This window comes from Spermophilus citellus, assembly GCF_964194105.1.
Source record: "Spermophilus citellus genome assembly, chromosome: 12".
NCBI lineage: Eukaryota > Metazoa > Chordata > Mammalia > Rodentia > Sciuridae > Spermophilus > Spermophilus citellus.
In genome coordinates, this window is record NC_138198.1 from 52,462,644 (window position 1) to 52,534,732 (window position 72,089).

The window sequence follows — 72,089 nt, forward strand, 5'->3', positions numbered from 1 at the left end:
TTGTGTCTAGTGGTTTTGTAATTTGTTTACAATTATTTTGATTGTTGTTGATATTGTCTGAATGTGATATTTCATCATCAACTTGAAGCTCTGGTATTTTTTTCTTTCACTTGATCTAGTCTATGGGTCTAACTTCAAGTGGATATATTTATTTGAGGTATTGAGCTCTTTATTTTCAAGATTTCTAATTGATTCTTTTTCAGAATCTGTATTGAATTCTTCTTTCATGCCCTGCATTGTTTTCCTTAATCTACTCAGTTTTTCTTTGCTTCATCTTTGAAATAATTCACTATTTTAACTTTTTTTTTTTGAATTTTATTCTGGCATTTTTTATATTGCATTATCTTTGGAAGTAGTTTCTAGGGTAATTAACTATAAAACAGTCATGCTACTTTGCTTTTTATCTTATATTTCTATATTGAAATTTGTACATCTTCAGGGATATATATCTTTTCCACATTCATTTGAGTGTCTGCTTAGGAAACTGTTTTCCCTGGATGATGTGTCTTGTGCTATTGATTAAATGTGTGATGTCGAATTATTTTCCAAATGGTGTCTCTATTGTAGTTTCCTATGTCTTATCTGTGACTCCTGAATGGTGATAGCTTGCACTGTTAAGTAACAACTTTCTTTGTCAGTGTTGTGAGAGTGGAGTCATGTTAGTGAAATAGTGATATAGGCAGTAGAGGATCTGAAATGCATTTTCTGTGGTGGTTCCTCCATACTTGTCAATAATATGGTGTCTGCAAATATATGGGAGATACCTAGGCTTAGAACCTGCATAAATGAAGATCTCAAACTCGCATAATTCTGTAAGAGTTTCTTCATTTATTTCTAGTCTTGCTTTAGTGTGTCCAGACCACTGAATTTTAGTCATCTCTTTCCATTACTAAATGTGTGTGTTAGGTTAAAGCTTTTTATCACTGTTCTTATTTTTAATTTTTTTTCAGCACCAGGTTTTATTTTATTTTATTAGATATGTATGACAGGAGAGTGTATTTTTTACATACATGGGCTACATCTGATTCTATTTAGGATCAGAGAGAACTTTTGGCCTTTGGTTTTTTTGGTATTGGCTTATTTCACTGAGTATAATAGTCTCAAGTTCCATCCATTTACCAGCAAGTGCCATAAATTTCATTCTTCTTTATGGATAAGAAATACTCCATTGTGTATATGTACCCCATTTTCTCTAACCTTTCATCTGTTGAAGCTCACCTAGGTTGTTTCCTTAGCTTAACTATTGTGAATTGGGCTGCTGTAGACATTGATGTGGCTGTGTCACTGTAGTATATTGATTTAAAGTCCCTTGGAGATATATATATATACACACACACACACACGCCCAACTCTCCATCATGTCAACTTAGGAACTGATTTCCTCAACAAGACTTCTAAATTGCAACAAATAAAATCAAGATTCAACTGGGGTGATAACTGGTTGAATGGTGTTTCCATTCCACATTCTCAGAGGAATCTCCATACTGTTTTCCAGAGTACTTGCACCAATTTGCAGTCTCACTAGCAAAGTATGAGTGTAACTATTTTCTCACATTCTCTCCAGCATTTATTGTTACTTGTATTCTTGATAATTCCTATTTTGACTGGACCAAGAATGGAATATCAATGTAGTGTTAATTTGCATTTTCTAACTTCTAGAGAAATTTAGCATTTGTGTTTTTTTTTCTACTTTTTATTGATTTTATATTTTTTTAAGTGCACAATAACAGTGGAATGCACTACAATCCTTATTACACATATAAAGCACAATTTTAACTCTGAATATAAAGTATGTTTATGTCAATTTATGCCATTTTACATGTACTTTTTTGCACTACAATTCGTTTTTTATTTTTATTTGTTTCAGTTAGTTATACATGACAGTACAATGACCTTGACATATCATACATTTGAACCACATGAGATACAATATTTCATTTTTCTGAGTATACAGGTTGTAGATTCACATTGATCATGCATTCACATATATACACCAATAATAATAATGTCTATTCCATTCTACTATCCTTCCAGTCTTTCCAACCTCTCCTCTCCCCTCCCATCACTTCTCTCTTCTTAATCTAAGGTAGCACTATTCCTTTTTTTTTTCACTTCTTCATACATGTGGTTTGTATAACAACGAGGCTCTCCTTCCACCATCCGTGCAATTCCCTTTCTTTCTCCCTTTCCCTCCTACCCCTCTTCCCTGTGTATAGGTAATCTTCTTCCCATGCTTTTTCTCTCTCCCTCATTTTGAGTCACCCCCCCTTATATCAGAGAAGACATTTGGCATTTGTTTTTTGGGGACTGGCTAAATTCACTTAGCATAATCTGCTCTAATGCCATCCTTTTCCCTGCAAATGCCATGATCTTATTATTTTTTAGTGCTGAGTAATATTCCATTGTGTATATATGCCACACATTTTTATCCATTCATCCATTGAAGGGCATCTAGGTTGGCTCTACAGTCTAGTTATTATGAATTGTGCTACTATAATCATTGATGTGGCTGAGTCCATGTAGTATGCTGTTTTTAGGTCTTTTGGGTATAGTCCTAGAAGAGGAATAGCTGGGTCAAATGGTGGTTACATTCCCAGTTTTCCAAGGAATCTCCATACTGCTTTCCAAATTGGCTGCACCAATTTATAATCTTACCAGCAGTTCAATTCTGATCAAAATCCCAATGACATTCCTCACAGAAATAGAAAAAGCAATTATGAAGTTCATCTGAAAATATAAGAGACCCAGAATAGCAAAAGAAATTCTAAGCAGGAAGAGTGAAACAGATGGTATCACTATACCAGATCTTAAACTATACTACAGAGCAATAGTAACAAAAACAGCATGGTACTGGCACCAAAGCAGGCTGGTGGACCAATGGTACAGGATAGAGGACACAGAGACTAACCCACAAAAGTACAACTACCTTATATTAGACAAAGGTACTAAAAGCATGCAATGGAGGAAGGATAGCATCCTCAACAAATGGTGTTGGGAAAACTGGAAATCCATATGCAACAAAATGAAATTGAATCCCTATCTCTCACCATGCACAAAAGTTAACTCAAAATGGATCAAGGGTCTAGGAATTAAACAAGAGACTCTGCATCTAATGGAAGAAAAAGTAGGCCCTAATCTTCCTCATGTGGAGCTAGGCCCCAACTTCCTTAATAAGATGCCTATAGCACAAGAGTTAAACCCAAGAATTAACAAATGGGATGAATTCAAACTAAAACCTTTTTTCTCAGCAAGAGAAATAATATGTGAGGTGAATAGGGAGCCTACATCCTGGGAACAAATTTTTACCCCTCACACATCAGATAGAGCTCTAATCTCTAGGGTATACAAAGAACTCAAAAGCTAAACACACACACACACACACACACACAAATAATCCAGTCAACAAATGGGCCAAGGACCTGAACAGACACTTCTCAGAAGTGGATATACAATCAATCAACAAATATATGAAAAAATGCTCACCATCTCTAGCAATCATAGAAAGGCAAATTAAAACTACCCTAAGATACTATCTCACTTCAGTAAGAATGGCAGCCATGATGAAGACAAACAACAACAAATGCTGTTGAGGATGCGGGAAAAGTGTACCCTCATGCACTGCTGGTTGGATATTGAGCATTTAAAAAATATATTTGCTCACCAATTGTATTTCTTGTTCTGTGAACAATCAGTTTCAGATTTTTGCACATTAATTGACATCCTATGACCACTAGAAGAGAATATTAACTATATTGGGTTGTGTGTGTGTGTGTGAGTTAAGTTTTTTGATTTTTTTTTTCATGGGGGCCAGTAGTGGGGATTCAACTCAGGGGCATTCAACCACTGAGCCACATCCCCAGCCCTATGTTTTATTTTATTTTATTTTTATTATTTTTGTTGTAGATGGACACAATTTACTTATTTACTTGTTTATTTTTTATTTATTTATTTTTATGTAATGCTGAAGATCAAACACAGGGTCTTACACCTGCAAGGCTAGTTCTCTAACACTGAGCCCCATACCCAGCTCTGTTTTGCATTTTATTTAGACATAGAGTTGCTCAATGCCTCACCATTGCTGAAGCTGGATTTGAACTCTTGATCCTCCTCTTTCAGCCTCCTGTGCTGGTTTGTTTTGAATTCTTTATATATCCAGAAGATTAATGTTCTGAGGTACAGGTGGTAAAGATTTTCTCCCATTTTGTAGGTTCTCTGTTCATGTTCTTGATAATTTTCTTTCCTGTGAGAAAGCTTTTTACTTTGTTTCCTTCCCATTTATTGATTCTTGATTTTATTTGTTGCAATTTAGAAGTCTTGTTGAGGAAGTCAGTTCCTAAGCCAAGATGATGGAAAGTTGGGCCTATATTTTCTTCTAGTGGGTACAGGATGTCCGGTTTAATGCCTAGTTCCTTGATGTACTTTGAGTTGAGTTTTGTGCAGGGATAGGGGTAGGGGTTCAATTTGATTCTGCCACATGCATATTTCCAGTTTTCTCAGTACCATTTGTTTAAGAGGCTGTCTTTTCTTTTAATGTATGTTGTTGGTGCCTTTGTCTAGATTCACAAGACAGTATGTATGTGATTTTTGTCTTTGTGATGTCTTTTCTGTTCCATTGGACATTTTGCCTGTTTTGGTGCCAATCCCATGCCATTTTTGTAGCACTATAGTATAATTTGAGATTAGATCTTGTGATGTCTGCTGTCTCCTTCACTTTTTTTTCACTAAGGATTGTTTTGAATATTCTGGGCTTTTTGTTTTTCCAAGTGAATTTTATGATTGCTTTTTCTATTTCTTTGTGAAATATCATTGACATTTTAATAGGAGTTGCATTAAAACTATAGCATTTTGGTAGTATGTCAATTTTGGTAACATTAATTCTGCCAATCCATGAACATTTGAAATATTCCATCTTCTACGGTCTTCTTCAATTTCTTTCTTTAGTGTTTGGTAATTTTCAAAATAGAGGTCTTTCACTTCTTAGATTGTTTCCTGATTATTTTATTTTTAAAATTGTTTTGAATCCATTGTGATTCATCAGCTGATGCATAATTTGTGTACAGGATCATAATTGATTTATGATTGTTAATTCTAAATCCTGCTACTATGCTGAGTGTGGTTATGAGTTTTAAAAATTTTGTGGTGTAGTTTTGTGTCTTCTACATATAAAATATTGTTGTCAGCAAATAGGGATATTCTGAGCTCTTCTTTTCATATTCATATCCCTTTAATCTCTTTTTCCAAACTGCTCTGGTTAGAATTTCAATATTCATATGTTGAATAGAAGTGGTGAAAGAGGGTACCCTTGTCTTTTTCTAGTTCTTAGAAAGAATGTTTCATTTTTTTCCATTTGGAATCATGTTAGTCTTGGTTTTTTTGGTATAGAGCTTCTAAAATGTTCAGTTACATTCGTATTATCCCTATTTTTTTTTTTTACCATTTTGAACATGAATGGATGCTGTATTCTGTCAAATGCTTTCTTCCACTATTGAGATAATTATGTTATGTTTTTTAAGTCTATTAATGAATCCTGTGTTGATTTACATAGGTTGAACCATCCACATTTTTACATAATGCCATATTAGTAACTGTTGTATTCTGCTACCTTTCCTATCCTCTACTATCCCTCCTCCCCTCCCCTCCCATCTTCTCTCTCTACCCCATCTACTGTAATTCATTTCTCTCCTTGTTTTTTTCCCATTCCCCTCACAACGTCTTATATGTAATTTTGTGTAACAATGAGGGTCTCCTTCCATTTCCATGCAATTTCCCTTTTCTCTCCCTTTCCCTCCCACCTTATGTCTCTGTTTAATGTTAATCATTTCCTCCTGCTCTTCCTCCCTGCTCTGTTCTTAGTTGCTCTCATTATATCAAAGAAGACATTTGGCATTTTTTTTAGGGATTGGCTAGCTTCACTTAGCATAATCTGCTCTAGTGCCATCCATTTCCCTGCAAATTCCATGATTTTGTCATTTTTTAGTGCTGCATAATACTCCATGTGTATAAATGCCACATTTTTTTTTCCCATTCATCTATTGAAGGGCATCTGGGTTGGTTCCACAGTCTAGCTATTGTGAATTGTGCTGCTATGAACATCGATGTGGCAGTATCCCTGTAGTACGCTCTTTTAAGGTCTTCAGGGAATAGTCCGAGAAGGGCAATAGCTGGGTCAAATGGTGGTTCCATTCCCAGCTTTCCCAGGAATCTCCATACTGCTTTCCAAATTGGCCGCACCAATTTGCAGTCCCACCAGCAATGTAGAAGAGTAGCCTTTTCCCCACATCCTCGCCAGCACTTGTTGGTGTTTGACTTCATCATGGCTGCCAATCTTACTGGAGTGAGATGGTATCTTAGGGTGGTTTTGATTTGCATTTCTCTGACTGCTAGAGATGGTGAGCATTTTTTCATGTACTTGTTGATTGATTGTATATCCTCCTCTGAGAAGTGTCTGTTCAGGTCCTTGGCCCATTTGTTGATTGGGTTATTTGTTATCTTATTGTTTAATTTTTTGAGTTCTTTGTATACTCTGGATATTAGGGCCCTATCTGAAGTGTGAGGAGTAAAAATTTGTTCCCAGGATGTAGGCTCCCTATTTACCTCTCTTATTGTTTCTCTTGCTGAGAAAAAACTTTTTAGTTTAAGTAAGTCCCATTTGTTGATTCTTGTTATTAACTCTTGTGCTATGGGTATCCTATTAAGGAATTTGGAGTCCGAGCCCAGAATATGTAGATCGGAGCCAACTTTTTCTTCTATCAGACACAGAGTCTCTGATTTCATATCAAGCTTCTTGATCCATTTTGAGTTAACTTTTGTGCATGGCGAGAGGAGGGGATTCAGTTTCATTTTGTTGCATATGGATTTCCAGTTTTCCCAGCACCATTTGTTGAAGATGCTATCCTTCCTGTGTTGCATGCTTTTAGCCCCTTTATCAAATATAAGATAGTTGTAACTTTGTGGATTAGTCTCTGTGTCCTCTATTCTGTACCATTGGTCCACCCGCCTGTTTTGGTACCAGTACCATGCTGTTTTGTCACTATTGCTCTGTAATATAGTTTGAAATCTGGTATCACTATACCGCCTGATTCACACTTCCTGCTTAGAGTTGCTTTTGCTATTCTGGGTCTTTTATTTTTCCATATGAATTTCATGATTGCTTTATCTATTTCTACAAGAAATGCCATTGGGATTTTGATTGGGATTGCATTAAACCTATAGAGAACTTTGGATATTATCGCCATTTTGATGATGTTAGTTCTGCCTATCCATGAACAGGGTATATTTTTCCATCTTCTAAGATCTTCTTTTATTTCTCTCTTTAGGGTTCTGTAGTTTTCATTGTATAAGTCTTTCACCTCTTTTGTTAGGTTGATTCCCAAGTATTTTATTTTTTTGGAGGATATTGTGAATGGAGTGTTTTTCCTCATTTCTGTTTCAGAAGTTTTGTCTCTGATATACAGAAATGCCTTTGATTTATGCGTGTTGATTTTATATCCTGCCACTTTGATGAATTCAGTGATTAGTTCTAGTAGTTTCTTTGTAGACCCTTTTGGGTCTTCTAGGTATAGAATCATGTCGTCTGCAAATAGTGATATTTTAAGTTCTTCTTTTCCTATTTTTATGCCTTTAATTTCTTTCATCTGTCTAATTGCTCTGGCCAGTGTTTTGAGAACTATATTGAATAGAAGTGGTGATAGAGGGCATCCCTGTCTTGTTCCAGATTTTAGAGGGAATGCCTTCAACTTTTCTCCATTCAGAATGATGCTAGCCTGAGGCTTAGCATAGATAGCTTTTACAATGTCGAGGTAAGTTCCTGTTATCTCTAGTTTTTCTGATGTTTTGAACATAAAGGGATGCTGTACTTTGTCGAATGTTTTTTCTGCATCTATTGAGATGATCATATGGTTCTTATCTTTAAGTGTATTGATGTGGTGAATAACATTTATTGATTTCCTGGGGAGTAATTTCTTGTCAAAGGAGCAGGTAAATGGTGCTTGCCAGTGTTCTGACAACACTCTGTTCCAAAATATAGTGTTGTATGTTAGGACATCCCTGCTGCACAATGAGAAAGATGAGCATTCCTCCATGTAGATCCAAGGTCAGGCCCACCAACAACTTCTTTTGCTTTAGAGATTTTATTAATAAGTCAGTTCCTGAGCTGATATTTTGAAGTTTTGGGCTTACGTATTCTTCTATCAGGTGCAGGGATTCTGGTCTAATACCTAAGTAATTGATCCATTTTGAGTTGAGTTTTTGTGCATGGTGGGCGGATTAGGGTTCAATTTAATTCTACTACATATGGATTTCAAATTTTCTCAGCACCATTTGTAAAGAGGCTATCTTTGCACCAGTATATGATATTTGTGCCTTTGTCTAGTATGAGGTAATTGTATTTATGTGAGTTTGTCTCTGTCTTCTGTTTCATTGGTGGTCTTACCTGTTTTGTTGCCAATACCATACTGGTTTTGTCTTTATAGCTCTGTAGTGTAATTTGAAGTCTGATATTGTGATACCTCCTGCTTCATTTTTCTTGCTAGGTATTGTTTTGGGTATTCTGGGTCTCTTGTTTAAGTAAATTTCATTATTGCTTTTTCTCTTTCTGTGGGCTCTGGAAGGGAGAGCATTTCTTTGGGCTCTGGAAGGGAGTTGCATTGAAATTTTATAGCACTTTTGGTAGTATGGTAATTTTGACAATATCAATTCTGCCTATCCAAGAACATGGGAAGTCTTTCCATTCCTAGGACCTTCCTCAATTTATTTCTTGAGTGTTCTGTAATTTTCATTGTGGAGGTCTTTTACCTTTTTTGTTAGATTGTTTCCCAAGTGTTTTTTTATGCTATTTTGAATAGGATAATTTTCCTAATTTCTCGTTTAGCTCATCTTTTATTGGAGTATAGAAACAAAGCTGATTTATGAATGTTACTTTTGTATCCTGAAATTTGATGAATTCATTTGTGTTCTAGAAGCTTTCTAGTGAGTATTTTTTTTGAGGGGATCTTCTTAATATAGAATCACGTTTTCTTCAAACAGTGCTCGTTTTAGCCCTTCCTTTCCTATTCATATCCCTTTAATTACATTCCTTTGCCAACTTGCTCTGGCAAGAGATTAAAGGACGGGATTTGTTCAGCTCTCTATTTATCATTCAGTCGTGAATTTGGTCTTCTGGTGTTTTATTCACTTATGATCTGATAGATTGCAGAGTATTATCTCTACATTTTGTATTTGCTAAGAGTTGCATTGTGTACTAATAGAAGTAGTGAAAGTGGGCATCCCTGTCTCATTGGAGTTTTTAGAAGAAATTCTGTAGTTGTTCTCCCTTCATAATTATGTTGTCCTTGGGTGTGTCATGTATAGCTTTTACAATGTTGAGGTATGATTCCTTCATTTTTTCTAGTGTTTAAAGCATGAATAGATGGGGTTTTATGTAAAAAATAGATGCTGCATCTATTTTGATAATCAAGTGTTCTCATCTCTGTATCTATTTGTGTGATGAATTACATTTATTGATTTCCATTTGTTGAATCAGTGTTGCATTCCTGGGATGAAATCCACTTGGTCATATGCACTATTTTTTAAAATCTATTTTTGTATGAGATTTAGCAGTATTTTATTGAGGATTTTTGCATCTATGTTCATCAAGGATATTAGTCTGAATTTTTCTTTTCTTGATGTATCTTTGTCTGGACTTAGTATCAGTGTGAGATAGGCTTCATTTAATGAATTTGAAGAATTCCCTCTTTTTCAATTTCATGAAATAATTTGAGGAGGATTGGTATTGGTTCTTCTTTAAAGGTTTGGTAGAAATTGGCTGAGCATCCATCTGGTCCTAGGCTTTTCTTTGTTGGTAGAGTCTTGATGACCTTTTTATTCTCATTATTTGAAATTGATCCTCTTTAAATTTTCTATATACTTCTGGTTAAATTTGGGTAGCTCATGTCTCCTGGAATTTACTGATGTCTTAGATTTTCTAGATTATTGGAGTATAGATTTTGAAAAAATAGCTTCTATTTATGCTCTGTTTCAGTAGTATCTGAGCTGATATTTCCATTTTCACCATAAGTCTTGGTACTTTTCATTTTTCTCTGATAGCTTGGTTAATATTTATATATTTTGTTCATTTAAAAAATTTTTGATTCATTTCTTTTTCAGTTTTTACATCTTGATTTTATCAATTTCATCTTTGATTTTTATTTTTTCCTTTATTTTGCTGATTTTAGTATTTTTCTCTAGGTCCTTAAGATATAAAGTTAGATTATTTTACTCAGTAACTTTCTATTCTTTTAATGTGTGGGCTCAATGGTATAAACATTTCTCTTAGAACTACCTTCATAGTGTCCCAAAGGTTTTTATATATTGTATCACTATTCTCATTTACATTTAATTTTTTATTTAAACTCTGATTTGTTCATCTATCTGTTCATTATTCAATAGTGAATTTAGTCTCCTAGTGTTAGTTTTTTTAAAAAATTTCATCTTGTTGATTTCTAGTTTTATTCCATTATGGTCTGAGAGAGTTCAAGGTATTAGCTCTATTTTTGGTATTTGTGAAATGTTGCTTTATGTACTAAAATATGGTCTATTTTGGAAAATGTTCCCTGTGCAGCTAAGAAGAAAATGTATTCAGTCATTGACGAGTAAAATATTCTGTGCATTTCTGTTAAGTCTAAATTATTTATTGTAATTTTAATTTTATATTTAACTTTTGTTGGTATGATCTTTCTAGTGATGAGAGACGCATCTTAAAGTTCCCAATGTTATTGTATTGTGATCTGTTTGATTCTCTATATTGAGAAAGGACTCTTTGATTACTTAGATGCTTCATAGTTTGGAGCATATATATTTACCACTATTATTTCTTTCTGTTGTATTACTCTACTAAGCAGTATGAAAATTGAATTTTTTATCTGTTCTGATGAACTTTTGCTCAAAGTCCATTATATCAGATACGAAAATAGATAACCTTGTTTATAAGATCCATGTAAATGATATGTTTTTCCCATCCTTTCACAGTTAGTCTGTGTATATATTTGTCTAAGAGGTGAGTATCTCGGAGACAGGCTATTGTTGGGTTCTTTTTTTTCCATATCAATCTGCCAGTGTATGTGTGTTGATGAGTTGAGTCCATTAACATTCAGTGTTATTATTGAGAGATGATTTATATTTCCTGTTATTTTGGTTCATTTCTAGTTATCAAGTTGAAATAAATTCTACTTTGATTAAATATTCTTTTAGTTTTAGTTTCTGTATGGTTTTGTTTGCATATTTTATTTTTTCTTAATAAAATATTTATTGTGTTTTATAATGCCAGCTTTCTAGTTGTGATTTTTTTTAACTTTTGTTTATTATGGATGTTATTATCTCATATTAAAATCTGATATTATTTAGTATTCTATGCAGAATCTGTTTTCTTTCAGAGCTTAGTATATATTATTTCAAGACCTCCTAGCTTTTAGGGTCTTTGAAAAATCAGCTGAGATCTGGATCGGTTTGCCTCTGAATATGACCAATCATTTTTCACTATCAGGTTTTAAAATTCTATTATAAGTAAAATTCTATACTTATTCTGTATGTTAGGCATTTTCATACTATTGTGGCTAGGAGTGTTGTAATTCTATATATTCAAAGTTGTATATACCTCCTGTGTTTAATTTTTCATTTCATTCTTAAGATTTTGGAAATTTTCAATTATTTCATTGAAAAGATTGTTCATTTTTTGTTTTGAAATTCAATACCTTCACCTGTCACAGTGAATCTTAAATTTGGCCTTTTCTTATTATCCCATATATATTTTTTTAAAACTCTGTTCATGGTCTGGTAACATCTTTTCTCCATGATGAACTTTATTTTCAAGATTATGCACTACTTCTTTATTACCTGAATATTTGTCCTTTAAGTCATCTAGTGTATTGGTGATGCTTTGCATTGCATTTTTAATTTGGTTTATTGATTTCTGAATTTTGAAAATTTCTGATTGATTTTTCTTTAGAACTTCTATTTCCTTATTGATATTTTACTTCTTGTGTCTTCTCTGTGATTTTACTTTTTACATTATCTTTTATCTCATAGATCAGTTGAAATATAAACTTTCAAAATTCCTTCTCTGATATTTTCTTCACTGTGGTTTTTGTGGAATCTGCTTTTGAGTCATTCTGGTTTGTTTGGCCTGCTTTGTTCCCTTGCTTGTTCATATTGTTTGTGTGTCTATTCATGTATCAAAATGGATCTCTAACAGAACTTGTATTCTGTGCATTTCTAGTGATCCTGTAGATATCTTGTGGCTCACAGATTGGGGGGGAGCCAAGTAATTGCAACCAACTGTGCATAAAAAATATAGAACTAAATTGCATACTTAATTTTTATTTTCACACAAAGTTAGTTGGCACAATAAACAGAAATGTATCAACTTATATCAGTAACAACGGTAAGTAATCATGAGTTATATCTTTCATAAAATAAAAGAATAGGTGTTTTCTATAGCTTCAATTGTATTCATTGTTGCTTTAGCATTAGTGGTGGTGTGTGGAGTTTTATAAACCAAGAGTTCTGGGAGAAATTAAAAATAGATGCCCCTCAGTAGATGAATGGATAAAAAAAATGTGGCATCTATACACAATGGAGTACTATACAGCAAAAAAAAGACAAAATCATAGAATTTGCAGGGAAATGGACAGCACTAGAGCAGATTATGCTTAGTGAAGCTAGCCAATCCCTAAAAAACAAGTGCCAAATGTCTTCTTTGATATAATGAGAGCAAATATGAACAGAGCTGGGAGGAAGAGTAGGAAGAAAAGAGTAACATTAATCAGTGACATGAGATGGGAGGGAAAGGGAGAGATGAGGAAAATTGCATGGAAATGAAGGGAGACCCTCATTGCTATACAAAATTACATATAAGAGGCTGGGTGGGGAATGGGAAAATAAATAAGGAGGGAGATGGATTACAGTAGATGGGGTAGAGAGAGTAAAAGGGAGGGGAGGGGAGGGGGGATAGTGGGGGATAGGAAAGGGAGCAGAGTACAACAATTACCAATAGGGCATTATGTAAAATTGTGGATGTGTAACCGATGTGACTCTGCAATCTGCATTTGGGGTAAAATTGGGAGTTCATAACCCACTTCAGTCTAATGTATGAAGTATGATATGTCAAGAGCTTTGTAATGTTGTGAACAACCAATAAAAAAAAAATAAAATTAAATAAATTTAAAACTTCTGTTTATCCATAGACATTGTTAAGAAGTAAACAGGCAAAGCATAGCTTAGGTGCAAGTACTCAACAATACTGTGTTTGAAAAAGGACTTTGTATCTAGAACATAGAAGGAACACTCCAAATATGAGAGAAAAGGACAAAAGCCCCAGATTTTTATATGGGAAAAAACTTGACTGGGCAGTTCCTGAAAGAAGATACTGAATGACCAGCAAGCATATGGAAAGATGCTCAATTTCACTGACTGTGGTAAAAATGGAAAGTTAATTGAAACCATGACCAAAGAGTTCCACCAAATGAGTGAAATGGAAAAGACTGACAATACCATCTCGGTGAAAATGTGAAGGAACATGCAAACCCTCCAACCTATGGGAGTAAAAGTTGGCACAACTACTTGGGGAAAACTTCCGGCAGTGTCTATCAGAGTTAAACACATACCTGCTCAGTGATTGCCATGGCCTAGTTAGTCTGTATATGCCCTGAACATGTACACAGAGTATAGATGAGGACATGCATTTACAAAAAGATTTGTCAAGAATATCCATAGCCCCGCATTTAAATTGCCCCAAACTAGAAACAAATATCTATCAATAGGAGAATCAATAATCAATTTGTGCAATGTTCATACAACTTATTAGTTTTTAAAAAATGAAGTCTAGACACATTCAATAACAAGACAAATCTCAAAACATCATGTGGAGGAAAAGAAGAGAAACACAAAAGCGTAGACACTGGATGTTTCTCTTTAAGTGAAGTAGAAAACCAGACAAAATCCATCTTCAGTGTGAGAAGCCAAGGTGATATTTAAGTTAGGAGCAGGGGACAGGGAGTAGACTAAACAGAAAGGGGCATGAGGAATTGTTCTAGGGTGATACAAATGTTTCATATCCTGACATATGTTGTGGCCACATGGGTCACTGAGCTATATGCTAAGGATTTGTGCATTTTACTGTATGTAAATTATACTTCAGTAAAATACAGAAATAAACCATATCGTAGATAATGACATGAAAAAAAAAATAGAGCTCATTATGAAGAAAAAAGCAATGGTGATAGAAAAGGATTAGCAGTTTCAAGATGTGAGTTGGGCAGAAGCAAAGTGATATACGATGTATTGTTTATGAGGAAGAAGGAAAAACAAGTAAAAGAAATAAAGAGTAAAGTGAGAATAATGGAATTTGACTGTTTGTAAGAGAAAAGAAATAGAAACAAAAAGAAATAAAAGTTTGAAACAGAACACAAACTCAATCCAAAATAGGCTAATTGAAAACTTTAACTCTTAACAACAGAGTAAGGAAAAATAACTATGTTTCAGAATAGTACAAATGAGAAAGCATAAACAAACATGTACAAGTGTATGAATGTCCTTCATGTATCCATCAGTACACATACAAAAACTGAAAAGAAAAAAAAAAAACAGGATTGTTACTGAGAGTATGTGCTTGCTGTCTCTTCCAAAGTGTCTTGCATCTCTCAGTTTCCATTCTCCATGGGATGGTATGGGGAGCTGTGAAAGGTGCTGTCAGCTCCACCCCCAGGGTATAGGTCATGCTAGGTTCTACAATATGTTCTCAGGGGAAGCAGTGAGGTCCTGTCTTTGCCCCAGGTGTTTCACTTCATGGGGAGTTACTGGGCATAAATAAATCAGTGCACACCTAGGACTCTACTTTACTCTTCTCCCCAGGGCTACATTCATGGGACAGGGATGCCAGTCCTTTACCAGTTCTGTTTTTTCAGGGTATTGTTCTTTCTTACCTCCTTAGGTCTGCCCTCAAGCACCAAGGTCCATCACTCCTGCTCATTGAGATTTTGAAGCAACTGCCACTGGTCTTGGGCACAGGGAGGAGAGGACAGGCTCTCTTTGGCCTATCTGACTAGTGTTACCCCCAGGAGAAATACTGTCCATGCCAGAAATTCTCCTGATTTGCTAGGCTCAGTTTATGTCTTGTGGATGGTGTCTGCCAGATTTATATATCGGACTGAGCCCCAACACATGGATCTAAATTCCCAGTCTGAGTTGGTGCCATTGCAGTGCAGATATTTAAATATGTCTCCAGCTTCAACTCTCTGTACATTCCAGGCAGACTGGTGGTGACTTTCATGCCACAGTTTAATGAGTAGAATAGCTTGACCCTGTGGTCCCACATTCTGCATTCCAAGACTGTCTGCTGCACTTTTCATATATATAATTAGTTTTAGGTAGGCACCGTATCTTTATTTTATTTTACATGGATTGAAACCAGTGCCTCATGCATGCTAGGCAAACACTCTACCACTGAGCCACAACCCTAGCCCCTTGTCTGCATCACTTTTCAGTCTTTTTTTTGTCCTAATGTACTGATTTCCCCCAATCACATCAGATCCTAAGCTCCAGCTCTGTTTCTCATCTTTGTCTGATATACCCCAAATTCCCCAGTTTTCAAGGTCTCTGTCCAATATTGAGTATCAGCGGCATGCTTTTTTCTCCCACCTCACAGAGAAGCAGTTTTCTCACTCTCTGAGTCCCATATGGTGGAGCTGTGAGAAAATCCACTTCCTGCTAATTCACCATCATGTCTCCCCTTGTTTGACACTTATATATTTATGCTACTTTATTTGACAATGATAAGGTTTTCTTTCATTTTTGCAACTTTTAATAAGGATTATGATTATGGGACCAATGATTTACTTTTAAGTATCAAACTTTTATAATTCCTGTTGTTTCTTCCTTGCATTTGATAAGTACAAAGTGGGAAACATAGGAGTTGTTAATGCATTCATTACTTACCTGTCATAAATACAATTAATATTAATTCTAAAAATTTCTCCGAGTATGGGTCTGGAGGAACATTTTATAACAAAACATCAGAGTCATAAAATTTTATATTTTATATTTCTGTTTTTGATTAATTATATATTTTACTGTTTTATTTAATAGTGAAAGAAAGTCCTAAAGATGACTCATTAAGAAGGTATGAATTTATAGATTTTAAATAAAAAATGTCTATTAACTAAGTGGAGAGTGAAGGTAGAAGGATTTGTTGAGTATTCTAGTGTGGGACAGACACCACATTCAGTTAACACTTGTTTCCTAAAGTTATCTTATAAGCACTTTGAAAGTATCTGTGCTATTATAATCTGTTAATTACTAATAAAGAGCTGTCATTCATAGAGGTTGACTATTTGTCCCATATTTGTGTAATTAATAAGTTTCAGGCCTGTGTTTAGACTGTAGTCTTACCTGGCTGACAACTCCATTGTGTTGTTGCACTGTACAGGTTGATACCAAGTGGGACCTATACAGGAAAAATCAATTTTACAATTTATTTCAATGTGTCTGACAAATGTATTCTAAATAACATATATATTCACATTTTAACTTTCATATTGTGTATCATCAATTTAGAAAGTCAAAGGCAGTTGTGTGTTAATTCTGATTTATATTTTACCTGATAAGCCAGGTTGTAGTCCAAGATTTTGTCCTGATATTGACAGTTCCACTAGTAATCAGGATGTTTTCTTAATATATCAAAAGCTTTTATGGAAAATCTCACAGAGCTATGGCCTCATGGTTTCTAATAAACAAGAAGATCAGGCAAGTGCTGTAGAGAAATTATTTTACTGAAAGTTATGAATAACATCATTTAGACAATGTTGTATTACTTATATTAATCCTTAGAGGACATTCTAATTTCTCTACTTCCTGATTTTCCAGGTAGTTTCTCTTCAATTACTACCCCTAACAATTTTATGAAGACTTTTACTTTTATACTTTTTTTTCCTTTTTTATGACTATAACCTTTTATTTAATTTCTATTTGTATTTTCTGTTTTGTTCTCTTTGAGTTTCTGTTTTATTTTGTCAATTTAATATTTTTTTTTCTTTTGACACATCAAAAGTTTAGAAATTTCAGAATTTTAAGGAATTTTAGAAACCTTCTAGTCTTTCAGCATGTGTTCTACATGCCAGCCAAATGATAGTTTTGAGGATGTACCTAAAACTTAAATATATTAAAGGGAGTTTTCTGGGTACAAACAATGACAACAATGAGATTTAAACTCCAGTTTCTTAATTCTGAGCTCAGTACATTTTCTGGTTATCATTTTTAAGGTGATTTTTTAAATAATAGATTGAAGATTGACTATAGGAACCCAACTAGAGAGGATAAAACTAGAATTTTTAAGTGAGTACAGTGGTAGAGGATCAAAATTTAACTAGTGAAGGAAAGGGCTATAAAAGTATTCACCCAGAGTAACAACACTGTGTTGGGTAGGAATAAGCATTTTAAAAAAGAGACCAAAATCTTAGGGTTTATGATTAGTTTGATGAGCACAGAACAGGAATGAAGGACAGAGAATATTAAAAGCTCTCTATAAAGCCATATTAATACAAAGTTTAGAGGAAGTCTTAATAGCTTGTATTTTGCCTGTTTTCATCTCTGCGATGCAAGAATGGATTAGAGACTAGTGAAACAGACTGTGGAAATTGTTAGAATACATGGATCTGTGGCACAAAACAGGTTTTCATTCACCTTCACTTTCTTTCCAAATTGCTGATGTCCTTAAAATGTACGTGTAGTGCTGGGCAAAGGAGTGATTGGCAGGGAAAGTTATTACAAAGCTTCAGTTGAGTAGTTGGAAAGGTATTCAGACAGGCCAATGATTGAGACTCCATTTAGTTTAACCTTGTGTCAGGAATCTGAATATTCAAGGGATGTAGATTTCAAATTTAGAGACTGCCACTGAGTTTTGCAGATGAGTGACTGGGAAATGGATTCCCAGAGGAAGGAGGGTATTTACATAATAGCTAGGGAAACAGAGGTACAAATACCAAGACTCTGCTTTTCTGGCAGTCTTTTCCCCTGGGTGTCTGAGTGCTTGTAAAGGTTTTAAAGGGCTTGCTAGTTTATGAGGACCTGAATAAAGTGAGACCTATACAGGAAAAATCAATTTTATAATTTATTTCAATGTTTCTGACAAAGGTATTCTAAATAACATATATATTCACTTTTTAACTTTCAATAATTTTTAAAGTTCCAGAGAACTCTGTGCATTATTTGTGGGTAGAGGGAATAAATAGTGTATTATTATTGGTGATTTCCATGCTGAAGAACAACATTGCTTAGTATTTCACTCCTGGATATTCACGAGAGAGAACTGTGCCTCTTGTTATCTTGTCTTGTGTTTCCAGAGGTTTGTTTCAGTTCAGGTGAAAAAAAAAAATGTCAGCCATTAATTGGGTTTTAAATTCAGCCTTCAAGACAGGCAATTTGCAAGAACAAATTATTGTCTGTTTCTGCTCATGTATTGGCTATTGCTCTAAATTGGAACTAAGAGTGCCTTAATATCTATATTGAATATTTTATAGATTCACAGCAGTAGAGTCAGAAAGAGGAGAACACAAGCTATTTTTTTAATTGGAGGTCATATTTTAATTAATCAATCAAGAAACACCATTTAATAAGTTATACCTTAAATTAAACAGAGTTTATTTTAAAAAGAAAACTATTCACCATTTTTGTTATACATTTTTGCTTTAAAGATCTATCAAAAAATCACACTCAGATGATTCCTTGTTTGCAATGGTTCGGGACAGCTATGAAGCTCCTATTAAGGTAAAGTGATCTTTTGTAAAAAAAAAACCTCATGTTCTTGCTCTGAATTTTGTGTTTTAAGATGTTAATGCTGAAAATTTAGCTATATTTTTTCTTATATTTTATATGAATATTTGCTAAGAATCCATTTTAAAGAATTATGTTGATTTTTTTTAAAAAAATGCTTTTTATATCACTGTTCTCTCAAGTACTTGGGGATCGTGGGGGCTGGAAGTAACAATGGGCTGCGAAATACATAGTGAAAGAAAAATTGCATTAGAAACAGCTTTCTAACTGTAGAGGAAATATAATGTTTATTCAAGGATTTTTTGTATCAGTTTTCATTACTGTGGTTTTTAAATCATTCTTACATGACTTACAATACTCATGCCTAAATTAATTTTTTATAAAATTGTGGAATTTCCCTGGTGCCTTTAGTTTGGAATATATAATATACATTGCACATAACTTTTCTTTTTTTACTTGGACCCTTGATATTTTGGTATCATAGCATTTGAGGAGACCTATATTCTCTATTTCTTTCCGTGGCTCCATATTTATACTAAAGTAATATTGGGAATTATGGCAACCCAGAAATCTAGAATCTGTATCTTAATACTTGTATTAAAATGGCTTGCATATCCATACTTTGAGTCTTTCCACTAAAAGTGACAGTAATTTAAAAAAAAAACTATAAATAGCAGAAAGATTAGAAGAACAGAAGGAAGTACTAGGTCCTGAATTAGAACAAATTATATTTTATGCTTTTATAATTATATTCTAGTACATAACTTCTATTTTGATGTATAACTGAAAAGAACCAATAAAAATTCTAAAGAAATTTGAGGTAATGAAATTTTTTAAAAATTTACTCTTCATCTAATCAAAGAATAAATGGTGTGTGCAAAGTAATAACCAGTTCTGGAAGCAGAAACACTCAATAATTGTATGGTAATACTTTAGTTTCAGAATTGTTGTTTATCCATTATAGTTTCTTAAAATATATAGATTCTATGTCAAATTTTGAAATTTCAAATTTTAGATGTTTCTGTATTTACTTACTTTAATGTTTATTGTAAAACACTACTATTTTTATGAACTATTCCAGGTTAGGAAATATATTTGCAAATATCCTGAAGAAGCTAAAATAAGGTTAAATGTAAACGATATCTTTTGTTTTTGAAATTACTTTAATTTTATTTCAGTTATGAAGAGCTAATGGATAAAATTTATTATTCATCTATTTTTATGTTGAACATTTCCACCTCTAGTTTTCCATGTGAGAGAAATATATGATACTTGTTTCCTGAGTCTGGCTTATATTATTTAACATTATGCTTCCCTGTTTTATTCATTTTCCTAAAATTAACTTAGTTTTGTTGTTCTCTATGCATAGAAATCTTCCTTGTTTATATAAACCACATTTTCTTTATCCATTCTTTTATTAACTAGCATCTAGCCTGATTCTATAACTTGCCTATTATTAATAGTGTCATGGCAAGATGGGCATATGTATATCTCTAAAATAAGCTGACTTTAATATTTTCTGGTAAGTACTGAGTAGTATATTTGAATAATAAAGTAGTTCTATGTTCAGTTTTTGAGTAGCCTTCATATGAATTTCCATAGTGATATAGTAATTTATGTTCCTGCCATTCACATGTGAGAGGTTTTTCTCCTCATCTTCCCAGTATTATTTGCCTTCTTGATGATTGCTTTTTTCAATGGTGGAAAATGGGAGCTTGATGTTGTTTTGATTTGCATATTCCCGATTGATAAAGATGTTATGTTTTTTTTTCCCTTGAAGTATTAGCCATTTGTATCTCTTATTTTGAGAACTAGCTGTGCATTTGCTCATTTATTGAAAAGGTTTTTGTTTTTCTGGTGTTAAGATATTTGCATTAATATTTTTAGGATATTAATCCTCTGTCAGAAGAATAGCTGGCAACGCTTTTCTCCATTTCTGGAGGCTACCACTTCTTACTGTTTTGTGTTTCACTTACTATGCAGGAATTTTTCAGTTTGATGCACCCTCTCTTATCCATTGTTGCTCTTATTTTCTGAGCTGTAGGGGGCTCTATTCAGGAAGTTATTGCCTACATACTGAAGTGTTTTCCATATATTTTCTTCTAGTATTTGTAAACCTTCTAGTCTGGTACATAAGTCTTTAGTCCTTTCTGAATAGACTCTTGTACAGTGTTAGAAAATAGGCATCTAGGTTTCTTCTTTTACATACGGAGATCTAGTTTTTCCAACACTATTTCTAAAATGTTGTTTGTCTTTTCTCCAAAATATGTTTTTGGTGTCTTTGCCTAGTATCACATGACTGTACCCCTGGGTTTGCTCTCTGACTTTTTTTCTATCCATTGGTCTATGGGTCTTTCTTTACACCGGGACCATGGTTTTTATTACTATGGCTCTGTTTATTTTGAAATTGGGCATTGTGGTTTATCCATTGTTTCTCTTATGATCAGTATCACTTTGTCTAAGTATTTTTTTTGTTTGTTTTTCTTCCATACAAATTTAGAAGTAGTTATTTCCCCCCATTCCTGCAAACAATATCATTTGAATTTGAATGGGAATACATGGAATCTATAATTCATTAATGGTACTATGCCCATTTTCACAATATTAATTCTGCTTCTCTATGAACATAGCAGATCTTTTTTCTTCCTATTGTTTTCTTATTTTTTTTTCTTCAATGTGTAATTTTTCTTGAAGAGGTCATTCACTTTCTTGTTTAGGGTTATTCCTAGCTATTTTTAAAGTTATTTGAATGAGCTATTACTCTTGCTTTATTCTCTCTAGGTTTGCTATGGTATATAGACAAACAGTTGATTTTTATATGTTTATTTTGTATCCTGTTACTCTGATGAATTCATTCATCAAAGTAGAATTTTCATAATATATTATTTATGTTCTTCTAAGAATAGGACTAAATCATTTGCATATAGAAATAATTTAACATTTTAACTTTCCTATTTGAATCCCTTTTATTTCTTTCTCTTTTTCTAAAATTTTAAGTACTGTGATTAGTGAGATTGGCAGCAATGAACATCCTTGTGTATTTCCTGATTTTAGAGAAAATGTTCTTCTTCATTTTACTATTGGCTTTGGATTTGGTATACTTGGTCTTTATTTTAATAAAATTGTCCTATTTCTAATCTCTCAGGGCTTTGTCATGAGGGCCATTGAATTTGTCAAAGGCTTTTCCTGCCGCTTCTTAAAAGATCATGTAATTTTGCTCTTGATTCTATATGTGATGTATTAGTTTTATTGATTTGCATGTATTGAATCATCCTGGATCAAAATCAGCTTTTATGGATTTTTTTTTTGTATGTGACTAGAGTCTCAAACCAGGAGCATGGCACAAAGGAACCACATCTCCAGCACCTTTTATTGTTCACTTTGATAACAGGTCTCACTAAATTTCCCAGGCTGGCTTTGAAATTACAGTGTTCCTCAAACAACCTGATGCTTTTCTGAGAGTATAGACCTACACCACTATGCCTGATATGTATGTTATTTTGTAATGTGTTGTTGAATGTGGTTTGCAAAGATTTTATGAGAATTTTTATACTATGTTCCTCAAGGATATTGATATCTATTTTTTTCTTGTTCTGTCCAATCTTCACTTTTCCAGTCAGGGTAATACTTTTCAGAATTGCTTTGGAAGCATCTTTCCTTTGCTCTTAACTGTAATGGGGGATTAATATCAGTTCTTCTTTAAATATCTGATAAAATTTAGCCATTTATTCACCTCTGAACCTCTGGTCCATAAGGCTTTTTATTATTGCTTCAACCTAATTGCTTGTTATTGAGCTATGGTTTTCTCTATCTATTTGATTCAACATTTTATGACATATTTCATTAATATCACTTAGATTTATTTATCTTTCGATTTTATTCTTTAAAATAGTCTAAATTTTTTCCCGTTCATTGAAATATAAGTTTTCTAATAGTCTCTAGAGATCTTCTGGATTTCAGTGGTATCTGTTTTAATATTTCACTTTTTGTTTCTAGCTTTATTCATCTGTATCTTCTTTTTTCTTTTAGTTCCCTTGGCCAAGGGTTTATCAATTTTATTTACCATTTTAAAAACAAACTATTTGTTTCATTATTACTATGTTTTTTAAAAAAATTATCTATTTTATAATTTTGGCTCTGACTTTAATTAATTCTTTTCTTGTATTGGTTTTAGAATTCATTTACTGAGGTTTTTCTTAGACCTTGGGATGCATTATGAGGTTTTTAAATTGAAATATCTTAGATTTTCAAATAGAGGTAGCCCTTAGTATAAACTGTCCTCGTACAACTGCTTTTGGTAGATTAGTGGAGAGATATCGGAAGGGTTAGAAAATGTACTGGGCAGTAAGATTTGTCTAAATATATGCATTTCTGTATAAGTTATAATGAACACCATTATCTCATATATATATGATCCACAACCCTAGCCCTCGTGTTGATAGTTCTCTATTGTCCTTCTATCCTGGTTTTATAGAGTTAGTAGACAAATGAATATAATATTTGGCTGATTTGCAGAGTATATATAACACTGTGATATAAAATATTTCAATTTTTAATGTATACTTCTCTAGTTTTTAAATCTAATTTATTTCAAATCTGGAAAATTAGGTGTCTCCTTAGAATACTGATTAGGCAGTCTTCATATAATTCATTAGTTGTTTAATTTTACCGGACAACTATCTCTCGGATTCTTCCTCAGAATAGTGTTGGTCATTCATTTGGTGATGCACATCAAAGAGAAAAAGATGGTATAAATGGACATACAGAAGGTAAGAACCACTCATTATAAAATCATTGGATATGATGCATGTTTAAAACATGAGCACTAGTATGATTTAATAGTGGAAGAAATGAAAATAATAAATAGTATGGGAGTTGAAACAGTGTGTCTTATCAAGTTGCAACCACAGGGTATGTTGGAGTGGTCCTAGAGGAGCTGAGTTATTAGTTCCAGACCTGCTGAAATTAGAGGAAAGTTGGGACATAAGAAAGGGGAGAGAAGAATTCGGAAATGAAGAATGAGAAAAGACTATAGACAACAACAACCAAAAAAAAAAAAAAAAGAAAGAAAAAGAAAAAATAAGCAGATGCACATTGATGATGGCCTGATAAAAATTCCTTGGAAAGATTATGATATATCCTCTATTTTTCATGGAACATTTTTTCCATTCTGGCCTGCTTCCCTCTATTTGGCACTCCTGCCACCTTCTTATTCATTTCTGCTCATGCACATGCTCTCCACACTCATCCTATCTTCAGCATTTGGAGCCATCTAGCTACAACGCAAATGTGACTATGAACCTCTCTAGAAGATAAAAGGCCAGCTTTTAAAATTACCCAGAAATCTTTCATGCGTTCAGCCTAACACTCTATCCTTTCCCTTAATTTTACTGTCATCTTGATGGCTCCTCACCAATCCCTATATTTTCAGACAAATACTGACCCATTTAATGCTTCACTCTGTGTCTAGCTACAGCCTTTTAAGCTTTCCCCATTTTCTGCCTCTTACTGGTAACCTCATTCCTTTAGTCTCTGCTGAATCCTAGCTCTAGGAAAGCCATTATTCTTGGCACCTTTTTACTCTATTCTCATAGGGAACATAATAATTCTCGGTTCAAATAAACTGTTGATGCTAAGGTGATATAAAAGAGGTCTTCTCAAGTTCAGGAGCCAAAGGGCTAGACAGGGGAAGGAGTAATTTACAAGTCAACTGGTAGGTATCCAGTTGAGCAGTGGCTGAAATGCTGAGACACCTCAAGGGGGTAAAAAGCAGTTTATGACAAGGAGATTGATAATCATGCAGGACTGAACAGACTAAGTCTTACAGAAGAACACATTTTTTTAGAGTAATGTAGAAAAATATTGCATATGCAAGATGTTCATTGATAACAGTAGAGTCTAAGTCACTGTGGAAATGACTACTGATGAATAGTTGTTTTTAAAAGTTACTGTTATGGGGAAGAGAATACCAAATTGTGTGTATCCCCACATTTCCTTAGTGCTTTTAAAATTTAATTCTGGCAAATTTTCATTCATCTTGAGATATTCTGGTTTCTTAAACCTGGTGCTACATAGTGTCTCCTCAGGTAGACTGTTGAAGTTTTATACCACTAAAAACATTCCCTGAAAAAAAATTCTCTGCTGGGTACAGTGGATCACCTCTAAACACAGCTATTGGGAGACTGAGACAAGAGCATGGCAGTCTCAGGCCAAAACAAACACTTTAGAGAGACCCAGTTTCCAAAAATAAACAAATATACAACTCTGGCAGAGCTCTTGCCAATGTTGCAATGTTCTAGGGTTAAATCACTGAGTACACACAAGTATACCCCACCAATAAACAGTTAAAGAGATAATAGCACCTAAAATTCAAGCTTATTATTACTTTTTATTTTTGGCAGACCATCATTCTCTCTAAATGTTCTAAGTTGTTTACGTAAATCTACATACATTTTTCAGCTGAACCACTTTGGTTCTCATCATCTGAAGAAGAGGAGGAAGGTCTTGATGACACCAAAAATAAGCAGCCACAGGTGTGTTCACTCAGATATATTTTTTAAAACTTCTGATTTCTTACTGTATTCCTTGTTTTAAGAAAGTCAATATGGGCAAATTTGATTACCTTTCATAACAGTGGTTTGAAATCTAAAGATGATAATTTAATATTGAAACCTAATAGAATTTAACTGGTTATGAATCTGAAAATAGCATTAAAATTCAGGATAACACGTAGATAAATATTATCCTTGTGATTCGGGCAGATTTTTTTTCTGAATATTATTTGGGTTTCTGTTTTTTTAACCCCTGAAAATGATGAAGAAGTTAAAATTAGTGGTTTTGCTAATAACCGTTTTAATTAATGAACAGATATAGTGGTGATGGTCATTGAGTACATTTATGTTAAAAGATGGTCCTTCCCAGTGGCTCAGTTTTAGTTACATATAAACATGGAAAATCACACCCATCTCAGGTGCTCTGTGGGTGTCATAGGCAGAGTGAGTGAAAAGACACACATACATGCAGATCCTAATCAGACAGTAATTTCAGACCAGTTTTTCTCATATACTCAAATGTGCATAGCTCACACACCCAGCCCATGGATGGCTGGTGAAATCCTTGAATTCATTTACTATTCTAAAAGCCAAAATTCTAGGTTTCATTTGGTCTGAGGCTCTCTACGGTGCCTCTCCAGGTTTTCTTTTTTCCATAGCTGCTCTTTTTTTTATCCAGAATGCACACAGGAGCCAATATGACTCAAGCTCTGAAAAATAGTCAGGAAGTGCTGTACATTTTTGTGCTGTCATTTTTCTTCATTGGTGTACTTTTTAGTTCTCTCTCAGAGGAACATGTTGTTTATTCTACCCAGATCCTGTGTGTTGCTTTCTAACAGTACCATAGAAACATTTCTTCACCCTACTTTGTCATTTTATTAAACTGGATTATCTCTCAGTGAAACACTTACTATAAGCTCTTTAGATCCTGTGAGACTGTGATGACCAAAATGAGGCAAGTCCAATAAAGTCTTATTCCTGCTCAACATCACATAATTCCAAATCTCTTATCACACTGAGTCTCATAAGTCTGCTATTTAAAACATGTATTTCAACATAATATGAATTATATTTCTCAAGAATGTTTAATTAAGTATTTAATGCATTCTCATCTTGTGGGGTTGTGATATATGGTTGTTTACACTCTTAGAATACATGCATTTATGTTATTAAATTTTCAGGGAATACCTTTTCTATGATATCCATCCTGCTTTTACCAAATCAGGAGCCATTGGAAGATAAGCGTTCAGCTTCATCTGAAGCACAAATTCTAGGTTGCCCTGTGGAAAATATGACTGTACTTATCTACATTTTAGTTAGCTGCTTTCAAGTCCAAAATTTGGGTGATGTCTAAAAGAGTGATAGTGAAGTTTTCATGTAGCTCATTGGGGTCCTTTATTTTGCAGGTATTTTCTGAGGGTGGTCCACAGATGTGCATTTCTCACTCATCTGGAGAGAAACATTATATAGCAAAAGAGAAAGCAGATGAACATGTCCATGGTAAGAACTACATACTCTACACAGTTCTTTGGACAGAATATTGATTTCTAACATGAGTGCTGATTTATTCTAATACTTGGAAAAATGAACCTAGTAAACAGGTAATAATGAAAAAGTGAGAAAGATAATGAGTTGTCTCTCTTAAGACCAAAGTCCAGCAGCAGGTTATAGTGGGAGTGTCCCTCTTAGTTTCTATACAAGACATGCATAGATCATAGGGGAGTTGGAAAATGTAAAGTAGAAAGGATAAGGGTGAATACACATTGGGAAAGGCAGAGAGAGTGAGTGCAGCGAGTAAATGAAGGAAAAAGAAGCCATGAAGGCTGATAAATTTCAGTCATGTACCAGAATAAAAAGACCACCTGTTCAAGATGTGGAAGGAAAATGGGAGTTTCCAGTTGTGCAAATGACTCAAGGTGTGAATATTTTTTCTCACCACTCATTTCTGAGTTGTCATTAGAAAGGAATTGACATGTGAAGAACTGATCATGAAGAAAGGAAGTTTTTTTTTTCTTTTTAAGTGAAATGTTCATAAATCCATGTGTCTGGTCATAAATTTATATAAAACAATATTGTAATTAAAACAAATAAAAAATAAAAATACCTATATCATAGACATTCTTCCACTACCTGGGATGAAGCACAGATGGCAGACACAGAAGTATGGGAAGTGGAAAAATGTGCAAATTGTTATGGACTGATACCTAAATTCATAGGTTTCTAAAATATTCTTTGGACAATTTGGAAAGGAGAAGGGAGAATAGACACTGAGAAAAGCAGAGAGAATACAGTGAGTAAATGAAGGAGAAAGGACTTCTTCTCATCGTTCAGGTTTGGGAACATCATTGGGTGGAAAACTGGCTCTATTATTGTAAGGCATTTGAAGGCAGGGAAATGAGAAGCAGACTAAGTGCAGACCCAGACTCTCAGACTCTAATAGATCATATGTGGGGATCCCTATTCAAAATGCATACTCTGACTTACCTGGCCTGCACATCTATGTTTTCTTCCACGTAAGGTGAGATTCCAATGATCACTATCTGCCGGCCACCATGTAAAGACGTCAGGAGAGGATTTCCTTTTAGCAAAACTAAATGCAGAGCCACTGGAACATCAAATGTAATAAAGTTATTTCATACATCTAGTTTTTATTCTGATCTTGTCTCTTGGCAAGTGATAAGAACTCAAAGTATAGAATTTATATTTCTTAGGTCTAATCTTTAAATTGGGAATTAAGAAAGAGTGGTGGACTTGGGTTGTAGCTCAGTGGTAGAGTGCTTGCCTTGCATGCCTGAGGCACTGGGTTTATCCTCAGCAACACAAATACATACATACATACATACATACATACATACATTGTGTCCATCTACAACTAAAAAAAAAAGAAAAGAAAAAGAAAGAGTGGGGATAATTCATAGACAAAATGGAAAATATAAAGAATCAAGACCAGAGATCAAGATGTTGCTTTTGAAAAGTTCCTGGGAAGGAGAAATGTGGAAGAAACAAAATAAGTTAGCTGGGTAATCTTGGAGGGAATGAAGGGGAAACTGAGAGCATGCAATTCAGGGGCTATCAGTATATCTATCTTTCCACAATATGTGAGAGACTGTAACTTGTCCATCATTTGAATCATGAGGGGCTTGTAAGTTGGGGAAAGATTCCAGCCATGACCATCTTTTCTCCATACCTATCAGACATACTGCTTGCTGTGGTTTAAATTGAGTCATTCTGAGGAGCAAAATTACATTTCAGAATCATTCGTGATTTTTAATGACAGCTCTACTCTTTCTCTTCTTTCCTTCCTTTCTTCCTTCCTTCCTTTTTTCCTTCCTTCCTTCCTTCCTTCCTTCTTTTCTTTCTACTCCCTTACCTCCCTCTCTGTCTTTTTTCCTTACATAATTACTTTCTGTATTTCTTTCCTATTTGCCTGAAAATAAAATTTTGATCATGGGCATTCTAGAAATTCACTTCATTACTAAGCTATATCCTCATCCTTCAAAAGCTAATTATAATTTTTTGATAGGCCTGGCCTTTTGTGAATACACTTAAAACACTGGCAAGTCACACCAAACCAAACTCATTTGCAAACAGAACTCTTTATACAGTTTACTCTTTGAATACCCAAAATCTTTGTCAAATATTCGTGTGTTTGTGTGTGTGATAATATATTATTGTTATCAGATAAAGCTGTGCTCTTCCATTTCAACTTTCCCTTTAAATTTTTATGTCTCAAAAGTTTAAACCAATTAACCCTTATTTGTTAGATGTAGAAACTATCTGTTCTCACACAAGGGGATCATGAAAATCTAATCTGTTTAAACCAGAGAATACAGGAATAGAGGATGCACAAGAGGAACCAGCATCCCACCTGAATATAAGAAACAAATAATAGATGTCATAGCTTTCAGTGTCAAAATATGTATTTCAACTGACTCCTTCAGATATCTTTGTTGAGAAATGAACCTAACATTTCCCTGGGATCTGAACACAGCTTTGGCCTTACTAAACAAAAATGAAAGGACAAATGCAATAAATATCTACATACTTAAATTTATAAAGATTAAATCTTTTCAATAGTATTTCAGTAAGATAGGTTCTATGGCTTGTTTTTGTTTTGACGTCATCTTTGCCATTGAATCTCTTAGGGACCTTCTTTGCTTCTCCACTAGAGGATTGTTGGATTCTCCATCAATCTGTATCTTTGCATTGGTATATGTTTCCTTGTCTGTTTTATTTATGGTCATTGGACAAATAATCTCAGGTTTGTGAAATGAACAGCATGTTTCACAAAACCTATTCACAAAATTCCTTTAGTCACATGATTGTTGTCAGCCAAACCAGCCAGCACAGAAACCCAGGAGATAGCATAATTTTTAGCACAGCTGAACCATGGACCTCAGATGTATGTGGAGGCATCTGTAATGTATGAGTTGTTTTGTCCTCTTCAACTTTGCTTGATTATATACCCCTTTTGTTTTTCAGCCTCTAGGGATTCATCTGATTTCAGAAAGGTAATTAAATTTCTATATTTATTCTAAATTATTAACTTTGTAGTCAATGAAAACTACACTCTTTATGTACTATCTTCTTTCCAAGCGCACCGATCCCATCACAATAAAAGAGGCGCTTCCACAGAAAGGATTAGGCAAGGTGAAAGAAAAGACAGTCAAATTGGGTAAGTTTTACATTACAACACTCCAGGGAACACAATGTTAAAACACTTGAAATGCTACCAGTGTTCTCACATGTAAGGTGATTTTCCCAAAGAGGTGGGAGGATTTTCCTCACAATGTCACCAGTAGTCACAGAAAATGATCTCTCCTCTGTGTTTCTGGGAATATCCCCTCAATTCTGAATTGTTTCCCCTGCATATCATACTATTACATTCTCCCTATTTCCAGCCTTTGGAGTGAACTAGCTACCATGCAAATGTCACCATAAGCATCTCTTTAGAATGTGAAAGGTCAACCTTCTGAAGTTTCTTAGAAATATTTCCTGACATGAGCCAAGCCTCATTCTGTATCTTTATACCTTTCCTCTGCCTCAACTGTCCTCTGGCATTAGGCCTCACCTATCCCTTTATTCTGAGACAAATCCTGACCTATTTCATACTCTTTTCTGTGTGGGCCTACAGAATTTCATGCTCTCACCATCTCCTGCTCTCTGGCTACTCACCTCTCACCTGTCTTTTTGAGGGGTGAGTAGCCAGAAAAAACACCATCCCTGGGGGCACATTTTCTCTGCCTTCTTAGTTCATTTTCTCTGACACTTCAGCTGGTCACATTAGCTTCCAGACACATAGGTTCCCCTTTGCCCTTCTCACCGGAGTCACATGGGTATAGTCTAGCCTGCACCAGTTTTTTCTTCCTTCCATCAGGCACAACCTAGGTCCCTTGAATAGGCACTTCCAGGATCCTCATGTGCGTGTGTGTGTGTGTGTGTGTGTGTGTGTGTGTGGTTTAGAGGAACTGAATCAAAGAAATTACTGTTGCAGTCTTTCCGAGGATGGCTATGGCTTCAGCAGTCCCATCACCCATTGAGAGAAGAGCATGCTTTTTAAGCACTAGTGCATAGTGCACCTTTTGGTCAGATCAGTTTAAGCAATATTTTTGATCTCAGGTTTCTCCTTAGCAGGGCACATCATGGTACAACTTAGAATGCAACTTCCTCTTCTCTCTCCCCCTTTGTCTGAGGCAGATCTGCATGCAGGTTGTAGGCTTTTTTTGTTTATGGTACACAGATTACTGAATCTCTGGACTTTTTCAGTGTTCAGAAATTTTAGGGATTTGAATAAAATCCCTCTTTCACTCACTTTGCTGAGAAGCTCTTCACCAACTCTTTGGTCTCCATGCAATAGTGCAGCTTAGAATGCAGCTTACTCTATACTAACATTTTCCCAGAACCAGCCCTTCTTTCCATGTGTATTTTCAAGCTTGTTTCTTAGCAAATTTCATTGATCTTGAGTAGACAAATCTTGGCAATATGGTTTGCACTGAACCTTGTATCCTGTCATGTCTGTAAGATGTGTGTTGAGGATTTGGATCAAGAAAAAATACTCCCTGAGAACTCAATGTTTGTTGGGTGCAAATGGGTACATCTTCATTCACAACTACTTGGAAGTCCAAGCCGTGAAGGATGGCTGTATTCAGTCCACTCAGAGGACTCCAGTTGCCAATTAAAGTGGCCATGGGATAGAACTAAATGGTAGAGTATTTGACAAGAATGCATAAGTTTGTGGGTCTACTCCCAAGGTGTATACACAAAGAAAGAGAAAGAAAAAAGAAAAACTGTGGAAAGTTGAAACCAGTAATTATTCACCAAATATTAAACTTAATTGGAAATCATATTTGGGAATATTAAGTTGTTTTGGTGTTACAATTATCCTTTTCTATTTGGATTGATGTTCACGCTTTCTAATGCAGTTCTAAGGAATGTGAGTAAATGTATTCATTTATCAGCAGAGACCCATTTTGACATGACTTCAGAAGAAGAGGACAAAAGTTTTGATGACGCTCAATGTACCCAGTCTCAGGTATGTCAACATATAAAGCATTTCTTCCTGTTTCTTCTTGTTTTTCTTTCTTGAGGAAAGTAAAGGAGGCCAAATGAAAATACCTTTTAAATAGTCTTTTGGAATCCAGGCATTATATATTACTAATTACATCTAAAACCACTCTGAACTGGTTAGAATCTGAAAATAGCATTAGTAGTCCTGTCAACTTATAGCTAAATTTACTATGTAATGGAGGCAAAACAATTCTAAATGTTGCTTGTGCTTCCACTTGCATAAACATTTTGAAAAATAAAAAGTTGAGACTAAATTTGAGACTGACGAATAACCACCTGGGTTATGAATGGTAATGGTCACTGACTGCATTCATGTGAAAGGGTGATGTTGTCACAGGCTCAAAATTCTAGTGAAAATCAGTAGTTATTTGCTACAAGTTGAAATATATTAACTTTACATCCTGGTTAATGTTTATTTGTTATTTTTTGTTTATTTTTATTGATTTTTTAAAAAATAAATGACAGCAGAATGCATTATAATTCTTACTACACATATATAGCACAATTTTTTATATCTCTGGTTGTGTATACAGTATGTTGATGAAATTTCTGTCTTCTTACATGTATTAAACAATTTTTCTGTGGTGACCTTTTCATTTTGTTTCTCATCCTTGCAGAAAATTCAGTCAATATGTTGAATAATTTTATCAAAATGTCTTAGTATATTAAAGAAATGTATTTGTGTGCATTAATGGGGGAATGATGGAATTTAGAGATGCTATCTCATCTTTTTTCTCACATTGCCAACATTCCTGGTGTGAGATTTAGCACACATCTAGATTTATTTTATTTGGCTGGCATATGTAGGTCCTTGGGTTTACAGCTTTCCCTTTGGGGTGTATCCTGGGCAGGGGCCATATCTCAGTGTCAGATCCCCAACTGAACACCTAAGTCTCATATTTTCAAACAAAAACTTTGTTAGTTCATTGTTTAAAAAGTGTAATCCTATTTAATATGAAACATACTCCTCAAAATTCTTTAAAATAAGACTTGAAAGCCTTCTCACATTTGATGGTGAATGCAAAGTCGGATGAGTTACAATGAATATCATTCCTCCCATCCTTTGGGGTGTGTACACCTTTGTTAGCACGTTGTCAAGGAATGCCTTTTCTATGACATCCACCCTGCTTTTACCAAATCAGGAGCCATTGGAAGATAAGTGTTCAGCTTCATCTGGAGCACAATGCTAAGACACCCTATGGAAAGTATGACTGCTCAGTCTGTAGTTATCTACATGTTAGTTAGCTGCTTTCAAGACCAAAATTTGGGTGATGTCTAAAAGAGTGATAGTGAAGTCTTCATGCAGCTCATTGGGGTCCTTTATTTTACAGGTATATTCTGAGGATCATCCACAGATGCGTGTTTCTCACTCATCTGGAGAGAAACATCATAAAGCAAAAGAGAAAGAAGATGGACATGTCCATGGTAAGAACAACATATTCTACACAGTTCTTTGGATAGAATATTGATTTATAACATGAGTGCTGATGTATTCTAATACTGGGAGAAATGAACCTAGTAAACAGGGAATAAAGAAAAAGCAAGAAAGATAAAGAGTTGTCTCTCTCAAGACCAAAGTCCAGCAGCAGGTTATAGTGGGAGTGTCCCTCTTAGTTTCTGTACAAGACAAGTATAGAGCACAGGGGAGTTGAAAAACTTGAATTTTTATGTTGGAAAGAATAATGTTCTTCACATTCTACCTGCTTTCTGTTCATTTCTCAGTGTATTTTTATTTTCCTCAGGGAATCTTTTCTAAAGATCAGATATATGTATTAGATCACAAACCTCTTTTCTAATATCATCTGTCTAAAATTATAATGATCTTTTTTTGTGTCTGTCTTCTCCATTAGATTTTAAGCTAAAGAACAATAGGGGTCTAATCTCATTTGCTATATCTTCAGAGTTCAGCATATTGTGTCACGTGTTTTATGCACTCATTGTTTTAGTGTATAAATAATGCATGTGAAATATACAGCATTCATATATTTAAATTAGTCACATATTTTATTTCTATCTTCTTTTTTCTGACAGATTCTGTTAGCCTATCGAAAATCCAGAAAGCAGTTCTATCACTTCAAAGAATAATAAAAAGCAAAAAAAGTCACTGCACACAGTGTTCACTACATTTTGAAAAAAATGCACAACTGGAAAATGAGATTCATGAGCTAAAAAAGAGGGTATCAGAGTTTAAGCAAGAAAATATAGAAGTGAAACAACAACTCCACAATTTGAGGTATTATATCCTAGATCAAAAGAAGGAGTGGAATCTTTTCCTTTAATCCAGTAAAATAAGAAGGAAATTTTTTTTGTAACTACTGCCTCATCTGTTAGCACTTTGCAAAGGAGAAAACGTGAATAAATTATAAATTCTTACAAATATGATAGCATATTATTAAACGTGATTACTTCTAAAAACTAAGTTCATATTTTTCCCATAACAATTTTAATGTCTCTGTGGAACTCCATCTGCTAGTAATCTATTTATTTAACCAGCATAATTTGGGATTGTTATTTGTTTATATTTTTAACTTTTTATTACAATTAATATTTCAAGAAATATCATTTATAAAAAAATCATTTCCTACTCAGGTACCATGGCATGTGCCTATAATTCCAGCAGCTTAGGAGACAAAGATAGGAGGATCAAAAGTTCAAAATAGGGTGGGAGCGCGCCAGGCCGGGCGCAGGGCTGCGCGCGGGGCGTTCATGAGCCCCGGGAGCCTGCACCGTGACTCACCCCCCGCCCCCGCTTGTGTCTCATCCCCCCCCCCCCCCGGCAGGATGCCGGACCAGATCTCCGTGTCCGAGTTCATCGCCGAGACCACCGAGGATTACAACTCGCCCACCACGTCCAGCTTCACCACGCGGCTGCACAACTGCAGGAACACCGTCACGCTGCTGGAGGAGGCTCTAGACCAAGATAGAACAGCCTTGCAGAAAGTGAAGAAATCTGTAAAAGCAATATATAATTCTGGTCAAGACCATGTACAAAATGAAGAAAACTATGCACAAGTTCTTGATAAGTTTGGGAGTAATTTTTTAAGTCGAGACAACCCCGATCTTGGCACCGCTTTTGTCAAGTTTTCTACTCTTACAAAGGAACTGTCCACACTGCTGGAAAATCTGCTCCAGGGTCTGAGCCACAATGTGATCTTCACCTTGGATTCCTTGTTAAAAGGAGACCTAAAGGGAGTCAAAGGAGATCTCAAGAAGCCATTTGACAAAGCCTGGAAAGATTATGAGACAAAGTTTACAAAAATTGAAAAGGAAAAAAGAGAGCATGCAAAACAGCACGGGATGATCCGCACCGAGATAACAGGAGCTGAGATTGCCGAAGAAATGGAGAAGGAAAGGCGCCTGTTTCAGCTCCAAATGTGTGAGTATCTCATTAAAGTCAATGAAATCAAGACCAAAAAGGGTGTGGATCTGCTGCAGAACCTTATAAAGTATTATCACGCACAGTGCAATTTCTTCCAAGATGGCTTGAAAACAGCTGATAAATTGAAACAGTACATTGAAAAACTGGCTGCTGATTTATATAATATAAAACAGACCCAGGATGAAGAAAAGAAACAGCTCACTGCACTTCGAGATTTAATAAAATCCTCTCTTCAGCTTGATCAGAAAGAAGATTCCCAGAGCCGGCAAGGAGGGTACAGCATGCATCAGCTCCAGGGCAATAAGGAATACGGCAGTGAGAAGAAGGGTTACCTGCTGAAGAAGAGTGACGGGATCCGGAAAGTGTGGCAAAGGAGGAAGTGCACCGTCAAGAATGGAATTCTGACCATCTCACACGCAACTTCCAATAGGCAGCCAGCCAAGTTGAACCTTCTTACCTGCCAGGTGAAACCGAATGCCGAGGACAAGAAGTCTTTTGACCTGATTTCACATAATAGGACGTATCATTTTCAGGCAGAAGATGAGCAGGATTATGTGGCGTGGATATCGGTGCTGACCAACAGCAAAGAGGAGGCCCTGACCATGGCCTTCCGGGGCGAGCAGAGCACAGGGGAGAACAGCTTGGAAGATCTGACGAAAGCCATCATTGAAGAGGTCCAGCGGCTCCCCGGGAATGACGTGTGCTGTGACTGTGGCTCGTCAGAACCCACCTGGCTTTCAACCAACTTGGGTATTTTGACCTGTATAGAATGTTCCGGCATCCATAGGGAAATGGGGGTTCATATTTCTCGAATTCAATCTTTGGAATTAGACAAATTAGGAACTTCTGAACTCTTGCTGGCCAAGAATGTAGGAAACAATAGTTTTAATGATATTATGGAAGCAAATTTACCCAGCCCCTCACCAAAACCTACCCCTTCAAGTGATATGACTGTACGAAAAGAGTACATCACTGCGAAGTACGTCGACCACAGGTTCTCAAGGAAGACCTGCTCCTCCTCGTCAGCTAAGCTGAGTGAGTTGCTGGAGGCCATCAAATCCAGGGATCTACTTGCACTCATTCAAGTCTATGCAGAGGGGGTGGAGCTCATGGAACCACTGCTGGAACCTGGACAGGAGCTCGGGGAGACCGCCCTTCATCTTGCCGTCCGAACTGCAGACCAGACATCTCTCCATTTAGTTGACTTCCTTGTACAAAACTGTGGGAACCTGGATAAGCAGACGTCCCTGGGAAATACGGTTCTGCACTATTGCAGCATGTACGGCAAGCCCGAGTGCCTGAAGCTGCTGCTGAGGAGCAAGCCCACCGTGGACATCGTTAACCAAGCTGGAGAAACTGCCTTGGACATAGCAAAGAGACTCAAAGCTTCCCAGTGCGAAGATCTGCTTTCCCAGGCTAAATCTGGAAAGTTCAATCCCCACGTCCACGTAGAGTACGAATGGAACCTTCGACAGGAGGAGATCGATGAAAGCGATGATGATCTGGATGACAAACCGAGCCCCATCAAGAAAGAGCGCTCGCCCAGACCCCAGAGCTTCTGCCACTCCTCCAGCATCTCCCCACAGGACAAGCTGTCACTGCCAGGTTTCAGCACCCCACGGGACAAGCAGCGGCTCTCCTACGGGGCCTTTACCAACCAGATTTATGCCTCCACGAGCACAGACTCGCCCACGTCACCAACTGCAGAGGCTCCACCTCTGCCTCCTAGGAATGCCGGGAAAGGTCCAACTGGCCCACCTTCAACACTCCCTCTAAGCACCCAGACCTCTAGTGGCAGCTCCACCCTTTCCAAGAAGAGGCTTCCTCCCCCACCACCCGGACACAAGAGAACCCTGTCCGACCCTCCCAGCCCACTACCTCACGGGCCCCCAAACAAAGGCGCAATTCCTTGGGGTAACGATGTGGGTCCGTCATCTTCAAGTAAGACCGCGAACAAGTTTGAGGGGCTGTCTCAACAATCCAGCACCAGTTCTGCAAAGACTGCCCTTGGCCCAAGAGTTCTTCCTAAACTACCTCAGAAAGTGGCACTAAGGAAAACAGAAACGAGCCATCATCTCTCCCTAGACAAAGCCAACATCCCGCCTGAGATTTTTCAGAAATCTTCACAGTTGGCAGAATTGCCACAAAAGCCACCACCTGGAGACCTGCCCCCAAAGCCCACAGAACTGGCCCCCAAGCCCCAGCTCTCAGACTTACCTCCCAAACCGCACATGAAGGACCTGCCCCCCAAGCCCCAGCTGGGCGACCTGCTGGCAAAGTCTCAGACGAGTGACATCTCGCCCAAGTCTCAGCAGCCCTCCGAGGTCACACAGAAGTCACACCCCGGGGATCTCTCCCCAAACATGCAGTCCAGAGACGCTGTCCCGAAGCAGGCATCTGAGGACTCCAGTGACCTCACGCCCACTCTGCCCGAGACGCCTGTACCACTACCCAGAAAGATCAACACGGGGAAGAATAAAGTGAGACGCGTGAAGACCATTTACGACTGCCAGGCAGACAACGACGACGAGCTCACCTTCATCGAGGGAGAAGTGATTATTGTCACAGGGGAAGAGGATCAGGAGTGGTGGATTGGGCACATCGAAGGACAGCCTGAAAGGTAGGGGGTCTTTCCAGTGTCCTTTGTTCACATCCTGTCCGACTAGCAGAAAGCAGAACCTTATGGTTGTCTCCATCCTCCATGCCAGACTTCTGCTTCCATGCCACCCTGTGCACAGTGTGTGTATAGCTGCTGTTACAGAATAGGAAACTCCTCGAGGGCCACCTCGGGAGGGGAACAGAGTATGTATTGTAAATATCCTGTGGTCTTCTGCCTTTGCCAGTATGAGGGTAGCCTCGGGGCCCGGTGCGCCTTGCTGGTTTGCCAAAGCCGTCCCTGGCACCTAGCACTTACATCTCTCTCTATCTGTGCTGTTTTACAAGCAAGCAAAAATAAAAAATAAAAATAAAAAATAAACCAACTACAACAAAAAACCAGGAGTGTAGGAATTGCTGGCTTTGAAAGTAGAGTGATTTCTGTTCAGCAGCCATTGAAGGGCCTAGAGTCGACTCTGCTCCTTCCAGTGCAGTATTCTCAATCTTGTTACTGAAAATGCAGCATTAGCAAAGAGGTGGGTTCTGTTCTCCAGGTGAAACTTCTAGTTAGCTCCATGACAGACCAGCCTGTAGTTATCTGTGTACACAGTTTACAGCTACAAAAACCTACTTTGGTATTTATTACAGACAAGTGCTCAGTTAAATATGTTACTCCTTCAGCAAATGTTCACTGACCCAAAACTCTTTGTGGCATTTTACAATGCACACAGCCTCATGCAAGTTGAGACAAGTGGATTTATACTGTCTTATGATGATGAGTGCCCACCCTTGAGATATTACCTCATTATGCAAAAATAACATATCCTTCATGCCTATTTTGACAAAGTTTAAAATATGTCTGATGAAGTTTAACTTTCAGGAACCAAGGACTGCCAGAAAATATTAGCCTCTACATTATGCATGCATCTAGAAGCTTATACCTGAAATCTTGCCTTTTATAAAGGAATAAATAGTATGAATAAGTTGAACTGTACATTTTTTAAACTTGATTGCCATTAAAGCAGAAATTATAAGGTTGCAACTATATCTGTTTGTAGTCAGTCATTCAACTCTCTCAAAGAGTATGAATTTACATAATGTATTATGAATCAGCATCCCTCAATTGTGTTGAAGCATCTAAAGTGTTGGTTTTAAATTATTTTCTTAGTTTTGTTCTTGGATAAATTAACTTTTAAAAGACTATTCAAAATGGAGAAATTAAAAGTCAGCCCTTCACACAGTGTTTCCAGAGTAGGATCCAGGTGCTGAAACCAAGCTCTTCTGCTCTTCTTCATACATCAGTGTTCCCATCTGAAGCGCCAGCCACTAGACAGTTCCCTTTCAAGTCAATTCATAACCAAGTTTTGGAAGCTGCTATGAATTGCACTGTGAAAAAGCTCTCCCTGCAAGGAATCTTGTCTCTGTTTCTCTGTCACTTGTGCTCTTTCTCTCTCTCTCATTTTGTTTTCATCCCAGCCATGCTTATCAGACCACTAAGAACATTGTGTTTTGATCTTTGGCATCAGTCTGAATTTTGGACAAGAATACAGCAGTCATGTTCCACAACCAATGGAACTGTCCTTGATTCTAAGGCTCGTGTCATTCTGATGTTCCATTTGCTTAAACTGCTATTTTGGCAACAGCACAGAAGACTTAATATTTTTAAGCAGATAATCTTAGCCGTGAATGAGAAATGTTAATTTCACAGAAGCACAATTCCCAACCAAATCCATAGGAAAAACCCTCTTTCATAGTCACAGTGCTCAGTAAATATTTAGTTCTGCTTAAGTGGTTACTATGAAAACTTTGAGTAGCCACCTGAAGAATAAACCTTGCATGGCATACCTGAGAAATATTTTATCAGCTACTATTGGAAACTGATTTTAAGCAATTGCTTCCTCAGCATCAGGGCACACGTGCATTCCCGCACCTAACCCAGAATGTGAGGGAGGCACCAGGCCACGTGCTGATATGTGACTGGCCGTGCCAGCAGCCTCAGCATTTAAGCCACACTGGTATCAGGACAGGAAGTCAGCATCTGAGGCTGCCCTGAGTCCCAGCTCATTCATTCACAATTTGAAGTTGCAGTAAAGAGCCGTTCTTCATTGTGGCCAGACTATTTGCAACTCATCTGAAAATAAACTAGTTATTTTAAATACACACACAAGCTCCGTCTCTAGAGTTATGTGGAGGCGATGTCTATTCTGTTTCCCCTATTGTAGAAACTCTCACAGATGCATTTTTCAGACCTTTTTTTTTTCCTCCTCCTCCTCTCTGGTTTTGTTTTGTTTTCCATGAGGAATTTGAGTTCTCTCTAATCCAGCTTACTGTGGGACATAGGAAAACTAGATAGAAAAACCATTGGCAATCTTGTTGAGTTTAAATCTGATCTCATTCTTAAACTCGGTGAAGAGCCATGATCTGCCATTTTGTACATGATATAGTATTTTGAAGGAATGGGACCTTCCCCCCCCCAAAAAAAAATAGCAAATTAGTTCTTTTTTTTCCCCGGAGGAGAAAGTAATGTTCTGCAAGTAGTGTGTGTCTGTTTGACTGTTGAACAGCAATTGCTATTTATTTTTGTATTGCCTAGATCTTCAACGTGTTGTATAGGAATCCCATAGTGCCACTCGTTAATTTCCGAATCCTCATCTGGATGTTACCATCAAACATCAGTACACTTTTCGTTTCACATGTATTTAATGTGACCATTTTTCAGTACTGTATGTGTTAATTTCTACTTTTTTAATATTTAAAATTGCTTTTAAATAAACATTCTCAGTTGACCCCCCCCCCAAAAAAAAAAAGTTCAAAATAATTCTCATTAACATAGCAGCAATGTCCTAAGCAAATTAATGAGACCCTGTCTCCAACAACAACAAAAAAAATGAAAAAGACCTTGGGATGTAGCTAAGGGATTTAGCTTCTGGGCATTCAATTCCTGGTACCAAAGTTGGGGATGAGAAGAAAAGAAAAAAAAATAACTTTCTATATTTCTGTTTACTTTTGAAAAAAATTTCAATATAGAGTTATTTGGTTAAAGTTGGGAAACTTTAAAAAGATTACAGGATTTTTAAATTTCTCTCAAGAAAGTTTGTATTCCACCAGTGAGGCATTTTTCACTGCCCTGAAACATGTTATACATTTATAGTTTTTAGGCTGATTTTGGGGATCAAACTCAGGGTTTTGTGTTACTAGTGTGATGTGCTAGTGCTGAGCTAGACACTAGGCTACACTTCTAACATTAACATTCATTAAAAAATGAAATGAAAATAGATTATTTTTTATTCAAATTCATTCTCATTCATAAATTTGTTCATATTTCTATATTGAAAGGACATATACTTTTTATGTTTTTAGGTATACATGACAGTAGACTATATGTTGACATAAATTTATTTTTGTTATGTCTTATATTCCATTGTGTGTGTGCACACACACATATTTTTTTTATCCCTTCATCTGTTGAAGAACATTACTCTTCATTATTGGATTAAATATTAGGTCCCATCTTGTTCAAAAATGGATTTTGAGTTTTTTGTAAAATACATAATGATCAAAAAGGTAAGTTGAGAGTGTTACCATAAAAGAAACATAAAAAGTATAATAACAGGTATTAGATTATTTATCCCAGTTCGGGGTTATAGTAGTACAAAAGATACATATTTTTTATATCTTTATTTTATTTATATGTGGTGCTAAGGATCGAACCCAGCACCTTACTCATGCTAGGCAAACACTCTACCACTGTGCTACAGCCCCAGCCCCAAAAGACACATATTGAAAAAAGAATGTCTGAATATGCTGTTACACTGTAAGCCAGTTATAGGTATACCTGACATATTTTATGAAGATAAATGATGTTACTACTGAATTCATAAGTTTGTATATAAACAATGTCTTTAAAACTTATTTGACATGAAATTATCTTTTTAACTGGGGAGGACCTATGATTGTGCAAAAAAAATTACCTTAAACTTGTCAATTTACCAAATCATTTCTAATTTACTTTTCTGTGGTATCTAAAAGATTTGCTAGTAACAGAAACTTATCAAATAACAAAACAGTCTTTTATTATTGACTTTCAGTTATGTATGTTTTACACAAGATTAAAGGAGAAATTTAAAATGTTAAACTAGAAAAGCTTCAGAGAACATAAAATTTTTATTAAGATACTAAATCAGCATACAAAGAGCCAGAACATAAAAAGACATGTTTGGGTTTTGGCAAAAATCAATTAAAAGGCATCTGTATTAACTTCAGATATACCTTAAAAGAAGATGAAGTGAATAGAAAAAATGATGATATGTTACATGAAAAAAATAAGAACCCATTAAAAGAAAAAGAAACAGAATTTAACAAAGAGGATCAAGTGAGAAAGCAAGCTGAAATCTCTGTTTGTACAATAGATACAGAATTGGAGACTGCAAGAAATCATTTTAATCAGGTAAATGAACGTTCAGTAAAGTTTCAAATTTTTACTGTATTTCATTTGAATTATTTATAAAATCCCTTTAACTTATAGTATGTGGCCATGTTTCACTTAATGATGGCAATGTGGTCTGAGGAATGTGCTGTTTGGCAATTTCACCAACATGCAGTCATCATGTGTGTGTACTTCCACACACTTCAGACATCTCCCACAATGCCAGGAAACACAGACTTCTAGGACCTCCATTTATATGCAGTCTGCTGTTTCCCAAAGCATGGGTATGTGGGGTGTGAACTATTATTTTGATTTAAAACACAATGTTCGTTATTTGGCAATAAAAAAAATTAAAAAAAGATCTGACAAACCAGAAAAAAAAAACACAATGTTATCTGACTCTAAAATTAAATGATGATATTTATGACAAAACTAGTTACAGCAAAACTTAGCATCTGGTAGTTGTTCAGCATTTGTTTTCTGAATGAAGAAGTTTAGTTTAATCACTGACATAAATACAAATTTAGGTGTTTTATGTTAAAATACAAACTAAATATCTATGCACCTATTTAAATCATTTTTTTAAAGTGTTTCACAATTACATTTCTGTCTGCATTTAAGAAATTTTTTTTTAATTTTTAAATTTTTGTAAAGATAGAGAGAGTTTTAATATTTATTTTTTAGTTTTTGGCGGACACAACATCTTTGTCTGTATGTGGTGCTGAGGATCGAACCTGGGCTGCACGCATGCCAGGCGAGCGCACTACCACTTGAGCCACATCCCCACCCCAAGAAATGTTTTCACTCACCCAAATTTATCTGTCATTTGTGCAGGTGAAATGTAAGACATTTACTCATGAAGAATAAATCTACCTTTTGGAATTATTTTTTAATCTTGAAGGTCCCACTCTTAAATTAATCTTTTAGACTTCTGTCACCTGCTGATATACAGCCAAAACCTTGCTGAAATAAATTTGTAGATTTTAGCAGAACAAAATGAAACCTACAGACGATTTCCATGAGACCATAATGCCAGAATTTACAATATGAAATTTCAGTAACACATTTTTGGAAACAAAAAGAGATAGACGTGCAGAAAGGAAATGTTTCCTGAATTATTTTCTTCTGTTTTCAAATGATTGAGAGAGAGAGAGAGTGAGTGTGTGTAACATAGTTAAACAGTAAATCTATTAATTATGGGAAAGTATAGAGGGTTTTAAATCCATATATTTATAACCATAATGTACATATTTTGGAGGTGAGGGGTGCAGTTTTTGTCCCATTGAATTAAGTAATGTTCTTAATTCAACTGTATTTCTCCGCAGCAGTCCCATCCATGACTTTCAGAGTAGCCTTATAAAGAGAAAAGACTTTTAATATTTTCCAGAGGAATAGTTGATTTTTCTATGATCTCAAAACCCTTGCTTCTAATAGTAGATCTTCTAGTTTGGGGAAGTGACTTTGCTCTCTTGTTGTATTAATGTGCATTACTACTCCCACTGTTAAGTAAGGAGGAAAAGTGGGGCCAGCAAATACTCTGGTTTTGTAAATCATTTTCTCACTTTTAAGAAGAGAAACAAACACTTTGCTTCAAGTAATCTCCTACTTCAGTACAAAACACCTTTGGAAAAAATGGCATACCATAGTACGTTCTTAGAAATAAATTACTGGTAAGTATTTGTTCCTAATACATAAGATCTGTTTATTTCCTTTATTTTATATTGACTCATGTTTCAATGTTCACTGAGATGAAACAAATGTTACTGAGTAGAAATCTCAGGATTTTCTGAGTAGAGCCTTACACATTTTGCCTTATTTGTCATTTGTATTTTGAAACACAGGCCTTCTTTGGTGTTTATCCATTCATAGGACAGAAGTAACTGGCTTTGTGGATGAGCACTAGAAGCAGAGACAAAAGACTTCGAGAAAAATCGTGCAATTTGCCTATGTTTTTAGCCTTGTGCTCCTTTTCAGAATTGTGATACATTGTTCATTGATATAGATCATGTGTTTAATGCTGTTCCTACATTTATAATTTTATGTATAGATGCAATTCTCATTCACAGCTACAAAATGTTAGAAAACAGAATATGCTAGGAATATTTTTAGGAAAAGACCTTGGAGAACTTTTGTTATGTCTCAGTAGATGTAGAGCTAAGGCTCTTACTATGGTCTGGTTGAATACATGAGGTGTCAGATTGCAAACTTATTCTTCTTAAAGTTAAGTGTTCTTTTATTTGCCACTGAAGCCATCCCAACAGATAGGTACATAATAAAATATTTGGAATTTTTAACTGTTTAAAGGGTAGATCATACGATCCTAAAAGTGGATCAACATAGAAGTAGTGAATTCTAATTTTTATTTATTGTTTTTAGGTATACATTACAATAGAGTTCTTTTGGTGTATTACACATACATAGCATATAACTTCTTCTATGTAGAGTTTTTCTGGTCATGTATTCATATGTGAACATAGGAATGTAATGTCAGATTCATTCTACTATATTCCCCTCCCCTCTCAACCCTTTATTCACTTTTGTCTAACCAACAAACTTCTATTCTTTTATCCTCCACCCTTATGTGTGTTACCAACTACATGTTAAGGAGAATATTCAGACTTTGGATTTGGAGGGCTGGATTATTTCACTTGGCATGACAGTGTCCAGTTCCATTCATTTGCCAGCAAATGCCATAATTTCATTCTTCATGGCTGAATCCATTGTGTATATATGACACATTGTCTTTATCCTTCCATGTGTTGAAAGGCACCTAGGTTGGTTCCACAGCTTAACTTTTGTGAAGAGCTGCTATAAATATTTATGTGGCTGTGTCACTATAGTGTCATTGGAGTATACACTGAGGAGCAGAATAACTGGGTCAAATGGTCGTTCCATTCCAGGTTTTGTGAGAAATCTATATACTGCTTTCCTGAAAAATTGCTTGGTGCAATGTATGAGTCAATCTTTTCCCCACATTCTCACCAACATTTATTGTTACTTGCATTCTTTATATCTCAGTGTAGTTTTAATTTTCATTTTTCTAATCGCTAAAGATGTTGAACATTTTTTTCATATACTTGTTAACTGTTTGTACATATTTTTCTTTGAAGTGCTTGCTCAGTTTTTTGTTCATTTATTGATTGGGTTATTTTTTGTTTGTGAGTTATTTTTTGAGTTGTTTATATATTCTGGAGATTAATGCTCTATCTGACATGTCAGTGACAAAGATTTTCTCCCATTCTATATGCTGTCTACTCACATTCTTGATGGTTTCCTTTGCTGTAAAGATACCACCCCATTTATTGATTCTTTATTTTACTTCTTGTGCTTTAAGTGTCTTTTTGAGGAATTCAGTTCCTACACTGACAAGATGGAGCGCTGGGCCTGTATAGTCTTGTAATAGGGTCTTTTATCTATTATCTAGGTCCTTGATCCACGTTGTTTTTGAGAAATAGGGGTTAAATTTCTCCTACGACATATGGGTTTTCAGTTTTCCCAGCACAATTGGCTGAGGAACCTATCCTTTCCCCAATGCATGTTTTATAGTGTGTTTGTCTAGTATTAGATAACTATATGTGTGGGGTTTTCTCTGTTGCTTCTCTTCTGCAAAGTTATTTTTTTTACATTGGCAAACTAACTAATCACTTAATCTATTCTTTCATTCTGGTATAATGCAGATTTTTTCAATCTTTAATTTTTTTCTTTTTTTATAACCAGGAATTGAACCAGGGTGCTCAACCACTGAGATGCATCCCAGCCATTTATTTATTTATTTATTTATGTATGAATGAGTCAGGGTGTCACTGAATTTCTGAAGACTGGCATTGAACCTGTGATTCTCCTGCCTCAGTATCCTGAGACACTGGTATTACAAGCATGAGCCCCTGAACCTGGCAGTTCCTACATTCTTTAAGTTATAATTTTCTTTTACTCCCATAGATCCATCTTTTTGAATTAACTTGTGAACTCTTGGGAATTTATATTTTGATAAGCTCAGAAGTTTACATCTAATTTTTCTTCTGTGGGTATCTATTTATTGAAACCCTTTCACCATATAAATAAACAGATTTTTCTTTAATTTCAGTGAAAATTATGAAACATCATTTTATTGAGTGCTAGCTAAATGTATCCTTGGTTTTATTTAGGTTTCTCCTAGTGATGGGACAGAGAACAAGCTATTGCATAAATATCACAAGAAGAAGGATGAGGTCTCTATGAAGAGACTGGGAATGGACACAGTAAAATATCAGAACCAGGAAAAGAAGTGCTTTGAGAATACTGAAATTTTAAGAGAAAAGAATACCAGCCTTCCATGGACACAAAAATTGAATGAGGAAACACTTATGGAAATATTTCAGGACAATGGACAGTTGGGTATTTGGAAAGTTGAGAATACATTGCAAAATTTCACACCTGAGAGTGAAAAACAAAGCACAGAAAGACCAGAAACAGATGTCAAATCTCACTCTGCCAGATCTGGTCCTGCTCCACCCCATCAAGGTGAAAGTCCAACACCAAAAAGAAATGTAAAACTTGCTTTCCAGAGAGGCAGAGATAAAGACTTTAGTTCACAGGAAAAAAAGAATATTGATGTATCTAACCTAAACGGTAGTAGTGAGATTCCTTCCCAACAGGTTCCAAAGTTTGAGGTAAAAACAAGTGACCTAGAAAACGAGCTGCATCAGACAAGAGTAATGACTTTGGCTACAGATCAAGTAAACAGACACCTAAAACAAAGACAGTGCCAACCGAAGGAGACGGAACACAGGTATCAAAATGAAGAAAGAAAAAGGAATGAATTCCTCAGAAAGCAGGAAGCTTCTAAAGAGAAGGTATCTGAACTACAAAGAGAAACTACATTGCATGAAGACCAATTGCATGACTATCAGAACAAAGGTGAAAATAAAATAGATGGAATTATTAATGTCCAAACCCAATTTTATGATGTTATAAAAAAACTTCAAGCTCGGAATGCCAGATATCGTCTCATGCTGGAAAACAAATATTTGGAATTAATCAATGAAACTAATCATTTAAAAGAACAACTGGATCAATATGGAGAGGAGAAAGCAGAAGAAGTAAGTATCAAGCAAGATATCTTTATAAAGAGTCTTCAAAGGAATACTCAAAGTGATACCTGCTTATGGCTAAATGTTGAATCTTGATGAATATAAAAATGTAGATATTATGAATGTGTTTCTGTATCAACACAGAACTACAACCTGTTGTCCAGCAAAAATAACTTAGACCTCATTTGCAGCACAACCAATCTGTGTTTGAAGTGCTGAGTATTCCAATTTCCCTGCTCTGATTCTTACACACTGTGTACATATTTTAAAATAACTATAGGTACTCATGTGTCAACTAAACACAAAAGACTTAGTTAAAATGGATTTTAGTATTTAAAAAGGAGGAAATTTTTAAAACTTGGGCCTGACCCTTCAATTTAAGAAATTGTTTCTTATAAAAATTTAAGAGGTTAAGATTTTTTTGTAGGTTTATATGCTGACATTAGTAATATGGTCTCAATAATGCTGAAACAATGTCTAATTTTGGTGCTATTAATTCAACCCAAAGTTTGCACATGCTAAACACATGTTCTACCAATGAGCTACATCCCATTACTGAATAACAATTTTAATGTCTTCTTGTTGCTATACTTGAAGATCACAATGAAACACATAATGGAAATGCTCATACCTAGTTTCAAATAAATTAGTTACTTTTACAGTTCATTCCAGATTTTACAGTTGAACTGAAATGTAGATGCTGTATTTTGTAATAGACTTTCTTCAGTATAGTTTTGTATATTTCTAGTTGGTAAATTTATTTTTAGTCATTTAAGTTTATCATAAATCTGAAAAAAAACTGTCCTGATATTTTTTTTTTTGTTTTCATTCATGTCTTGTCCACCTCTTTAAAAGCATCTATTTGTCATTATCATAAATTGGGACTAATGTGATGAATTGCAGCAAAACCACAGTTGATTTCATCTGTAATTTGATGCATATATTCATGATAACTTGCTAATAGTTTTCTTCATTTCATAGCCTAATTCCTATTATATGGTGACAAAGATAATTGTAGCCATCTAAAATTCATTAATTTGGCACTGAACCCCCGTGTCTAGACTAATGAGGGTGGCAGGGTTTATGTAAAGCAGGAGTGGTGTGAAGACCAGTGAGGTGGAGACCAGGTTACCTAGCATCTCCTTTATTCTTTGTGAAAGTATATTGGAATTATTTTAGCAAAGCTTTAAAGATGTGAGGATGTGGAGTATTAACTTGAGTCTCTAATAAGAGAGGGATAATAACCTCTGTAGAATTCACCACTACCAATGAGACCTGTGTAACCATTTTTGATTGAGATTTCAGTAGTTTGTTAAACATTGCAACTTTATCAAGGGCAGTATGTAGAGATACAGGGCTCACCCTGTTGTGTAAGGAATGTGATAGTGACTAAGCAGGAGTACACAATCTTCTATTTTCTTAAGGGAATTCAGAAATAAACAGCAGCTTACTGTTGTATGTAGTGATAATTTTTCAGAGTAAACATCATTATATAATAATAATAATAATAACAATAGTAATAATGATAACAATAACAATAATAATAATAAATTTTTAAAGTGAGCTGAGTAACAAAATCATTAACAGAAATATCAGGTAGTTGCGAGACATCTTGAAAAACAGCCAGCTGGTACCCTGAAACTACAACATGTATCAGAGGCTTCTCTAGAAGATTTAGCACATTTTCACATAAATTTAAAATATAAAGACAGGATTTAATGAAGAAACTAAGACAAATGACAAGTCATGTATGTAGAAAATTGAACATGTCATCTGTAAATCAACACCTGCTTAAGTAATAAAAGTTATTCTGGGATACTAATTTCAATGAACAGCTTTCTTTATATTTTCATTATAATTGATTTTATTATATTTGGGGATCTTTATACTGCACTTATTTCTTACACTTAAAATTTTCTTTTAGAATTTTTCTCTTACAAAATCAGCATCTTTCATTAAAATATCTAGTCTGAGGAAAGCTGAGACTTTTTTCTATAACCCAGCAGCTTTTCATGCTGTCTCTACTTCCATGGTACAACAAGGAAAACTAAATAGAGGTACTATTTAATATAATGTTTCAGGAAAAATTGTTATTTTTACTTCATTTTTGTGCATCTATTCAAAATCTGCAAGTAATTACTAAATTGACTTTAAAAATGTGTACAAATTTTTTTATGGTTTTCTCAAAATACAGATATGTTTAGGTTTTAGTTTAATTATTGAAAAACTTAGGCTATTTCTTTATTTTTTCATTTATTTAGATACATTATGAAGTATATAAATATTTGTATTATGTCTGGACTGTTATCCAAACTAGACAATGAAAAATGTTAGCTAAGTTTTTTTTCAGTACATCTCTTAAAAGGCATTTTTATGATATATGTAATGCACCTGACATCGAATTCACCCATATAACATGTAAAATACAGCGTCTCTTAGTACATTAACAGAGTTATGTATGTAACCATTTACACAGTCAATTTTAGAACATTTTCATGTTCTTGAAAAGAAACCTGGAACCTCTTAGCTGTCAGTTTTCTAATCCCTACACGTCCAAAGTCCTAGAAAACTACCAATATATTATTTTAGTAATTTACAAATGTAAACAATAGTACTTTTTATTTATTTATTTATTAACTTTAGTCAAGACTCTATTTTATTTTTATGTGATTTTTAAATTTGTTTTAATTAGTTACCCATGACAGTACAATGACCTTGACATATCATACATTTGAATCACATGGGATAAAATATCTCATTTTTCTGAGTATACAGGTTGCAGAATCACATTGGTCATGCATTCACATATATACACATGGTAATAATAATGTCCGTTTTATTCTACTATCCTTCCTATCTCCCCAGCCTTCCCCTCCCTTCCCATCACTTCTCTCTACCTAATCTAAGGTAACACTATTATTTTTTTCTCACATCTTCATACATGTATTTTGTATAAAAATGAAGGTCTCCTTCCACCATCCATGCAATTCCCTTTCTCCCTCCTTTTCCCTCCCACCCCTCTTCCCTGTGTAGAGGTAATCTTCTTCCCATGCTCTTCCTCTCTTCCCCATTTTGAGTCACCCCCCTTATATCAGAGAAGACACTCGGCATTTGTTTTTCTTGGGATTCGTTAACTTCACTTAGCATAATCTGCTCTAATGCCATTCATTTCCCTGCAAATGCCATGGTCTCATTATTTTTAGTGCTGAGTAATATTCCATTGAGTATATATGCCACATGTTTTTATCCATTCATCCATTGAAGGGCATCTAGGTTGGCTCCACAGTCTAGCTATTGTGAATTGTGCTGTGATAAACATTGATGTGGCTATGTCCCTGTAGTACGCTGTTTCTTTATTGTTCTTTTTAGATATATATGACAGTAGACTGTATTTGAATATTTACATCATAGATTATAACTTCACATTTTTATATTTGTACATAATGTGGAGTTACACTGGTCATGTATTCACATGTGAATATAGGAAAGTTGTTTCAGATTTATTCTACTGTCTTTTCTGTTTCCATTTTCATTCCCATTCCTTTTGTCTTAATTCAATGAACTTCTATTCTTTTTACCCACATTCCTTACTGTGTGTTAGCATTCACTTATGAAAGAGAACTTCCAGCCTTTGGATTTGGAGGATTGGCTTATTTCACTTAGGATGATAATCTCCATTTCCATCCATTTACTGGCAAATGCCATAATTTCATTCTTTCTCACAGCTTATTAATATTCCATCCTGTGTACATGACACATTTTTTAAATCTGTTCATCTATTGAAGGTTTCATAGCTTCAATATTGTGATTTGAGCCACTTTAGACATTGTTGTGGCTGTGTCACTGTAGTATGATGATTTTAAGGATTTTGTGTGTAAGTCGAGGAGTGGGATAAGTGGGTCAAATGGCGGTTACATTCCAAGATTTCTGAGGACTCTCCATACTGCTTTCCAGAGTGATTGCATCAATTTGCAGTCCCATCAGCAATGTGTAAGTGAACATTTTCCCCACACTGCCACCAACATCTATCATTATTTTATTCTTTTCAGTTGCCATCCTGACCCGAGTGAGATGGAATCTCAGTGTGGCATTTGCATTTCTCTAATTGAATTTTTTTCAGATATTTTCTGACCATTTGCATATGTTCTTCTGGGAAGTGCCTTTTCAGTTCCTTTGCCCATTTATTGATTGGATTATTGGTTGGTGTTCTTTTGGTGTTAAAAAATTTGAATTATTTGTACATCCTGGTGATTAATGTTCTATCTGAGGTGCACATGGCAAAGATTTTCTCACATTTTGAAGGTTCTCTGTTCATAATTCGTGATGGTTTCCTTTGCTGTGAAAAAGATTTTTAGTTTGATACCAACCCATTTATTGATCTTTAAAAAAAAAAAAACAGTTGTACATAGACCACAATATCTTTATTTTTATGTGGTGGTGAGAATCAAACACAATGTCTCACACATGGAAGGCAAGCACTCTACCACTGAGCTACAGCCCCAGCCCCAGCCCCATATTGATGCTTTTAAAAAATATTTTTATTTGTAGATGGACACATTATCTTTATTTATTCATGTGCGGTGCTGAGGATCAAACCAAGAGCTGCACACATGCTAAGCAAGCACTCTACCACTGAACTACCAGCCACCATTTGCTGATTCTTGATATTAACTTTTGCTTTTTGGAAATCTTGTTTGGAAGTTGGCTTATAGTTCTAACTCTAAAATTACTCTGTAATGGATATTTCATACAAGTGAATTTATACAATAGTAGGTCTTTTGTTTTTTACCAGTTTCATTGACTTAGAATACTTTTTTCAGGGATCCTCTGTGTTGTAGCAAGCATCACTATTTTATTTCTTTCTGTTGTCTAGTAGAATTTTGTTTTATGACCATGTCACTTAGCCAGTTATCAGTTGCTAAACCAAAAAATGCTTCCACCTCTTGACAACTCCAGTACTACATGACTGGGGGCATCTATTTACAAGTTAATATTTGGACATGCTTTTATTACCCTGCCTCTTTGTGGTCTTCATGAATTGTGCCGATTGTACCATATCTCTGTCTTATTCATGCTGTACTTTCTGACTTGTCTGTTTTTATTCACTTGATCATGATTATTCAGAGATCACATAAAATGAATTTTTATTTTTCATGCACTTTCTCTGACTTTTCTGTCACCAACAGTGTTTGCATGGTGATTATCTTCTTGAGATATAAATTCTCCCAAGGTGAGAGTAATATCTGATATCCACACCTATTCTAGAATGAATGGAAAATATTAATGCCTAATAGTTGTTTTAACAAAATTACTATTTGATATCAATCAATATTTTTTGTTAGTAGATTGGCCTGTTAAGACTTTTATTCTAACTATATTTCAGTGACAAAATATAAAATTAAATTCACTTAAACCAATAGTAAATTCAGTATAGGAAAAATCATCTTCTATATAGATTTCCTCAACATTTATTATGTAGCCAGAATTGGGATTTATAGATGTGTAATCCTTACCAACTGAAAAGCTAATATACCTTATTATCGAAACTTTATCTACTCTTCATAATGCTGGTATAGATTATGTTTTGTTGCAATTGAATTTATGTAAAATTTGTTGTTTGAGTTTGTGTCGAATATTTTCAGTATCTTATTTTCGTATTGTGTTTTTTCATACTTCTTTTATTCATGCAGATGGATGATCTCACTGCAAAGATGAAAAATGCATCTTCAAAGCATTTACATTTGAGAACAAACTATGACTGTTTTATGGAAAACTTGTTTTTTATAAAAAGTATACAAGATACATTTGAAAAAATAGAAAGGAATCAAAAGAAGTTGGAAGAAAATGTAGTAAACTTTCCAAGGCACACACGGAGCACTCGAGTAGAACGAGGCCAAGGAGTACGGTGGGAATGTGACATTGAACATCGAGCAAGATGGGATTTAGAGGAGAAGCAAAAACAAGTATTTCTGATTTTACAGGCTATCTTACTTATCTGCAGTTTGCTTTAATTCATTTCATTGTAAACTGTATTTTGGATATACGTATCATAGGTGTATTCTATATCTCTTGAGGAAAGATGTTGTGTAGATTTCTAAGAGAAGGAAGACATTTGATGCCCCTTCAAATACCACAATTTACATCATCCTTTCAGCTAATTTGATCTGAGTAATAATTTTCATCAGATAACTGTTGGATATTTGATAATAGTGGGCATAAGTAAGACTATGAGGAGAAAACAATGTGATGCAGAAATATACTTTTGAATTGTTAAGTTAAAATTTTCAACTTTCATATTTAGAATTGATTCTATTATTCTTTAAATTGTCGGATGATCTGAGTGCTAACATGAGAATGATTCATTACTTTGAGCACAGATCAATGGTAGATAGCCTAGCCTGTGCAACGCCCTGGGTTCCATTCGCAGTAGAAAGGAGGAGGAGGAGGGCAGGGAATGAGGGGGGGAGAGGGGGAGAGGAAGAACTCAATTATTATTGGTTCAGATTTAATGTAATTGATACTGATGACAGAAGTTTACAGTCTAATATTTTTTTCTTCACATTTAAAATTGCTGTCTGAATTTTTGACTCAGAACTAAATAAAATAACTACATAATAATTATTTGGGTTCTAATTATTTTTAAAATATATTCTTTTTATGTTCTTTAGACACAAGAAGCAGCTCTGGAAATTACAGAGCAGTTCAGAAAGACTAATTTTACTTCAATAAGAAGTCAGATGGAACTCAGAATTAGCCATCTGGAATCTGAACTGAAAATTCTAAGAAATGCAACTGAGAGAATATAGGCACTTCCATAGACAACAATCCAGATTCCACAAGTATGTCAAAACCTAGACTGAAAGAGAGCAACTTAGTCTCCTTAATTTGTGTCTACTGCATAACTTTGAGACAGGTTGATGAGATCGGTAGCATGCAAAAGCGAACTAGACCCTATAATTTGTGGAAGTAATGTTAGGAAATGAATGTACTCTTGAAATATTAGTCTAGGAAATTTATCTTTCACTCACCTTTGCATTTTACATCTGAAGGTAAACTATTAAGCTTTCTTCCCTGTCTATTAGACTTTTAGTTAAGTATTTTTGAAGTTTTGTGATTCACATAGTTATATTGTGACAAAACTGCTTCTACATGGAAACATGAACAAGTTTCACAATTTTTGAAAGATTATAACTGAAACCTTAAGTGTCCAGTGTTGCTATAACTACACTCTGGGCACATTCTGACACCTGACAGATTAACTGATTTTTATTTTAATTTTTAAATATTATCCTTACATGGTATCTAGAGACAAAATGTTCTATATAGTTTTTCCTCTCTACATTGTCATACTTGTGATGATGGGAAGTATAACCTGCAAAGTGGTTAAAAATATTCTGATGATCAGTGTTGGGGCCTGTGAATGACAGAATGAATGGGCAGTCTCCTGAAGCCCTGGTAACAAATTCATGGGCCAACTTTCTAGGCAGCAGCTTTAATCTATCTTGATCACCCACTCACCTATCTTGTTCTGAACCAGTGGCTGTTGCTCTGAATTGTCTCATTGTCAAATGCTTAATTTATCTAGGTAATAGGTAGAATATACATATGATGGTAATAAATGCTTGACAATATCTTCAAGGAACATTCTTTAAGTCCTTGAACTGGTTCACTAAATATGAATCTTTCTAGCTTTACTAAAATTTTCTAGTTGCGTGTGTTTAAGGAAACCATGATGATTTAATATACTTCAACATAGTAAAATGGCTTTGGTAGTCAAATAAACTAAGGTATACATCATCTGCTATATTTATCTTTAAAATATCCATATTTCTAATGGCATCCTCAAGAATCTTCCAAGGAGCGTCTTTCAAGAAGGCAGCATTGTTACTTGCAAAGTCATACATCGCTGATTTCTGTCTCTCTTCCACCAACATTGCTTTAATTGGAAGTTTGAAGCCCCCTAGAAATATGTACACTTCTTTAGAGAAATTACAAACCCATAATTGCATACACTGTCTCTGTTCTGGTTCTTTTAGTGTTGTGCCCACATATGGAGAATTTCTACCTACTCTCTTTTTAAAATATTTTTTTTAGTTATATATTTTCTTTATTTTATGTGGTGCTGAGGATTGAACCCAGTGCCTCACATGTGTAGGCAAGTACTCTACCACTGAGCAACAATCCTTCCACTTACTGTTATGGAAAATTTAAATTATTCTTTTATTTGATGAAAATTTTGAAAGTGTATTTAGACATAAATAATATTGAGGTTAATTTTGAAATAATTAAACAAGCATGAAATATAATGTGCTCTAATTCAGTGACCAGTACTTCCACTTTATCTCCCCTTCTTCCTCCCTGTGTTCTCTTTCTTCTGCTCTACTGATCTTATACTTATTTGTAGTTTTTAAGTTTCTTTTTGAATTATGCATTATGAATATACATGAAGGTGAAATTCACTGCGATATTTTCATATGGATTCACAAAAAAATTTGATCAGATTCATTTCACTATTCCACACTGAGTGCTGTCCCCAACTCCCTGGCTTGGGTTGGGTTAGGGTTAGGGTTAGGTTGTATAGCAGGAGCCCTTCAGTACAACCAGGTGATTTCCTTCATACTAAGACTTCATTTGAGCGAGTCAAATATTAGTCCAAAAATGATGAGCTATATTTTTAAGAACTAATAAGAAAAACAATGTCCAGCTATTTTGAACCCATTTGAAGATATTTCTATAATATTTGACAATTTTTTTTATCAGGGGTATTATTACAATAATGAAATATCTGCTTGAAAATGAACAAATAAAAGATACCATCTTGCTTTCATTGCACCTTGGTTTAGAGCTTTCATGGTTTTATTTTATTTTATTTATTTATTTTTTTTTTTTGGCTGTTTGTTTCTTTGCACCAGGGATTGTACTCAGGGACACTTGACCACTGAGCCACATCCCCAAACCTATTCATGTTTTATTTAGAGACAGGGTCTCAGTGAGTTGCTTAGGCCTCACGGTTGCTGAAACTAGCTTTGAACTCAAGACTGTCCTGTCTCAGCCTCTTAAGCCACTGTGATTACAGGCATGTGCCATCACACCCTGCTTCAATGGTGTTTTGATGAACTTCTTAACACATAGTAAAGCCATGCATATCTATGTTAAATGTGGCCTCAACCTTATTCTTTTATTTGGCATTTTGACCTAAAAAATCACAGGAGAACAAATCTAAGCTTTATAAAACAATGCTGAAGTTAAATAGTTATGACAGAAAGAAATAATTTTAACATATAAATTACAATTTAATTTAATAGCTGATTTATGGTTTTTTTTCAGTTTCTTAGCTTACATGAATATCTTTCTGAAAAAAATGAGAGAATCAGGTTTGAAGTGCTTCAGAGTCATGAAATTGGATGACTATTTACAAAAAGAGAATGAAAGTTAGTTGTTATGCAGGATGCAAGTAGAAGTTGTTCTTATTGGTTCTTACCAGAAAAAAATGAGATAATTTACCATTTACAAAACAATGAGAAATTGTGTATGAATGTAGACACAATGCAAAGGGGATTTGGGAGGCAACTCTTTTTCCAATGTATTTCTGAGAGAAAGTGATGTTTCTTTTTTACTTATGCATAAGCTAGTTTATTTAAAACTTAATGTAATAGTTCTACATTTCCTTGTGGAACATTAGTTTGCCATATCATGCTAGCCTGAATAGAAGAGTGTTTTTTAAACTCTTTCATCACGTTTCAAAGATATGTCTCCGTAATCACTGCAGAATGCCTTCAAAGGTGAAGGGAGAAGGAGAGGAAAAAACTACTAGAGAGGAAGAGTGATCAAATTATTTTATGTGCATCTGTGAATATGTCATAATCAATTCCTCTATTATATATAGTCAAATGCACCAGTAAAAATTTTGTTTAAAATAATTTTCTTTAAAAATAGAACATAAAGACAGGAATGGGAATTCTGTCAGTCAAAATCATTTGTTTTCACATCAAATGTGTAAAGGCATTAGACACCACCTTATTGTTATCACTACAACATACTTACTATGTTCAGTAATATATTTTAGACCCTATTTGGGGAATTAGTAAGAGAAGAGTTTTATACAAAGAACACTCTACATGGTGATATTTATATAAGAGTTGGAAGTATTTACCACATAACTCATCAAGTGCACATCTATAATGAGCCAAATGTTAAAAACTGCTGGTCATAACTTCTGAAGTCAATTACAATTAAAGAGCTATGTATTTTTTCCAATTCTGAATATCAACAAATTAAAGACCTTAAGTGTGAAACTGCTTTTTTCCCACTTCTGCCCCACTATGAAACTGTCAGCCTATACACTGACATTCTTTTGTGGGAAAAAAATGGCATCACCCATTTTCTGTGGTTTATGGCCAAAATCCCAGACTGACTTAGTAACAGTCACACGTTTAAAATACCCTGTCATGACTCTGTCATTAGTTTACATTTGCCTCAATAAAAATATGAAGTTTCTTAGCCAAAAATTAAAATATCCAAACAACTGGATTTTTGTCAGGTTACTCAGGCTATCTCATCTCACTTGCTTTATTGGCACTTTGCTCTAGATTCTAGTGACACTGGACCACTGTGATTCCACAAGTGTTCTTTCTCATCTCGGTGTCTGCATGCACCTCTTCCCTTTGTTTCACAATTTCTCCTTTTACTTCAGGTGTTAACTCATGTATCACTTCCATTGAAGGACCTCAAACACTAACACAAATTTGGGACAGAAGTCCCTTCTAAGTGTTCCAGTAGTAACCTGTTTTATCCTTGTCCTAATGCCAATGACTCTGTATAGAAATTGCCTGATTGTCTGCTTTTGAAGCTATTGTATATGACTGTTGAGAGGTGTCCATTATCATCTCCATGTTGTCATCCCAGTTCTTGCCAGAATACCCTAGCATATGGTTGTCAAATATATGCATAAGGGGTGGAAAACCCAAAGCTCTGATACTCAGTCATAATGACAACTGTGTATGAAAATATGGGCATACTGCATTCCATAGTGATTTTGTATTGTGGACATATCTTTTTTTCTTCTTATAAACAATGAAAAGTTCTAAACTTCTTCACTGATTTATACTTATAAAATGTTTGAGAAAAAATATAATTCTTTTTCTCTTCACTTGCTGCAGAATTTGAATCCTGACCATGGGAGCTTCTGCCTTAAGAATTACTAATAAGACAAGACAAGATGTACTTCTGGAAACTTCATAAGGATATACAGAGATTTTAAGAAAAAAAAATGAAAGCTAATATTGTGTTTTTCAGACTGTTAATATAATATTTACATTATTTATGAAATGTATGATGTAAATACTTTATTGAAATGGATGTGTGTAACATATATAATGAAATTATCAAAATATGAAAATTATTTATATCTGTAAGAAAATTTGAAGTGCAAGTGCAAACCAGTTTTTATTAGATGTGTTTTCAGACTATCTAAATGTTAGCATTTAAGCTCAATTCAGCAACCAAGTCAACACTAATTTGGTAGATCTAAATATCACATTAATGATGGATTATTTATATTATATCACTGAATATGGGTCCAGAGAATTAGGCAACATTATTTTTACATGCTGGTTACTATATTCAATAATGGATTAATGTATTGCAATTATTATACTGCCATCTTTAAATTTGTATTTCAGGCACTGACTTAATAATTTTTCTAATAAGAATATTTGCTTAGTGTTTTATCTTTATTTTTTTTCCTTTTCTCTTTGTTTATACAATCTTGGGAAATAATAGTAAATTTACAGGTTCTAATATAAAGTACTTTTTTCTGCTGAAGCATTTTAAATTGAATTGCTTACATATGCTATCATTTATGATATTTTTAGTATTTTGTACAAGTCAGAACATGCTAGATAACTACAATTCAACATTCATTTATTATGAGTATATTTTTCAAATATTAACAGGTAACAGCATAGTTGTTAATTGTATCAGTTTCATTATGAAGGTTATATTGTTATCTAGCATGTTCTGACTTGTAGGAAATACTAAACCTATCATGAAAGATGGCATATGTTAACAATTCATTTTAAAATGCTTCAGTGGGAAAAAGTACTTTGCATTAGAACCTGCAACTTCACTAGTATTTTCCAAGATTGTATAAAGAAAAAAAGCAAAAAAAAAAAAAAAACACACATTAAGCAAATGCTGTTTCTCAAATCAACACTTATACATTCTATCATAATGCCTTGGACCACTTAATCCTCAGATTATTTTCATGTTTTTCTAGTAGCCTAATATTGTTCTTTATAAAAAAAATATTTTCTTCAGAGACATGAAATGAACTTAATTGTTTTATTTTATAGATGCCTTCTGAATTAAATATTCCTTAGTCTTTTCTTAACCTTCATGACCTTGAATTTTTCAGAGGGAAAGCTTGTAGAATGTGCTTAAAATGGATTGGAGCTAGATTACATGTTTTTGGCAAGAGTACCACAGAAATCAATTCTATGATGTTCACTTTGAATCACATCATGTGACCTATAATATCCTCATTACTGCTGATGTTAATATTGGTCATTAATGTGGTATTTGCAGGATTTTACTTTGTAATTATTATTTGTGTGAAGATAGTTTGAGACTATAAATATTAATATAAATATAAATGTGTATCATTCACCACTAAATTTGTTCATTTATTATACCTATACAGATTCATGGTTTATTTTATTGTTAATATTTTAAAAATGTATTTTTCTTTCAGAAATGTTCTATTTTGATAATCTCAGATTTATAGAAGATTTAAGACAGCAGTGAAAGGAATTCATAAGAAACATTCCCTAAATGTTATTCTTCATTTCTAGATAAATCTAGGTACATAACAGTTTTTATCTCTGAAACATTTGCAAGATGCACACAATGTCTTTTTATTTGTAAATAAAAAAATCTCACATTTTCTAAAAATGAGAAATTATCTCTGTAACTATGGTGCAATGATCAAAATAAGTAAACTATGTTGTGAATATCTACTCTACAAATCTTATTCAAAATTTGACAGTTATTTTAACAATTGTCTTTGAACCAAAATAAATCCAATTTTGGGAAATTTTAATATCAATTATTCACTGTGTCCAGTGGTCTTGTTTCTTATGTTGTTTTTTTTTAATCTGGGATGGTTCCTGAGCATTTCTGGGCTATTCATGATATCTTTGATTTTGATTTTTGAATGGTGTGTTTCAGTAGTAGTTCTATAGATTTTTCTTCAGTTTATAATTAGATTTTAATTTTCATAACCAGTGGATAAATGCTCAAATATTTGACTCTCAAGTTAACCTGAATGCTGCTGGTAGATTGCACATAGGGATCCCTGTTCCATCAATATGTCAATATATTTGGTGATATTAAAATTAATACCAATGGAATTTGCAAATATTTCTTTAGAGGAGCACATCGTGAAGACTTTAGGCTTTGTGGACCAGAAGTTCTCTGTGGTCATAGCCTAAAATCTGCAAATATAATAATTGAATGCCTGATGGCATTCCAATAAAACTATATTTTCAGCGTAAGTGGGTGAGGCTCAGTGGTAGAGTACGTGTATAGCACATATGAAGCCTGAGGACAAATCTCAGCATGGCAAAAGGAAACAACAACAGAAACACTTTATTTGCCAAAACAAGCTACATTCTGGATTTAGTCTTAATTTGTTGATCCAATGTTCCTCTAATGCTGTGAAACTTGAGTGGTGACCTGCATGTATGTTTTTTCTTTTGTATGCACAACACACTTCATATGCACCACATCATTCTTCTACAGACTTTCTGTACAATTCAGTTTATGAAATAAGAATATTTTCTGAATTTGCCCTCAGGTTTTGTTATTGAGTTCACCATTTCAATATTAATAAGCACTTTGCATATATGCCCTTGAAACTTATTCTGTTATCTTTTTAAAAATATTATTAATTGTTGATAGACCTTTATTTTATTTATTTATTTATATGTGGTGGTGAGTATCAAAAACAATGCCTCATCCATGCTAGAAAAATTCTCTTACACTGAGAAACAACCCCAGCCCTGTATTATCATTAAGAATGAGAAAATTAATACTCAGTTTATTTAATAAATCAGGAAGAAATTTTCATGGTGACTGTAGATTAAATTTTTATGAATTTATTACTTAATACTTTTTTAGCATTTTTGGTGTTACATATGTAATTTTTAAAATGTTCAAGTTTTACATATGATCATTATGTAAAGATTGAAAAATACAGTTAAAGAAGAACAAAGATTATTCTCCATTATTCCACTTAGATACAATGTCTTTCAAAAGGAGGGTCTGCAAACACTAAATTAAAATCAGTTTTTAATTTTTTTATTTGATTGATTGATGATATTCCAATCGAATCCAGAATATGCTCTATCCTAAGCCACATCCCAAGTCTTCCATTCATTTGTGAATCTCACTCTTGTGTTTTTCTCTTCTTGCATAACTCCAAGAATTACTTTTTCCAAAGTTACCATTGAATTTTACTTTTAACACATCTACCCTTAATTTCATGCACTTAATTTTACAATTTTACAATTACAATTGATGAATATCAATGGAACGTTTCCACTTCTAATAACAAGAACTCCCAAGTGGATGAAGGGAGTTTAGACTCCACCAAAACAGCTGTACAAATGATTTCTCTTTCCCACAACCACACATAAATGTATATAAATAGCCTCAATACCCAGCCAAATAGTTGTAGTAAAACTAATAAGAACTGGAGATAGAGGGCAAAACCAAGAACAGCCTCACTAAATGGTAAAGGAAAACTTCTGCCTTTCTCACAGATCAGCTTTTCCCCCAAGTTGACACACCAGTATGATCAGGAGAAACTGCCCAATTCTCAGTTTTCCCCTTTTGGTGTCAGAGAAAGGAGAACATAGCTCCAATATTCTGGATTTTTAGGGAACTGTTTTCTGTCTACTGTGACACAGAACTGGTGGCATATTTTGATAATTAGTCACATTGAGAAAGAGGAAAAACCATTGAACATCAAAGAACCTACCGTGCAGAAACCAGGTGGAAGAAAAGTTTATGTACTTTTGGTAGAATTCCACAGCTTTCTTCCTAGAAAGCTAAGTGTCTGGAGAGAGTGTATCCACAGCAAGGGTGACAAAGCCCTTAAATACTTAACTGGGCTTGCTGGTGAAGATTGTGTGCAGCCACCAGGAGAGAGAAGTTTGAAACTAAAATTCTCAACCAAAGGCAAACTAGTTCAAGGAGCACCCCAAGAAAAGCCATAACACAGAGCCATGCTATCCTGTAAAATCTGTGGGGCCTAGAAAATAAGGTTTCTTAGTGTTTCTGTTAAGAAACAAGAATGTCAAAAACTACAGTTTTAAAAGTATTAAGAAATACTAAACAATGAAAAATAAATGACAATAAATTAAATATTAGGGATAAATCTATCAAATATATAATTGAAAATACAAATGATCATTAAATTTGTGGTTCTCAATCTCCCTGACCCCCAGTACTGGGGATGGAACCCAGGGGTACTCCACCACTGAGCTGTACACACCATCCTTTTTAAATGACCACTTTTAATTTTGAGACACTAAGTACCCAGGCTGGCTTCCAATTAAGGATGCTCTGCTTCCTTCCACCTCTACCATGCTGGGATTAAGGGCATGAGGCACTGTGTCAAGCTTCTCAACCTTAAATAAAGGGAAAAAATAAGGCAAGTGAAACTTTAATACTAGTATTGAGAAAGAATAATAACCACAGTCCAGTAAAGAGAATTTAACAAACAAAAAGTTCAGGAGATTGGCATGTACATTTTTCCAAATGATTTTACTTGGGAGGCTGAATCAGAGCACAAATTCAGGGCCAGTGGCAACAATTTAGCAAGGCCCTAAGCAACAATGAGACTCTGTGTCAGATTAGTATATGAAAAAGTTTGGGATGGAGCTTGGTGAAAGACTGAGTTCAATCTCCTATACCAATGAATAAATTAATCAAAATCACAAAAGAACATGGCAGGTAATTAATAGCAATTCACTCGAGAAATTTCAAAGAAATAAAAATAACTCAGTAACAAATATGAATGGATAAATTATATCAGAAATCGGACTATAAGCTACCATTAGGTGGGCAAGCAGACAGTATAGGTTAATAACTGAGTTCTAGGTAAATTTAAGGATCAGATCATTAGATTCTAAGGTGCTTCAATATGTTCTGGACTGCAGAATTTTATCATGGAAGTCTTGGTGTTTTATTTTATTAATATCAAAAAACATGAATATAAACTCAATGGCATAAAAGTTGTACAAATGAATGGAAGTGGAAAAATCTAATTAGAACATCTGTAAAGAGAATCTATAAAACAAAAAAAATACATTCTAGATATAGTAATCCATAAGTTAAAGAGATTATTCTCATGTCTATTCAACACTTTAATGAGGAGTACAGATAAAGGTGCATCTTGGTGAGTACTTCTAATTAAAACAGGACTTAAAGTGAAAAATAAATGAGCACCACTTCTGCAAATCAGGAGACAGCACCATTTTTAGATGGCAAAACACTTAATTTTTTCAATTAAAATCTTGAACCTGACGCATGCCAGCTAATGCTGTTTATATACTTAAATAGAAAATAGAAACATTTAAGCAAAGAAAGGTGATAAATGACATATACACAAGAAAGATTAAAAGTTCTTTATTATTAATCTTATAATTTTTCACTTAGAAAACCTGATATATTGTAAAAAAAATCCTCAATATCTTAAAATCACAATGAGATATGAATAAGAGATAAATTTGGAAAATAGTAATTTTATTTATGTTAGGAATTGGGATGCAATAAATTTCTGTTGCTATTGTCTGAAATCTGTAATAGACAATAAATGAATGGGAGTGGACTCATTCCAAATCTGTTTATTACTAGAATAGTGGCAGGGTGATTGCCTACTATGAGTGTGCATGAAAGTTCCTGAGGTTGATGCCTAGCAGCTATAAAATAAAACAAAAGAGTCAAAAAGGTGCCTTTATTTACACATATGACCATGCTGTGGATTGGTCTACAGGCATTAATTTGATGGTCTTCATGCAATATCCAATTTTCTGCTAATGTAGCAAATCACTTTAAAGGTACTTTATGTACCTCTCTTGCTCCTTTGTAAGCATATCTCAACTTGTGTCACACAACATTTTTCAAGTGACTATGTAAAATTTTCAAAAATTCAGATTTCTAAATGACATTACTTAAAAATTTTCTCCACTTTTATTTCTGTTTTTGAATTCAATTAATCCATATAACCAATTTGTATATTTGAATATCCTGGAATAAGCTAATTTGTGTCTACAAAGAAATATTGTCTTTGAAATATTTATTCTTCATGGAGCTTTCATGTGCACATATGAACAAATTTTAAAATTAGCTTTTCTAATATATTACTAAGAAATATTCAAGGGCTGGGGATGTGGCTCAAGCAGTAGCCTGCTCGCCTGGCATGCGTTCGGCCCGGGTTTGATCCTCAGCACCACATACAAATAAAGATGTTGTGTCCGTCGAAAATTAAAAAATAAATATTAAAATTCTCTCTCTCTCTCTCTCTCTCTCTCTCTCTCTTTAAAATAAAAAAAAATTTCTCTCTCTCCTTCTCTCTCTCTCTCACTCTCTCTTTAAAAAAAGAAATATTCAAGGGGTCTTTTAGTTAATTTATATCTTTTTTAATTTATTATTAACTATCTTGGTCTAATGTGGTTTCTGGGCCACATGCATGTAATGTTAAAAAAAATAGTGACTTTGGGGCTGGGGATGTGGCTCAGGCGGTAGCGCGCTCGCCTGGCATGCGTGCGGCCCGGGTTCGATCCTCAGCACCACATACCAACAAAGATGTTGTGTCCGCCGAGAACTAAAAATAAATATTAAAAATTCTCTCTCTCTCTCTCTCTCTCTCTCTCTCTCTCTCTCTCTCTCTCTCCCTCCCCCCTCTCTCACTCTCTCTTAAAAAAAAAAAATAGTGACTGGCTATAATGGTGCAGGCCTGAAAACCTAGTAATGGGAAAATAAATCAGGAGGATCACAAAATCAAAGCCAGCCTCAGCAACTCATTAAGAACATCAGAAACTTAGACCCTGTTTCAAAATAAGAATAAATAAATAGGCTGCGGGGTACAGCTCAGAAGTAATGCAATCTTGGGTTCAGTCCCTAGTAGCACCCAGAAAAAAAATGCTATATATACACTACACTATCATCCTGTTATAATTGAAACATACAATCAAACAAGAACAAAATGAGATCTGTCCCCATTATGACATTTTGCTATGCATTTGAAAGAAAGCCTTGTTGTCAATCTTTAGCAGTGAAAACAAATATGACTCATCAATATTTTTTATATATATATATATAATTTATATATAAAGTATTTTAAATATATATATATAAAATATTGATGAGCCATATTATTTATATATATATATATATGTTTTCGATGCTAAATATATTATATATATATATAAAATATTTATTGCATTTATATATAAAATATATATATATAAAATATATATAAAATATTTATTGCAAATAATGTAGAGGTAAGTATGGCCAAAACAATGCTGAAGAGACTATAAAAATGGGTACATTATCTTTAATGGATACTAAAATAATGTATATTTTATGAGCTAGTTAATATAGGGGTGTCTTAAGCAAGCAGGAAATCACTCAATAAAAGAGAGAAAAAAAACACAAAGGAATATTTCTGAGTATTCCCTGAGTATTAAAACATAAAAGAATAAATGTGACATGGTATTATTTTATTTATATATTTATCTACTTATTTATTTCTTACATACATGACAATAGTGGAATTCATTACATTCATACTTATCCATTCACAGAACAATTTTTCATAACTCTGTATATAAAGTATGTTCATGCCAAATTATGCCATTATACATGAGCTCTCTTTTTTTGCATTACAATTTTTAATACATCTTTATAACACAAATTGCCATATCTCTGTTTATACATAAGATATGTTGACACCAAATTCACATCTTCACACATGTATTTTGTATAATGATGTCTGTCTCCTTCCACCATCCATGTTATTCCCCTTCTTGGCATCTGGAATAAGAACCTTAATACTAATATTTGAGAATACAGAGGTTTCTTAGACCTGGAAAGGAAAAGAAGGCAAGGTGAGGCTTCCTTCTGACAGCCCAGTGAAGTGAAAGCAAAGCAGCATGGGGCAAGGGGAACTCAGCTTCCCCTCTACAGTCAAGTCTTTAAAAGACAAAACAGCAAGGAAAGTAAAGGCTTGGCTTCCTCTTCATAGCAAAGCTAAGGGCAAGGACAGGAACAATGAGACAAATTTAGCTTCCCAAAGACAGCCATCTCAAGGCAATGCATGGCAAAATGCAGAAAGGCCAGGCTTGTTTTCCCCTCAGTAGCCAAGCCATAGCAATGCAAGAGAAGAAAGGTAAGGTGAGGAAGAAAAGCAAACAAGGGTTGGCTTTCCTGATACAGAAGGCAAGGTCAGGCCAGGCAAAGCCTGGCTTCCCTCATGACCAAGCCATGAAAGTTTGGGCCAGACCAGGGAAGATTTGGCTTTTCTTAGAAGCTCAATCACAGCAAGGGATATCAAAGGAAAAAGAAATAATAATGCAAGGCAAGATTGGTTTTCCCCTTCATAGCTAAACCATGGTCGGTCAATGAAGCAAGCCACCAATTCAAGTTAGGGCAAGCTTTGACTTCCCCTGATGCACAAGCCATAACAAGGCTGGAAGGACAAGTCAAGGTCATGCTAGGCAAGGCCAAGCAAGTCTTAACTTCTCAGCAGCCATGCCACGAAGAGGCAAGGCAAGGCCAGATAAGGCAAGACCAGGCAAGAGTTAGTTTTCCTCCAATAATCAAATCTTGGCAAGAAAGTCAAGGGAAGACCAGACAATACAAGTATCAATTAAAAAAAAAACACACAAAACATCAGACTGTGTCTCACAACTGATTCCTCAGCTGGGTCTGTCAGTGAGATCACCTAATATGGCTCATCAATATGGTCTCAGCTACCTTCAGCATGTGGTATTTGGGTAACCAGACTTTTTTATGATGGCTTGGGGTATCTCAGGATATAAGGCAGAGGTGTGTCTATTGTGTCATTTGATTTATTCTTGGAAGTCACAAAGCTTCTTTAACACTGATGCAATTGGTCATGGTCCTGCCCATATTCAATACAGAAAACACACTACCTAATTCTTAGTGGGCAGGTAAGAAGTGGTCAAACAGACTGCTCACTCTGCCTAAAGTTGTTAAAACATCAAAAAGCCCTGTGACTCCACTCTTCATTACATTTTGATATCTTAAACTATCACTGTAATGTGTAAGTCCCTGTGTATTCTAAAAGAACCAAGTTATGCATGATCCACTAATGGTCTTAAAATATCTTGGAATAAGATGCAAAATTTGTACTTTATGTATCTGCCAGAATACTTAGTTGCAGGCCTTAAACATTTATTGAAGGGCATTAGGTAGCTTACAGATTTTCTAAAGGGGTCTGAGAATCTGGGCTGGAAACTATACGGTTGGGAGAAACCATAAAGTTATACTGCATATTGCTTAGGGAAGTTCCTGATGCCACTGATACTGAGCAGACATTGCCTCTCACCCAGCACAATGTTCCAGAACCTCTGGCTATTGCCATCTCTGAAATCTCATGTTCCATGCCTTTATTCTAGCCAAGGTGGATCTGTGCAGAACCTACTTCTGAATGTTATTTGCATCCCAAGAGGTGTCTTATGCATAGGTTCTCAAATGGCTGATGTTAGCCCTTTTTCTTTGTGTGAGATGCAGCCATGGGAAGAGAAACTGTGTCCCATCGTCCCAGATGTGGAACACGTATGAAAGCCTAAATACAGTATATGACATATAATTATGTGATATGTAATGGTTATAAGACTATAAGTACATTAAAATAGATATAATGTTGATTAACAGCAACATGATAATATATAAGCTCTCAATGATAAGTTCAAACCTATTTTAATGCACCTGTATCAATTTCATTGAAATAGTCATAGAATTGAGTTCCTGGGAATTTAATGGGTTAAGTCTGAAAATCTACTCCAGGTCTGGCAGGGATGCATAAGGTTTTACTAGACAGAACAGAGCGGTAGGACATTCATTTAAAAATCATTACAGAGAGGTAGAAGGCCAAGAGAGGTCGAGAGCAAGTATTCCAGCATATAGTAAAGGACTTTGCACTGAAATTATGCAGAATATGTGTATAGTGATGTTCAAGATAGGAGGTTAGTATAGTTTTTTTCATTCACTAGTGTACTTTTAACCCTTTACAAATCATATTTTCCTTTTAACTATTTGAAGGTAGTGTGTGCCATGACCAATATACATGCATTACTGATTTTGTTACAAGAAACAATTCCAGGTACTCAAGAAACACTAGCATAAAGGTTCAGATAAACAGGCCTTAGTTCTAAGTAAGACTTTATAGATTTTTAGTTTCAGTTTTTGTTGCAGGACCTGACCTTGGAACTACATGGAGGAATGCTTATCTTGCTCATTGTTCAGCAGGGGAATTCTAACATAGAATATTATGTTTGGGAACAAATTTCTGTCAGAACACTGTCAAGTGCAACTTCCTTGTTCCTTTGACAAGTTGCTCTGTTGGTGCAAGGTCAGCCTACATGTCAGTTTCTAGACTCTTGATGTCTGGACATCCATAAGATGGTCTGTTGTGAATCACCTCTGGCATATCATGACTGTTATATGTAAATTGGCAAATACTCACTCTTAAAGCTATTTTTGCTGTGAAATAAAGCATATGTGGTTCTCTGAAACAATCTCTGGAGGGGTTTCTCCATGCCCTCAAGCTCCCACAGTAGATGTTGGAAGGGCAGGCCCTTCAGCATTCTGGTGCTCAAACATTGGATAATCAGGTGATTTTGCTTGAGGGATCCCTGGCCATAAGGAAACGCAAAGCTCAAAACATAAGCGGTCAGGGCAATGGGTAATTTACGTGGTTAACATAAACATGCTCATCTACTAATTACACAACAGCTTTTAAATGCCCAGGGTATAAAAGTAAACTATGAGCAATTAGAAACTTTTTGGCAAGAATTTTTAGCTACAAATCCATGGTTTCCTTTGGAAGGAATATTCAATACTGACGTCTGGAGACCAACTGGCTCTGAAAAATGCTCCTCAGCAGGAGTAGCAAACACATAAACAAGCCTCAAACTTCTTTTATGTTATTTTGCTGGCTGTTAGTGGCTCACTCCGGGTGGAGAAGAGATTGCAGCAGTGGCCCACTGTTGTTTGGGAGAGACAGCTATCGCTAGAGAAGATCAGAAGGAAAATGGGGAAAGCTAACAAGAACAAAAGATAGTGAGTAAGAGTAGGGTAACACAGATGTAGAAGAAAAGGGGTATCTGATATGAGATGTTGAGATTTAAGTAGAAATGGACAAAGAACAGGAGAAAGAATGTAGAAAGAGCAAGGGGTCTCCTCTTTGGCTATAAGCTCTTATATTTTTCTTTTTCACAGATGTTGCAACAGTGCCATATAGAGGAGTTGACTCTTTCTGCATATATTAAATCAAGCTGTACCATGTCAGAGATGGCGATATTAGGCTTAACATAAGGCATGAAAACCAGTTCTATTATTTGTCAATATTATATATTCCAGGCCTTGGTGCCTTTCTTCAAGGTACCAGACCTCATGATTATACATTATATGTATGACATTATTTTAGCCCACCCCTCTGCACAAGACCTAGACTCTATCTTCCAACAAGTCCAATTAACACTTAAAGATATTGAATTAAATAGAGCTCCAGGAAATTTTCAAAAATTAGCCCATTTTCACTTTTTGTGAATCATTTATTAACTCTTGCAGAGATCTTAGTACAGGCTCTAGACATTTACATAAAATCTCTTTAAATGATTTACAAAAGGTTTTAGGAAACAGAAATTGGCTTACATTTCAACAGGTTCTTTGAAGGGCTCTACCTCCTCTGTTCCAATGTTTGGAGAATGATCTATATTCTTTGTCTTTAAGAAGATTAACTCCTGACGCTTACAAAGCCTTATAAGAGGTTAATAATCAGCTTGCTGATTATTTGCATCTTAGCCAATGGGATCCTGACAAGGACATTATTACTATAGTTTATACACCTCACCTATTTCCACTGGTCTTCTTTTCCAGGAATAAAGTAGCCATTTAGAATCAGTGCATCTTTCTCCTGCTTTTTCTAATACTAAAAGTATATTAAAACTAAAAAAATATTACAAAAATGAGAAGCATGGGGTTTTTGACGGCGGGGGCAGATGCACCTGTAGGGGATTTCCCATTTCCATTTACAAAGATGGGGGGCCACTTCTGGCAATTGGGGAGCTGAAGAATAATCTAAAAAGAGAGGTAGAAATAGCCATTGCGGTGAGGGATTACGTGCCAGGAGATAACACACTGGCCCTCTCTGTGCTGATTTTGCTTTTTGGAAAGTGATTTCCACATCTTTAGATGTCAGTGCTTCCTTACCCAGGAAGATCTTTAAAAAACCACTCCAGTGTCATCTCTTCACGGGTTTGGTGCTCTGCCCTCGTAGAACTGAAACTCTGCCAACAACCCTGAGCCTGGGGGCAGATTCTTCCCTTGTCCCTCCTTCACACGGCCCCAGCCTGTCCAAGGAGCCTACAGCCTGCTCATCCGTGTGGTCTCCTAGCCCATAAAAACAGTGAGGTCAGAAATTGGGGCTGTTTGGGGCCACTAAGGTTGTCATCACTTTTGGGCAGCAGAGAATAAGCATCACCGTTGTGACATCTCACCACTTTTGACAGTGACTCAGCCCGAGCTGTCCTGGAGGGCCCTGGTAGGCCGTGGCCCCGGCCAGAAGAAGCACTGTCTACAAGTGTGTTTTCCCTCTGGAGTGTTGAAGATCGGGAGTGTGGCCATTCTCTTGGCCCATCTCAGAGCACCCAAGGCTGATGATCCTCGGGGATCTTTTTGGCGTCTGGACGCTTGCGGGGAGGGATGCCCTATGGGGGCAGAGCATTCACGGACTGTAGAAAATCAGTTTCCTAGAAGGTAGATTTTGAAAGTATTTGGGGGTGAGTCATGTGTGTCAACTGACAGCAGCACATAAGCTGTTGGGTGTCACGTTTTCAGAAATGGGTGTCATTAGATAAAGAGTATTTTTAAAAAGTTGATGTCCCTGGGCTGGGGTTGTAGTGCTTGCCTAGCCCATGTGAGGCCACTGGTTCGATGCTCAGCACCATACATAAATAAATATATAAAATAAAGGTGTTGTGTCCATCTACAGCTAAAAACATAATACTAACAACAACAAAAAAGTTGATGTCCTCATCAGTTCTGTGTACCTCCCAACACAGTCATCACCTTGAAGGTGAGCCTTCTGTAGCTCTGATGTATTCTCTTATTTTATTATGAGCTATAGGAACTGGGTCCTGTTAGGAACACAGATCACTAATTTGATATTTATTGGCACTAATACAATAGATGGTGACATGGTCACCTTCTGATCACATACTCTGCGCCAGGTGTTGTGGTCAGTGCTGACATAGACTGCCTCAGAAAGATCCTTGCAAAGGACTGTGATCAATAACAGTCTTTACTTACCATTTCACAGTGGAGAAAACTGGGGCTGTAACACCTGCTTTGTTCAAGGTCACATAGCCATGCAGAATGGGGACAGA

General features: G+C 35.2%; 1 protein-coding gene and 1 long non-coding RNA gene across 3 annotated transcripts; both read left to right on the forward strand.

Moving 5' to 3' along the window:
* Window positions 1-31,810: 31,810 nt before the first annotated feature.
* LOC308631715 (arf-GAP with SH3 domain, ANK repeat and PH domain-containing protein 1-like) lies at window positions 31,811-46,669 on the forward strand. 2 transcript variants are annotated; one of them, XM_081263161.1, is made up of 5 exons: window positions 31,811-31,881; window positions 33,248-33,341; window positions 33,948-34,149; window positions 34,697-37,915; window positions 46,462-46,669. In XM_081263161.1, the coding sequence occupies exons 1-5, from the start codon at window positions 31,825-31,827 to the stop codon at window positions 46,532-46,534; spliced, it is 3,645 nt and encodes a 1,214-aa protein (XP_081119287.1). In that variant the 5' UTR covers window positions 31,811-31,824; the 3' UTR covers window positions 46,535-46,669. The 2 variants fall into 2 exon arrangements, with proteins under 2 accessions (XP_081119287.1, XP_081119288.1); XM_081263162.1 differs by lacking the exon at window positions 46,462-46,669 and having other exon boundaries at window positions 34,697-40,643.
* A 6,420-nt stretch (window positions 46,670-53,089) lies between these two features.
* LOC308631755 lies at window positions 53,090-60,100 on the forward strand. The gene is made up of 3 exons (XR_014018330.1): window positions 53,090-53,348; window positions 54,054-54,224; window positions 58,545-60,100. It is a non-coding gene; the product is annotated as an uncharacterized lncRNA (long non-coding RNA).
* The last annotated feature ends 11,989 nt before the right edge of the window (window positions 60,101-72,089 follow it).

Bases quoted from the DNA above. Each gene is read 5' to 3' on its own strand.
- LOC308631715 (XM_081263161.1), top strand. From the start codon at position 31,825: ATGACTTCAGAAGAAGAGGACAAAAGTTTTGATGACGCTCAATGTACC. The intron at 31,882-33,247 runs GTATGTCAACAT...TTTATTTTACAG, and splicing joins CTCAATGTACCCAGTCTCAG to GTATATTCTGAGGATCATCC. The intron at 33,342-33,947 runs GTAAGAACAACA...TTTTTCTGACAG, and splicing joins AGAAGATGGACATGTCCATG to ATTCTGTTAGCCTATCGAAA.